The sequence below is a fragment of the Nelumbo lutea genome, chromosome 4 (genome assembly GCF_056320005.1).
Source record: "Nelumbo lutea isolate HS-2025 chromosome 4, American lotus-T2T, whole genome shotgun sequence".
In the NCBI taxonomy this organism is placed as follows: Eukaryota; Viridiplantae; Streptophyta; class Magnoliopsida; order Proteales; family Nelumbonaceae; genus Nelumbo; species Nelumbo lutea.
This window is the reverse complement of record NC_142687.1, coordinates 14,810,396-14,864,196: the sequence shown is the minus strand read 5'-3', so window position 1 is coordinate 14,864,196 and position 53,801 is coordinate 14,810,396. Positions and strand designations below refer to the sequence as shown.

The 53,801-nt window shown below is 43.4% G+C and overlaps 1 protein-coding gene and 1 long non-coding RNA gene across 3 annotated transcripts; both read left to right on the top strand.

Moving 5' to 3' along the window:
* Nucleotides 1-8,591: 8,591 nt before the first annotated feature.
* LOC148854102 (DDT domain-containing protein DDR4-like) lies at nucleotides 8,592-41,527 on the top strand. Of its 2 annotated transcripts, XM_088984359.1 has the most exons (12): nucleotides 8,592-9,469; nucleotides 9,570-9,680; nucleotides 17,654-17,740; nucleotides 17,845-17,882; nucleotides 17,973-18,054; nucleotides 18,272-18,378; nucleotides 18,575-18,731; nucleotides 36,638-36,730; nucleotides 36,936-37,059; nucleotides 39,855-39,897; nucleotides 40,019-40,204; nucleotides 40,279-41,527. In XM_088984359.1, the coding sequence occupies exons 1-12, from the start codon at nucleotides 9,110-9,112 to the stop codon at nucleotides 40,988-40,990; spliced, it is 2,100 nt and encodes a 699-aa protein (XP_088840485.1). In that variant the 5' UTR covers nucleotides 8,592-9,109; the 3' UTR covers nucleotides 40,991-41,527. The 2 variants fall into 2 exon arrangements, with proteins under 2 accessions (XP_088840485.1, XP_088840486.1); XM_088984360.1 differs by lacking the exon at nucleotides 36,638-36,730.
* Nucleotides 41,528-42,967: 1,440 nt separating this feature from the next.
* LOC148854101 (uncharacterized) lies at nucleotides 42,968-44,542 on the top strand. Its single transcript, XR_016112880.1, has 2 exons — nucleotides 42,968-43,336; nucleotides 44,266-44,542. It is a non-coding gene; the product is annotated as an uncharacterized LOC148854101 (long non-coding RNA).
* Nucleotides 44,543-53,801: the final 9,259 nt, after the last annotated feature.

The window sequence follows — 53,801 nt, the reverse complement described above, 5'->3', positions numbered from 1 at the left end:
TTGGGTGGCCAACCCGGTGTTGGTAAAAAAGGCAAGTGGCAAGTGGAGCATGTGCGTCGACTATACCGACCTGAACCAAGCTTGCCCGAAAGATTACTTCCCTCTCCCCAGAATTGATCGCCTAGTGGATGTGACCTCGGGAAACGAGTTGCTAAGCTTCCTGGACGCCTACTCGGGCTACAACCAAGTTAGGATGGACCCATCCGATGAGGAAAAAACCAGCTTCATAACCGAGTTTGGCCTGTATTGCTACAAGGTCATGCCCTTCGGACTAAAAAATGTCAGGGCGACTTTCAAAAGACTTGTAAATAGACTATTTCGGCCTCTGATTGGTGCGAAGATAGAGTGCTATGTAGATGACATGGTCGTCAAGACTCAGTTTTCACAATAATTAATACAAGACTTAGATTCTGTTTTCCAAATCCTGCGTCAGTTTAGCATGAAGTAGAACCCTAACAAATGTGTCTTCGGCATCACCTCGGGCAAGTTCCTAGGCTACACTGTCAATCGGCGCAGTATTGAGGCCAACCCGGACAAAATAAAAGCCATTCTAGATATGATACCACCTCGGAAAGTAAAAGAGGTTCAGAAGCTAAACGGCCGCATAGCCGCTCTAAGCCGCTTCTTGTCCAAGTCAGCAGACCGCTGCCTACCCTTCTTCAAGGCAATCAAAGGCAAAGGGTTCGAGTGGACCTAGGACTGCCAGCTCGTGTTCGATGAACTAAAAGGTTACCTCGCTAGTGTGCCAACCTTAGCCCGGCTCGAGGTGGGCGAGGTCTTAGAACTGTACCTCTCGGCAAGCGACGAGGTGGTCAGTTCGGTACTAATAAAAGAAACAGACCGGGTCCAGCGACCCATCTATTATGTTAGTAAAATCTTGCAGGGAGCAGAGGCAAGGTACCCGGAGATAGAAAAACTAGCATACGCCCTAGTAATAGCAGCTCGAAAACTCCGCCCATACTTCTAGGCTCACACCGTCATCGTCTTGACTGACAAACCTCTTAAACAAGTTTTACTCAAACCCGAGGTTTCCAGTCGACTGACGAAATGGGCCATCGAACTCAGCGAGTACGACCTCCAGTACAAACCGAGAACCGCTATAAAGGCCCAAGCTTTGGTAGATTTTATCGCCGAGTGCACTTTCAGCCACGAAGCCCCACAGGTCGAACCCGAGGTCCCTAGTTCGGGCGAACCCGGAGCTCCTGAGCCCATAGAGTCTGAACCCCGTGAAGTAGCAGCCAGTGTGGCATCTCTCCTGGTCGGGCGAAGCGCGAACTGGGATGAGGAGCCCTGGATCCTTCACGTGGATGGTTCCTCGAACCGGCAAGGCAGCAGAGCTGGAATAGTCTTGTGCGGCCCGGGCGACACAAAATTAGAATACGCACTACGCTTTGAGTTCGCGGCATCCAACAACGAGGCAGAGTACGAAGCACTGATCGCCGAGCTGGACCTAGCGCGAAAGGTAAAGGCAAGACACTTGGTCATCTGCAGCGATTCTCAGCTCGTGGTGAACCAAGTTACTGGCGAGTACGAAGCACGCGATCCCTCCATGATCGCATATTTGGCCAAAGTAAAAGAAGCCTTGCTCAACTTTCAGTCACACATCATCAGGCAAATCCCGAGGTCAGAAAACACTGAGGCTGATGCCCTGTCCCGGTTAGCCAGTACAAGTCACAACAATATGAGAACTGTGTACATAGAGGACTTACCTCGGCCTAGTATTCTCGGGGGGACAGAGGAGGTCGCTCCCGTCTTGGAGGCAGAGCCGAGCTGGATCGATCCACTCACGAGTTTCTTGATAGACGGAACCCTCCTTGCAGAACGCAATGCGGCCAAGAGGGTGCAGTGCCAGGCAGCCAAATACGTCATAATAGATGAACGGTTATACCGACGGTCGTACACGCTCCTCTATTTGCGTTGCCTGCGACCTACCGAGGCCGAATTCGTACTCCGCGACACTCATGAAGGCCTGTGTGGCGGATACTTGGGGGGCAGAGCACTTGCTCAAAAGGCACTTCGACAAGGATACTACTGGCCAACAATGAAGGCAGAAGCTGTCGAGCTCGTCAGAAAATGCGACAAGTGTCAGAAGCACGCCAATATCCACCATCAACCTGCCTCCGACCTCAAATACCTTGCCAGCCCGTGGCCCTTTGCACAATGGGGCATCGACCTCCTGGGGCCATTCCCACCAGCAACAGGCGGAAGAAAATTCTTAGTTGTAGTAATGGATTACTTTACGAAGTGGATAGAAGCCGAACCTCTGGCAACTGTTACGGCTCGAAACATACATAACTTCTTTTGGAAGAACATAGTATGTCGGTTCGGGTTACCTCGGGTACTAATCTCCGACAACGGCAAACAGTTCGAGGATATCAAGTTCCAAGAGTGGTGCCAGAACATGGGGATTCGACAAAGTTTCACGTCAGTCGCGTACCCGCAGGCAAATGATCAGACGGAAGTAATGAACAAAGCCATCCTGCGCGGACTGAAAGCACGTCTGGATCGAGCTAAGGGATTGTGGGCCGAAGAGCTACCAAGTGTCTTATGGGCTCACCGAACTACCAAAAAAACAGCCACGGGAGAAACCCCCTTCAACCTCACCTACGACACTGAAGCAGTGATCCCGGCGGAAATCGAAATACCAACATTGCGATTAGAAACATACGACGATCGGACGAACGAAGACGAGTTACGTACCAACCTTGACCTACTGGACGAGGTAAGGGACCTCGCGCACATCCGAACAGCGGCATACCAGCAGTAAGTAGCTCGCTACTACAATAGTAGAGTAAAGCAGCGAAGCTTCCGAGTCGGCAACTTGGTCCTTCGTAAGATTATGGTGCCCGAACCCGGCGTGGGCAAGCTTGGACCTAATTGGGAAGGGCCCTATAAAGTAAAAAGAGCGCTCGGGGGGGCATACGAACTCGAAACCTTGGAAGGCAAACGAGTACCTCGAGTGTGGAACATTGTGAACTTAAGGCGATACTACCTATAAACCACCAAGCGAAGTGGACAAAATCAGGTCCTATGTGCCACGATGCAAAACAAGAGGAACTTCGGCAAGCAAAGAAGAGCATATTATCAGTTCGGAAAAAAAAACCAGTTCGCGACAGAACAGACCGCGGGAATTTAATAACCCGGACAAAGTGGCAGATAGAATCAGTTCGGGGAAGAAGAACACGGGGAAAAAGACATTCCATTGCAAGAAATAGTACATTGGCAAAAAAAAAAATTTACATGCCCGGAGCCACTTCTTCGCCATCGGAAGGCACTTCAACAACACCCGAAGGCCCTGCCTCTCCTTTAGAGTCTGGCTCGCCATCGGTAGGATTGGCCATCTCCTGAGTTATACGCGAAGTGGATATGGCACTTACATCGAGGTCGGGGTACGTATTCCGGATCATCCACCGGCTCAACTTGAACCCCCTTCTGTAAGAGTCCACCATTAGATCGTCAAAACGCGAAGAGGCAATGTAGTCTTCAACTGCCTTCTTCTTGGCGTCTTCAATGCCTTGGGAAAAAATCTGTGTTCTCTCGCTGATGTCCTCTTGAAGATATTCGACTTGATGCTGCAAATACAACTTCAAGTCCGCCATATGCTTGACAACTACCCCCATGGCCTCGGCGTCACGCTGAGACCTCGCCTGCCTGGCCATCGCGATGCGAGCAGCCTCTTCAGCAGCGCAAGCAGCCGCCTCAGCAGCCCGGGTATTTGCCTCTGCAGCACGGAAAGCTTCTTCAGCAGCATGAGCGGCAGCCTCAGTAGCTCGCGCCTATCGCGAGCTCCTCTCCACTTGGGCCGCCATGGCATGAATTGAAGAATTCACCTACCAAAAGAAACAAGTGAGCAAATAACAGCAGAAGCAACAGAATAAAAAAGGAAGACGGAATCTAACTTACCACCATGGCATGTGTTACGGCGCGGCAAGCAACCTGATTCAAGGGAAGATCGGTCCACGCCGCGACCTCCTCAGGGAAAGTAGCATCCCTACTCTTCTGAAGAGCGTAGTTCGGCGTCAACACGCTCTTAAACTCCCCTTGAGCTCCCAAGCCTGAGGGCCCAGCCCGCGTATGAGCAGACCCGGAGTGAGCAGGAGCACTTGAGTATGCAGGAGCGCCCGTATGAGTGGTCTCAGTGTAAGGCGCCCCGGCAGTTTCGTGCACCAGTGGAGTCACTTCAGGCTCCCTAGGCAGATCCTCCGACGTATGGTCTGGAACTTGGGGCTCCTCATCCAGGGGCAGCTCGGTACGAGTTCGCTTTGCGACCCGCTTCCTCCTCTTCATACCTTGGAACAAACGCCCCCCAGGAGTTCTCTCCGCGTACATGACACCTGCAGAAACGAGTTCGACATCAGAAAAAACGAAAAAAAAAAAACAGAGCAAGCAAGAAAACCGCATAGCTAGAAACCTACCCGAACTCAGGCCGGTTGCAATAAGCTTGGCCTCCGTTAAGTAGTGGTGGCACTTTAAGCCTTGCCGTGCCCATTGCCGGAGGCCCTTCACCGTCTCTTTATCGAGAGTCACGCCTAAATCGGGAGCGGCCTCACCCCACCCGATCTGAAAAGGCCATCCTTGTGCACTTCGCACGCCGAAGTAGTCCCGCTTCCACGCCGGGACCTTATTAGGAAGATCGTGCAGAAGCTTAAAACCCTGGCGAGGAGAAAGGTAATACGCCCGTCTCCCCCCAGGAAGAGAACCCGCCTGTCTCTTGAGCATCAAGATAGAGGAGAATATCTCTAAGTCCAAGGGGAAGTTTTGCTCGCAAAAAAGGGAAACTGTCCCCACCAGGTTCCAAATAGAGTTCGGATGAAACTGGCCAATGGTGACACCGAAGTGGTTTATGACTTCGACGAGAAAGGGATGGAAAGGAAGTTGCAACCCCACAGCGAGCTGCTCTCGAAAAATCACGATCTCGTCAGGACCGTGTTCCCAAGGGAAGCTACCCGAAGGAATAAAACATGTGTACCCCCCAGAAAGATTGTAAGACACAAGTATGGATTGAAGCCCCTCAGGCGTCATGGTTGAAGGACCAAACCTGTCTAGCATCCGACCTTGGTGGGAGGTAGACGCCAAACTGCCCGAAGCGACTCGGCCTACTGGTTCATAGTCCTCAAGCTCCACCTCAGGATCACTGAGGCAGTCGGGGGACACGGCTCGGTTGGTGGAACCTACATCGGTCCTACTCGAAGAATCGTCTGAGCTATCAAAGATAGACATTGGGGAAAAGATGGATTCAAGAAAGTACTCACTGGAAAGTTTGAAGAACAAGCCAAAGAACCGTGAAGATTGTATAACCAGCCTTGACGCGAGCTGAAAGGTTGGACGCGAACTCAGTAGACAAACCGCAGAAGTGACAAACAGACTGGGGTCCCCCACTATTTATAGCTACAGTAACCAAGAATCGACCGTGCAGACCGAAGACAATCCGACGGCCCACGTTCTTACCGACCGCACAACCCTTAAGGTCGAGACGTGATTGGCGCACGTCTTTCCGAAATAAGCGAAACGTCAGCGCACGTCTTTTTGAAACCAACGTCACTTCGACATGCGTCTTTCCGAAACTGACGCGCCACACGTCTCCCTGACAGTCGCCCGTGCACATACAACAGTGGCGCGCCTTTTGAAATGACCCGCTGTCACGTCCCAGCGGTGCAAATTGGTTTGAAATTTAAAACGCGCGCTGTCACAACCACCAGCGTTCTTGAGTAAGCACGTTTCCAGCCTTCTCAGAAACCGAAAGAACCCTAGCAAAAGCAACTCGCGCAAAGAAGGTTTGAAGGATGGGACAAATCCACTTGCTACCTCGCGAAAACTCCCCGCACCATGGCAAGACCCCCGTTGCAAGGAGTGAGGGGCAATTGATGAAGGAGGATTTGGACCGACCTCTCTATTACGTGACATGTGGTAGAAATAACAGCTCGACAAAAGGGGCCAAGCCTAGGCGGGAACAAGGGGACACGAGCGGACTGAACTCCCTACCGGGGGCCCGAACTCACCCTTCATAACAGCTCGGGATACACTTTGTCGAACTGACCCACCTTGTAACAGCTCGGGATACACTTCGCCGAACTGACCACCTTGTAACAGGTCGGGATACACTTCGCCGAACTGACCCACCTTGTAACAGCTCGAGATACACTTCGCCGAATTGACCTGCCCTATAGATACCTTCGAGCTCAAGACCGCCTCGCTCAACAGTTCACATCACCTGGCACCAAAACCAAACAAGTCATACCACGCCTGACACTAAGGAAGTTCGTGCCCAAGGGCGCCGCGCCTGACTGACTTGGGATCTGACGTTTGGCGGCAGCACCCTAAACGACCACCTGCCACCGCCACTGACACCACCATCTCCAGTTAGATAGACAGTTAGGCAGTGACGGTTCTGTATCAGCAAAAAAAACTTTTCAACTTTTATATATAATAAACTAATATAAATATAACATATTGAAACTATTATATATAATTATAATTATGAATTCAAATCCTAATTGTTTTGTGATTTTAAATATAACTATATGAGATTTATATATTAAAATCATTACATATTATAATATAATTATACTTAGATTTTAAGTAGATCAGATGTATCAAATCCAAATTCAATCTTATTACTTATTAAATCCGATCCAATTACATAAATACATCCTCCTAATCCAAAATAATCGGATAACATATCAAATCCATCCTCAAAATTTCGGATATTATTAAGAAGCTTACTTATATAGCACTTAATTGATACCAAATAAGAACATAAAATATATAAAATCCGAAATTATGATATTAAATTCTAAGGCGTGACTGATGACTGGTGTCTTACAAAAGGACAATAATACCAAACATCACCTAGGTTTAGGTTTAATGTAGCAAGTCCAAAATGCAAATGGCCATTGGGCATTGGGCATGGCAAATACCAATATAATAAGAACTCCCGTGAGCATTTAGAAATTTCAGATATGGGCAGGCAGATAGTCAACTGGATGAAGCAATATACCACAGCGGGAAAATGGCAGACTGCACAATGGGGGGTCATCATCAATTTTGGGCCGACATGGTTGGCTCTTTCTTCAACGAGTCGCGTCTCTTGCTCTTTTGGCGTTTCCAAATAGCTACTAGCTGCTAGAGATCCAAATTTTGAACAAAGCCCGGCCCACTTTGGCTATAGTGCTGCTTAGGGTTAGGGATATATACGTGTCAGGTTCGGCAGGGTTTTGGTCCACCCGAACCAGACCCACTTTTGGTGCAAATGCTAGACTTCTGGCTTATTTTTATTTCAGGCTTAATTTTGGCCTTTGAGCAAACCGTATATGGACTCTTAACTTTGTGATTGCTTCGGGTCTTAATTTATATGGCAGATAATGAAGGAATAAAATAGGACCATTCTCAATTTATATGGGAGATAATGAAGGTAGAAATGTAAGAAGCGAAATTGTGCAAAATTTGCAATTACTTTTGTGATGCAAATTTGCACTGCCAATTAGCGCAAATGAAGCAAATGGGTTTTATATCAGCCAGAGATATAAACTGCCTATTTGGGAGGAACTCATCCTCGAAAAATTTCTGCCACCGCAAATGAATTTATGCCATGTCATTCTCGCTCAAAACCATTAAATTTAACGGACTCTGGTCCCTGGACGCCTGAGAGTGAGAGGATTTGTGTGTTAAGAGTTTGAATGTGAAAAATGGTAGAGAGAAGAGAGGTGGTTTGGTCTCCCACCGTGTTTTGGGAACCAATACGCCATTACTGTGATATTAAATATTAAAAGAAGAAAAAACCAAAAATCCCACAATGCAGATAAAAAACATTGTTAACGATTATAGTATTTTTAATAATTTCAGTATTTTAATACTGTTAATAACAGTACTAATTAATCATATTTTCAATAATTATAGTATTTTCATAAATACAGTATTTATTAACAGTTAACAGTATTTTGATTAATGTAATATTATATCAATTTACGATATAAACCAAACCTCTATTCAAGTGCCCACAAAACCGAACAGGTGATAACGTTTTACATCACAAACAAACACAGCCTTGGATTTTAGTTTTATGTGACTTGGGATTTGCTGCACTTGTATAGGCCCATGGGTCGGTCCGGCCTGGACTGGACTGGAGAAAGACGTACCGTGCGAGCGTTGCGTTTAGTGCCTCTAAGAGCATCTGGATTCTCACATCTCTCCCCCTCTCTCTTTCTCTGTAAGGCTGCAATGCAAAGGGATTATTAGGTAAAGCAACGGATCGCAGTTTAGGGGTTACATTCCTATTGAACTTTCTATATTCTTAATTAATCAAGCCGGTTCATTCAATTACTGGGTCCCATTCAACACCCCCCCAAAAAGAAATAGCGTAAAGACAGGGTTGACGTTGATACCACCGTTAGATTTGCAGACGTCTGAGAAAACGATAACTGAACTCTAGTTTCATTTCATCAACCGAGCCCGAGAGAATCCAATGTCTGTCATGCATGCCCTAGAAAATTCTTCTATTGGGTCCCACTAAATCAATGATCTTGATTTTGTTAATACTCTAACTATCGGACACATGTTTTTTGTTTAATTAACCTTTTTTTGAGATTAAACCTAAAAAATCTATATAAAAGAGGAAGAAAAAAACATGGAAAAATCAGAGTTAACACAATTTGAATAAATAACTGCAGTCCGTCCAGAGTGTAGACCAAATTCCGGGCATTTTCTCTCTTTACCTCCCTCCTATCTTTCTCTTTGTGCTCTTTCCTTCCCTCTTTTTTTCTGTCTCCTGTATTTCATTTTTCATTCCCTCTTTCTCTCCCTCGTTTCCCCCCTCAGAAAATAAACGGAAAAGGTATTTTAATATTTATCAAAACCTGGTTATTTTATTTTTATATATTTAAATTTGATGTGATGGTGGGATGGGGCACTGGTTCGCCATGTCAATGAAGTCTGAAAATCCAACCTTGTTGGGTCTCCTCGTTAATTTTCACCCTAAGGACACACTTCTTCTTCTTCTTCTTCTTCTTTAGTTCTATTCTTTTGTCTCTGTGGTCTCGAATGCAAACCCTCGATCTTTGGATTAATTCCTCCGTAAGCAATTCGAATCCCCTCCTCCCTTCGATCTCTCTTGATGACGTCCGAGGACGCTTCGACGGCGGGCCCCGACGGTGGATCTTCACCCGAAGAGCAGCCTCGGAACAACAACAGCAACAACGCCACCACTGCCACCTTCGCCAACAACAACCATACAGGCCGAAAAGAGCGTCCTTCACGCGCATGTACCGCTCGTTCCTCAGCTAGGCTGTACACCGCTGCCTCCGCCGCAGAGCGCAAGTCGGTTTCAACCAAGAAAGAGAAAGAGGAGCAGCTTCAGCAGCAGCAATACAGCAAAATCATTACACCGCTCGTTAACGAGTCTCCGCCTTCGCAATTGCCGTGCTGGAGTCTCCGGTCAATGTGGGAGTTGGCCTCTCTTCTCAACTTCTTACATGTGAGCAGTGAAAGTCGTTCTCTTTTCCTTGTGCATTTCATCGTTTCGCTATGCTTTTGCTGCTCTAGGGCTCATGAATGTTACCTTTTCTCTTTTATAGATTTTTAGGCCGCTTTTGAATATCTCAGCTGAGTTCTCGGCTGAGGAGCTTGAAACTGCTTTGATCACGCCGAATAGTACTCTGGATGATATACATATACCTTTGTTAAAGGTTGGTACTCTGATGCTTGCAAAGTTCTTCTTCTTCTTATTATTTTTTTTATAGAAGAACAAGTCTTGGTGTTTGAATGCTATCTCAGAGCCTCTCTCATAATGAGAGAGTGAAGTTCATGCATCAGGGTGGTGGTTCTTACTTTCTTTTATGTGTTATGATTATTCATTTTAGGTCTTTGGCAAGTTCTTGCTTCTTCAAATTCCAGTGCATTCTTAGTTCATGTCACTGGTCGATGAGAGTTCTTGAGAAATGTTAACATTATGGTTGTGATCACAACTTTGAGATTTTCTAGGATGCCTGGAGGACATTTATTAAAACTTTGGCATATTTGTCATCCTTAATGCCGACCCCATATGGTTGGGATAAGGCTTGGATGATGATGAGTTGTCATCCTTAAAGTTTTGGTTTTTATTTCATTCAGGCATTTGTTGATTTAAATTCATATCTGAGATGTAATTTTGTGGCATCAGTATAACCCATAAACTTCAAACATTCTAAATATTAATTTTTCTAGCTTTAGGTTTTTGATATATTTTCTGGATGGTATTTTATAAGCAAGAAGTGCAACTAAAGTGCAACAACGTAAACTGAGGTGTCAATGAAGAAAATGAGGTGATATTTTTGGAAAAGAAAACAAAAGAACAAAATATTATATAAGGACATGCAAATTTAGTTTTATTACACCTAGAACCTGAGGAGCAAGTCACAAGGTGGGGGCCATGGGGCATGTGGATGAACGAAGTGAGACACTTTGGAAAAGAAAACAAAAGAAAAATGTATATTTCAAGAATATGCAAATCTAAATTTTGAAAGAAATAAAATAGTTCCAAAGTTTTATAAGCTTAATTGGTTAGAATATCATCTTATTAACATGAAAATTGTAGCCTCATACTTTCAAGTCTTAAATAGGCTAAACTGTTTAAACGCTGCACATCACAGGAACACTTTACAATATAGTAAGTCATGTATTCAACATCAAAAACAAGGTCAACTCATCAAAAGTTAGTAACAAGTCAGGCGAAGTGTACTTAGGTGGTTAGGTTCAGCTGTTCATCTGAGGTACACCCCACAAAATGAGTCGCACCTGCAAGCCTAAGAATGCCTAAGGCATCCATCTTAAAATACTGTACTTGGATGCTTAGTTTTGAAAGTAAGGAGGTTGAAGATATTCAAAGGTGACTGGAGAATGGGAATGGATGCATCTTCTTGATCTCTTGAAAGATTAAAAGAATAACAACCCATGAATCTCTCATGATAGAGTTTGTGCATCAATGTTAAATAAACGTGTTGATAGAAAAAAAAGTTAAACAAACCAGAATAAATATCGGCAATTTCTTCACAGGTCACAAGGTTGACATTAATATTACCCAAGGACATGCAAATTTAGTTTTATTACACCTAGAACCTGAGGAGCAAGTCACAAGGTGGGGGCCATGGGGCATGTGGATGAACGAAGTGAGACACTTTGGAAAAGAAAACAAAAGAAAAATGTATATTTCAAGAATATGCAAATCTAAATTTTGAAAGAAATAAAATAGTTCCAAAGTTTTATAAGCTTAATTGGTTAGAATATCATCTTATTAACATGAAAATTGTAGCCTCATACTTTCAAGTCTTAAATAGGCTAAACTGTTTAAACGCTGCACATCACAGGAACACTTTACAATATAGTAAGTCATGTATTCAACATCAAAAACAAGGTCAACTCATCAAAAGTTAGTAACAAGTCAGGCGAAGTGTACTTAGGTGGTTAGGTTCAGCTGTTCATCTGAGGTACACCCCACAAAATGAGTCGCACCTGCAAGCCTAAGAATGCCTAAGGCATCCATCTTAAAATACTGTACTTGGATGCTTAGTTTTGAAAGTAAGGAGGTTGAAGATATTCAAAGGTGACTGGAGAATGGGAATGGATGCATCTTCTTGATCTCTTGAAAGATTAAAAGAATAACAACCCATGAATCTCTCATGATAGAGTTTGTGCATCAATGTTAAATAAACGTGTTGATAGAAAAAAAAGTTAAACAAACCAGAATAAATATCGGCAATTTCTTCACAGGTCACAAGGTTGACATTAATATTACCCATTCAAGAGGTTCTAAGCAGTCATGATGAAAATAATAATAAATGAAATAAATATAATCTGTTGAAAATAATTCTACCTAGAACATAAAGTCAAATAGACAAATAATTCTTTGTTATGTGATGTGTTGCCAGTTTACCTATCATGATTCAGTGGTTATCATATCAAAATTCACAGGGAAAGCTTTTAATGCAACATTTTAAGATATGCAACAGATTATGGTTTCATTCAATGTTATCGATCCAAATATTTGACAGTATGATATGGATATAATTCAGAGGGTTTCCATGAATGAAAGCTTTTATTGCTTAGACTTTTTTAGGCAATAATCTAAAAACTTATTAAATTGAATTTATCGGTTAAAAAGTTATCCAATTGAATTCACTCTATGCCTTTCTTTATTGATTTCAGGAATAGGGGAAATTTACATGGGGATGATGTTCCAAGATTAGATGATTTACTTCATCACTTAAAAAATTTCCAAGTGTATTATGACTTTGAACCTTAGGAAAGTGTGTGCTTGATGAATTGCTACAATGCTGTATAAGTTTTCTAGAATTTTTTTTGATGGATAAGTTTTCTAGGTTTTTTCATTGATACAGGGCATCTAAAACCAGATATGGATGGTGAATTGATATAACTGGGTTCTAAGTGTTTGTTTATTGACACTCAAAGAAATGTAATTATTGATGTTTTTAGTTTTTTGGGTTAATTTAATTGTTGAAGACTTAGGCTGTAATGATAATTACCTGGCTTCAAGTCACAATGTTGGTGTTATAATGATTGAATGCATATGAAATAGGAATTATGTGGAGAAAAAGTGAAGATATAGCCATATGGAAAGTATAAGGAAATGGGATAAGTGGTCAAGAAATAGGTATAGGCAAGCGAATTCAGGGAGAAAAAGAATTTGGACTGTTCTGCTTTCTTGGATTTGAGCTGAAAGTCCCTACTGTTCCGGAGATAAACAGTATCATGTGCCTCCATGTCCTTGAGGCAGTTGTTGGGGTTATTTTGGATGTTTTTGAGGCTCTCATTTTGAAATTAGATTTGATAGAGAGGCATATAATAAGGTAAAGCAGTCTCTAGGACTGTTCACAAAATATTGTAAACCGGTCAAACCGACCAAACCAAACCGGTTTGACCCGATATGGTTGGTTTCTAAAATGATTTGGTCGTTCTCGGTTTAGAACATGACAAAAACCGATTATGCGATTCGAATGCGGTTATCCTTTTTGTAATCCGACGTGAAACCGACCCGAACTGCGTGTGTGTGTGTGTGTGTGTGTGTGTGTGTGTGTTATGACCTTCATATTGTTACATGCTTTTGTCTTTTTTCTTTTCGTTTCACAATTGTTGTTGTCCTTGTTTGTCTTTTCAGCCATGTCTATCCATTTAATTTGATAAAAAGTAAAAAAGTTAACTGGCAAACTTTTTGAGATGAGGAGACAACCTAATTAATGAAGTATGACATTACAACAATTGGCAGATTGCAATTGTAGGAGCATAGGTAGATGGGCAGATTGACATTTTATGTTATAAAAGAATTATTTTGGTTCGGTTTAATTAAAACCGCTTAAACTGATGTAAAACAAATTGAAAAATGAGGTTAGTTTTCATTGTTTGTTGGTCGGTTACAATTGGTCTTAAACCCAACCTGATTTTTTTGGTTCGGTTGACAAAACTAAATGCAACCGAACCAAACTGACCCGTGGACAGCCCTAGTAGTTTCACTATCATTTTTCTTTTGATAGGTGACGATGAAACTTTGTTAAGGGAAGGGAATAATAGATTATAGAAGAGCCCTATGGCTAGAAAACACAAAGCTAGAGGTATAACGAATCATGTTTCTCCTTTTAACCATCTAGATCATGCACCATACCATAATATTTCTATGCATGGTGTTAAATGAACCATTTAGGTGATGTAGTATGTTGGGCCTCTTTAACGGTGTATTCGGAAGCCTCAACAGACATGCCTTCTCCAAATCAAGGGACTTTTGTGTTTGGGAGACAAATAATGGATCAAATTCTCATTGCCAATGAATGTGTAGAGTTTAGAAGAAGGAAAAAGCAAAAGGGACGACTGGTTTGCAAGTTGGACTTAGAGAAAGCTTATGACATGGTGGATTGGGAATTTATGTTGAAAATTGTTAAGCATAGGGGTTTCCGAGAGAGATGGTGTAAATGGGTGAAGGGTTGCATTTCTTCATGTCATTTTTCATTTTGGTAAATGGAGTAGCAAGAGATTTTTATTCTTGCCAAAAGGGGCCTTAGACAAGGAGATCCTCTATCCCCCTTCCTTTTTGCTCTGGTAATTGATGTGTTGAGTGAGTTGATCATAAGGGTAGATGCCAACAATATGGTTAGAGGCTGGAGAGTTGGAAAGGATGAAGTGGTGGTTACACACCTACAATTTGCACACCTTCCTTTTTGCTCTGGTAACTGATGTGTTGAGTGAGTTGATCATAAGGGTAGATGCCAACAATATGGTTAGAGGCTGGAGAGTTGGAAAGGATGAAGTGGTGGTTACACACCTACAATTTGCAGATGGTATTATTTTGTTTGTGTAGGGAAAACAGGAGAACTTACAGGAGAACTTATCAACCTAAAAAGGATAGTCCATAAATTTGAGAGGATCTCCAACCTTAAGATTAATTGGGGCAAGAGTTGTGTGGCAAGAGTAAATTTAGGAAGTGGAGAGGTGATTCAACTAGCTGGACTATTGGGGTGTGAAGTAGGGGATTGGCCATTACAATATTTGGGACTATCATTGGGAGCAAATCCTAATATAGATAGTTTCTAGTATCTAATGATTGGGAGATTTACAAAGAGACTTGCGAATTGGAAGAGAAACTACATTTCTTTGGGAGGTAAGATAACCCTAATAAAGTCAACTTTGGCAAACTTACCAGTGTACTTCCTATCTACCTTTAGGATACTGATGAAAGTGACAAACCAGCTAGAGAAGATTTTGAGGAATATGAGACACCAAAAAAGACTACCTAGTGAAGTGGGAGGTGGTTTCTAGAAGTATAGATGAAGGGGCCTAGGAATGGGAAATCTTAGGCTAAGAAACACAACATTATTGGGAAAATGGTTATGGAGATTGCCATTGGAACAAGGCGGACTTTGGCATAGAGTGATTATTAGCATTCATGGATTGATAGACGATGTTTGGGATGTAGGAGTCGACCTTAGGGCTTCTCGATGCTCTCCCTAGAAAGCTATTCATGGTATTTTACCTTCATTCCTTCCTTATGTCAAATTTGATGCTTGTGTAGGAAATAAAGTGTTGTTTTGGGAAGATGTTTGGGTTGGAGACATTCCCCTTAATGGAAGGTTCCCTTCTATTTATTCACTATCAGAAAATAAAAGAAAAGTATTCTCTTTAGTTTTTATTGATAACTCTTGGGACTTGGGTTTGAGGAGAGGTTTAAGGGAGTCGGAAATGACAATGGTGGATGAATTAATTAACCTTCTAGGTTCAACCTACCTGGATTAATCTTGTTTGGACAGTAGAATTTGGAAACCTTCCCCATCTGGCGTGTTCACCTGTTCCTCCTTCTTTGATGTCCTCATTCAATCATCAAACCCTACAAGGAGCTTTCCTTCAAAGGAGATATGGTGTCAGCTTGTACCCCCCAAAATTCGGGCTTTTTGTTGGGAGGTGGTTCTCCAAAATATCAATACTCTAGATATGTTGCAAAAAAAGGCCAAATGTATGCCTATCACCCCATGTTTGTAGCCTTTGCTTGGGCTCTAGTGAGACGATCACACACTTATTAATTTCTTGTCCTTTTGTGTGCTTTATTTGGGCCTGGTTCTCTTCTATCTTTGGTTGCAGGTGGACACCTCCCCTAGATGTGGCAAGCCTTTTCAGGCAACTGAAGAAACGTGGAAGATTAATGTGGAGAGCCACAAGAGCAGCTATTCTTATGGTTAGTTTGGGAAGAAAGGAATAATAAAATCTTTAAAGGAGTGGATAAATCCAAGGAGGCAATTGTAGAAAGGATAATCATTATGACTATTCAATGGTTGAAAACTTTGGATTTGTTTAAAGACTTCTCAGTTGAAGACATTTACAGGAATTAGGAAGTGGTGGCATCTACAATTTCCAAAAAACCTATTGTGTGTGGTCCCAACCAACACAACAAAGAGTGAAGTTGAACTTTGATGGGAGTTCTAGAGGTAACACGGCCCCTACTGGTATAGGAGTATTCAGAGATGAAAATGGCAGAATTGTGGCTATGTTTTCAGGACCAATAGGAGTGGGGGACTCATTGAGAGCGGAGGTGATGGCTTTGCTTCAAGGTGTAAGATATGCCAAATATTTGGTGTTACACCAAATTGAGATAGAGGGAGACTCTAAATTGTTGATTGAGTGGCTGCAATCTGGTAAGTTGGGAGCCTGGATTTATAGACAGCCCATAAGGGAAATCCTCAACACAACAAGAGGGATCGGTGCATGCTTCAAATGGACAAGGAGATCAGCACCTGTTTAGGGTTGACAGCTGTACTTAACTCTGGAAAATTATTCTTAAGTTGTATTAATGAAGTTACCATTTCCAATAAAAAAAAAACAGACATGCTTTCACTCATTTGCTCAGAATATGTTTCCTCATACCTCTGCTGCCCACTTGATTGTGCATCATATTTTGACTCAAGCGAACTGCTTAGGTTGCGAGTCTATAGCCCCTAGATGGTTTGGGAAAATCCTAGTAATAGATTGATTAGGCTTGGGCATTTTGGTGTGCCGGTGTTAGCTTTCTTCTATCCACTGTTTTCTTTTTTTTGCTTCTTATTTTCCCAAAAAAAAAAAGGATTTCTGAGGGAGTTACTGCAGAAATTTTACTTAGAGAGCATAGATTAATTTGTATTCCCATGTGATGGTTATTTATTTATTATGGCCACCAAAATGTTTTTCTTTCTTTAGCAGGGGCTTTTGATCAAGACAGTTGATGCTATTACCCTTAAAGCTAATGTCAGAGGCTTTTACGTTCTGTACTGCACACTACACTTTTTGTAGTGTTCGTCTATAGATTGCTAGGATTGTCACATATATGGTTGATATTAAACAGGAAGATTTTTTGTCAGTTCAGAGATGTAATATTTATGTCCTTGTATCTTTAGGACATCTTTATCTTGTGCAGTAAGTAGCTATTTTAGTTATCTTTAGTATTTTTATTTTTACATGCAGATTTTGTTCTTTGCTGGATTTGGAGAGAAAGAAACACTCTGAAGGATAAGGAATCAGTAATCAATCAGAAAAGGAAAGCTATCAACAATGTTGTACTGTTTACTCTCACTCATGCATTGCCATGTTGCATTTACACTCTGGCACATTGGGTTTACTTAATTTTCCTGTATATTGTTGATTGTCTAGTTCAGTTGTGTCTTATTGGTTGTCATGAGATTTCTCTCAAATGCAGTTTACCATGCGGTTCTGTGCTTGCATGCGATTATCAGTGTGATCTGCATTTCAAATTGTATGTAATTTGCATCATCAATTGCTGATGATAAGTAATGCATCAGGTTCCCACTGTGAATCAATGAAAACTTATTTTTTTTTTATTATGGTTTTGCAATGCTATATGATCATTTTTGTTGCAATGAATCTGTTTGTATGGGTTACCTTGGTGTATATAATGTAAAACTTCCCTTTTAATGGCTTTAATCAATATCAGTACATGCTTTTCAAATAATTCATGTACTGTGTGTACCTTGGGACTATTCTGGAGCTTTAGGGGAGAGTAGCAATGGGCTAGCTTTATCTTGTTGTAAAATGATTTCTTTGTAATTATCTGTATGCTATAACACTATTTCATCAATAAAGGTTAATCAGTTACTAATAAAAAAATATTTATGTGCTTGATATATTTTATTTATAGGCAATTCCTCCTGTTACCCGGATGGCTCTAGGACGTGCTACCTGGGTCACAGTGTTATGCAGAAAATTGAGGGATTGGTGGCATTGGGTATGCAATAAGACCCTTTTTTTTCTGTCAGTCATGCTGCTAAATGAGTGAGGCCACCTTCTTTGATATTCTTGAACTTACATTATCTTGGTACCTTATTACAGGTTGCAGAGGGTGAGATACCAATTGTAGCCTCACATGGGTGAGTATATTTTGATGACAAAACATGAAAACATGTTTAACTTTCCTTTTCCCTCTAAATTAACATGCTTATAATGTAAATTTTGTTAAGGATGGAGGTTGAAGTTTATAAGGCACTAGATCCTGGAACTCGTGTAGTTATTCTGAAAGCACTATGTGACATCCGTGTTGAGGTATAAATGTTCGACCCGTACATTCGGTTTTCTTAGTTTGTTTGAAGAGGTATCCAAATATGCCAATTCTATTGGATATACTGCATGACTATGTCATGACAATTGTTTATTATTTTTAAATCCTGTAGTCAGGTCTTCTAGTTCAATATAAGTTACTTCTAACTCTCTCTGGATGTATATGGGTGGAAGTAGTTGACCCTGGCTCTTCATTTTGCAGCAAGAAGATATCCGAAACTATATTGACAGCTCTATAAAACATGGTGTTCAGCTTTCAGGGTTTCGTAAAGAAAGAATTGGGGGTGATTCACACGGAATTTCATATTGGTAAGCTAAATAAGCTCTTCAGATTTGGATAGTTCAAATTGGGATTTGTTCATGTCTACTATTGAGGTAGCTGTTACCTTTCTGATAGTGCACAAAAATAAAAAAAGGAAAAAGAAAAAAAAGTGAAACCCTTGCATTCTCTGTTTTTAGTCATTGATCATAAGCTTTATATGATGTATGCTTCTTATTTGTGTAGGTATGAAGATGATCCCATTATTGGTCATCGGTTATATCGTGAAAATAGAAAAATTGAGGTTAAAAAGCTGAAAGGAAGGGGGATGCCATCCCTTCCAAATATATTTTGCCAATGGGAAACAGTAGCATCCAATTTAGATGAGTTCCAGGAGGTTGCTGTAAGTTATTATTTTGAATTTTCTTCTTATTTTGCATTGACCCATATATATATGAACCACATAAATGTGCATACTTGCCTTATTCTGCTGGATGTTTATCCCATGAAAATCTAATTACCTTGTACAAAAATCTAATTACATTGTTATGCTTTTAACCTTTAAGTAAATGGTGCATTAAATGCCCTATTGATTGTCCCCATATATATGTTTCTGTAGAAAATTAGAAAATTTCCTCTCAAGGTAAATAGAATGCTAAATGCTATTATTTTTTAATGTTTCTTCTTTTCCTTAAATATTGGGACTCTATCTTTAAGTAGTAATGCACAATATTAGAATGCTTTATCCTGAAACAAGATATTTGCATCGTGACAAAGGAAAATAATTTTGGGGCAAACATCAATGCTGTGATTTCTCAGATAAGCACACTGTTATTGAATGTCGTATTGTATTCCAGATAAGCACACTATGCACACATTTTACATAAGCTCATCTGCTATACCATATAAATGTGGCAAGCAAGTCAATCAAAGGTCGTCTGTACAATTGTCCAAAAAGAGATTAAAAAACACCTTGTAACCATTTTGACACAAAAGCTCTTAGAATACTTAAGGCCTTCACTTCGAATAATTTCATCTTCCCAGGCTGCTTTACCGTTGAAAATGCAAGAATTTCTTTCCATTCAATTTGACCGCACCACAGCAGCAGGTAAGGCCTTCCATATTGTCTTTGCTTTTATATTTGGCCTCTTTATTCACTGCCTCTTCACCATCTGTTTAACCTAGGGGAATGCCCAGTTTAATTTCAGCCTCAAAAGGAAGTTCATATTTTTCCTGCTAATTTGGCAGTGCATAAAATGGTTTCCCACTGATTCTCTGTCATGTGGATGGAATGCACATGCCATAGTTCTTCATGCTCTATTTTTGCAAAGTTTTCTTTATAAGACATTTGTTAACACATAGCGGCAGTCCACAACATAAATGCTATATTGGTTGGAACAATGGGATTCTACAGAAACTTACTAGGGTAGTTGTTAGGCCTTCCACCAGTGAACTACTTTGTGTAGGAGCTGACAGAGAACCCTCCACCCATTTCCACACTATGAGTCCCTTTCAGCAGGCAATGCAGTTACAGTTTAGAGTTGTCTGAGCTGGACAAACAACTCTTCCAATTTGCAATCCTGGAGATTTCTTTGAAAAAATGGTGACTACATAACATTTTCCTTTCCTTTTCTTGTTTACTTGACACAAATGAACAACTAATGTACAAAATGAATGGCATTTTCCTATAAACGTTATTATTTAACAAAGATAGGCTCTTGTACTTTTTTTTTTTTTTCTATAGGCCGATACATGGTTTCTGAGGCACCAAGATGAGTCTAGGCAACAGGGGGGCACCTTGTTACCTTGTTGCCTAGGTGACTACTTTTTTTAATAAAACCCTTAAATCCTAAGGTAATTCCCTAGGTTCCATAGCAACCAGCAATCATCTTTCACTAGTAATTATCAATAAACTTCATCAAATAATAAACTTTGCACGAGTTTTTCTTAGGTAAGGTGACCCTCAGGTTCTGATTCCTGGAAATATGTTAGGTTCTGATTCTCATATCCATGTCCCTGCAATACTGCATTAAATACCACTACAATTACCATTTAAGAGATTATTTATTTCTTCTCTAAGTTTTATTTTATAATTTTACCTTAAAAATAAATATAATATTAGTTTCTCATATTTATAACATATTTCTATCTCCCATTAGATTTTGTTACTCCTTCCTTGTATTTTAGTGGAAAACTTTGATTTAGTAGATAAAGTTTTTAAATCTATTTTTTTTTAAGTTGAAAGAGATGGTGGGGAGCATGACAGTTGATAAAAGAACATTTTGAATGCTAATTTAATTTTGGTATAACTGTTATTAGTAGTGCAATGTGACTAGTATTTAGCTATGTTTATCCGCTTGGATCACAGACAAAAAGCACAAGCTTTGTTGATGATTCCTTTGAGGTGTCATCCTATGTTAGCTGGATACGTAAGAACATGGCCGGACATGGTATCAGAAACAGAGTTTACACTAAAAGAGGAAGTGTTTAACATAATATTGACACCCTTATACAGGTATTTAGGAATCAGAGATGCCATCTACATATAAGCATCATTCAATATCTAACCTTTTCATCTGTTGTCGAGGTGACAAAAGTAACTGTTAATTGTTGGAGCCCTGTTGGTTCATGGTTGTCATAAATCTGTCTGTAATTGCTTGCATTTGTAGTTTAGGCCTTGTTTGTTTGCAATGCAATTTCATTTGGACTGATGCAAAAGCATGGGAGTGCAAATAAATTGTGTCCAAATTTTGGTTTGATTTGGTTATAGGTTTTACTTTGATTTGTTTATTTGCAGTGCAGATGAAGTAAAATAAAACCTTAACATAACCTTAATTGTTTCTTTAATTGAAGGGGGGAGACAAAAACAGGGGAGGGAAGTAGAAAGTCAAGTGTAAGAGATGTAATTAGTGAGGATTTTGTGGCGGGTTTTGTACAGAAATTGGGGTGCAAATTGAAAGATCCAAATGCTCTCAAAGTATTTTTGAAAACAAAGAAAGAAGAAGCAAAATCTAAAAGGAGAGGAGTGAGTGGGGCTGAAAGGATGTTAAAGGAAGTGGGAGGAGATAGAGGTTTGAAGGTCAAAGGAGAAAGAAGGAAGGGGACTAATTGAGTGCAAGAGGGTCTAAGGGGAAGGAAGATAGTTAGATGAGGATCTTAAGCTGGAATATCAGAGGTTTGGGAAGTGCTAGGAAGAGAGCAGTAATAAAAGAGGCCATCAAGAAAACAGACCCAGATGTGGTACTTTTGCAGGAGACCAAGAGAGCAGATTTTGACATTAGGTGGGCAAAGAGTGTCTGGAGAGGCAGGGGGATTAGCTGGGCGGCTCTGCCTTCTTGGGGTTTACAGGAGGTGTTGTCACAATGTGGAAGAATGAAGTACTCATAGGTCAGGAAGAGTTAATAGGCCAATTTTCAATTTCCTTGAAGTTTAAACAAGTGGAGGATGGGTGCTTACCAATGTATGTGGTCCAAATGATTATGGAGAGAGAAGGAAGTTGTGGGAAGAACTGGTCGATATAAGGGGACTATGGGAAGGGCTTTGGTGCCTTGGAGGTGACTTTAAAGTTATAAGATTCCTGGAAGAGACAAATGGTCTGAGGCGGAGATCGACCTTGAGTATGAGGAAATTCAATCAATTTGTGGATGTTTATGAGCTTAAAGAGATCCCACTATCACATAGCTGTTTTACTTGGTCCAATCTCCAAGTGAACCTGATTTGCTCTAAGCTGGATAGATTTCTATTCTCAAATGACTGGGAAGAACATTGGGGGAATCTAAACTCTATAGCATATCCAAGGGTGACTTCTGACTATTGGCCTATTGTAATCTGTAGGGAGGAAGTGAGAAGTGCTGGTCCTGCTCCCTTTAGGTTTGAAAACATGTGGCTAGGACACCCATGGTTCATAAAGAAAGTCAAAGAGTGGTGGCTAGAAAGCAATCTAATAGTGAAATGGAGTGGATTGAGGTTTCATAAGAAGCTCTAGTATCTAAAAGGCAAAATCAAGGACTGGAACCTATTAGAGTTTGGGAGATTAGAAGAAAGAAAGCAAATAGTGACTGCACAAATTGAGAACCTGGATGGCAAGGAAGAAAGGGGTTGTCTTACAGAAGAAGATAAGGAGCTAAGATGGAAATTGCGTAAACAGTTAGAGGATTATCTTCTTCAGTAGGAAATAAGTTGGGGACAAAAATCAAGGTGTAAATGGTTGAAGGAGGGGGATTGGTATACCGTTTTTTTTTATGCGGTGGCAAGTGGAAGAAGAAGAAGGAATTTTGTATCAAGTCTAGAGATTGAAGGGTTATGACAGTGTGGTCGACTAGAGATAAGAGGAAGAGGAGAGGAGAAGAGAAGAAGAAGAGAAGAGAAGAAGGTTTGCAATGTAACAGTACTGGCGGCGCCAGTGTTTATTTTACTATATATAGGGCGACAGAAATAACAAGGGAAAAGACCCTTGTGCCCCTGAGTACAATAACAAACATAATAGAAATAAAAGAAAAAAACACTTTAATTAGCCAAACAGGCCCTAACATCTGCAACTAAGTTATTTTAACATTATTCTAACACTCCCCCTCAAGTTGGAGCATAAATGTCAATCATGCCCAACTTGTCACACAAATCTTTGTGCCGCACATGATGAAGATCTTTGGTGAAGATATCTGCAAGTTGTTCTTCCGAGCTGACATATGGTGTGCACACTTCTCCACTTTCAAGTTTCTCTCTGATAAATTGCTTGTCCACTTCAATGTGTTTCGTCCTATCATGCAGAACTGGATTAGCAGCAATATTGATGGCGGCTTTATTGTCACAGTAGAGTGACGTAAGATTGCTTACTGCGAAACCCAGTTCACCTAACATATTCTTATCCACATGATTTCCACAACCCCATGAGCCATTGCTCTATACTCTGCTTCAGCACTGGATTTAGCCACCACACTTCGTTTTTTGCTCCTCCATGTGACAAGGTTTTGTTGAGGGCTTGTGAGTAGGATCTAGTCACGGGGCGATCCATGGGAAAACCTTCCTGTTTCCCCTTGTCTCTCCCCTTGCGTGAGGCACCTATCTTGCTCTTCTTGGGCGGAGGTGATTTGTTCAAGAGATCACCAACTCTCCTACTTTCTTGAGACTGAATATTCGATGCCTTTACTCCTCACTAGGGTCTCCTTAAATAGGAGAAGATTACAATAGTCCCATTCCTAGTTGGACGTGGAGACCTTCTCCTAATCTAACGAGAGTAAATCACTCCTTATTCTGATCTAACAAGTAAGTCCTAATCTAATGTGGTAACAAGATAAGATAGGTAGGTAACAAGATAAGACAAGTGCTGTCAACGTAGGTGGGCTGGGGGCCCATTGCTGCTGCTGAAGTAAGCCCACTGCTGCTGCCGAAGTAGATGGGCTGAGCTGTGCCAAGTAAATGGGCTGGGTTGGGTTTACTGTCGCAGCTGGCGACGCTGGTGAGTCTTCTTAGTAAACGCGTCCATAACATTACACCCCTTCTGGACCAAGAGCTTGTTTGCAAGCTCGAAGTCAGGAAAAGTCTCTCAGAGGTCGGCCAAGGGAACCCAAGTGGCTTCGGTTGGGGGTAGGTTGGCCCATTCGACCAAAACTTCGGGAGTGCCTCCAGTGATGCGGGAGCGGAGCAAAGCTATTGGTTCAGGGACAAGTTTGCATTTCTGTAGGGGCGGTAGGGTGGAAACTTGGTTCGGATGGTTGCCTGTAAACGGTTTCAGCAGGGAGACGTGGAAAACATCGTGAAGCCGACTGTTTGCTAGTAACTCGAGCTGGTATGCAACCGAGCCAATCCGCCGTAAGACCTTGAAGGGCCCAAAAAATTTAGGGCCTAGTTTAGATGTGGCCTTGTGGCGTACGGAGCGTTGCCTATAGGGCTGCAGCTTTAACCAAACGTATTGCCCTGGTTCAAGTGTTAGCTCCTGATGGCGCTGGTCATAAGTGTGCTTCATGCGGAGCTGAGCTTGTTGTAGGCGAAGGTGGACGTCGGCGAGAAGGGCGTCGCGTTCCTGCAAGGAGTGGTCAATTGCCTCCAAACGGGTAGAGCTTGGTTCGTAGGATAGTAAGCGAGGGGGTCCCGGCCATAGACGACGCGAAAAGGGGTCATGTTGAGAGAAGAATGGTAGGCAGTGTTGTAGCAATACTCGGCCCAAGGCAGCCAGTCCACCCACCGTCGTGGTTGGTCACCCACGAAACATCGAAGATACATTTCTATTATGCGGTACCACTTCCGTCTGACCGTCGGTCTGTGGATGATATGCAGAAGAGAAGGCCAAGGTGGTGCCATGAAGGCGAAACAACTCCCTTCAAAACGCACTAGTGAAAACCGGGTCCCTGTCGCAGACAATGGATTCAGGCAACCCGTGTAACCTGACAATGTGTGTGAAGAAGGCGAGGGCGACGGAGGCGACACTGTATGGGTGTGAGAGGGGAGTGAAGTGGGCGTATTTGGAAAAGCGGTCTACCACTACGAGCAGGACTGATTTGCCACCTACCTTGGGCAGTCCTTCGATGAAATCCATGGATATGTCGGACCAGATCTAAGTGGGGATTGAAAGGGGCTGAAGGAGGCCTGCCGGGTGCAAGTTCTCCCATTTATGCTGCTGGCATGTGGAGTAGTTTTGGACAAAATCCCGGATAGAAGCTTTCATACCAGTCCAATGGAAATCGGACCTGACACGATGCAGTATCTTCTGAACGCCCTCATGGGTGGAGTTGTGGATGTTCGAAATGATGGAGGAGATTAAGGGAAACCCAGGTGGGAGGTAGACCCGTCCCTTATATAGGACTAGGCCATTCTGAAGGGACCAGTTGGGATTGGCAGTTCTGGACTGTATTTTCTGTACAAGAGGGGTCCATTCGGGTGACTGTGGTAGGGCCTTCTTGATGTCGTCCAAGAGAGAGAGACGTGGTTGGGATAGCCCGTACAAGGACATTCCTTCCTCGTCACGTCTAGAAAGGGCATCGGCTGCGCGGTTTGTGGAGCCCGCCTTATATTCTACTCGGAAATCGAACCCAAGCAGCTTGCGAACCCAGTGCTGCTGAGGGGACGTGGTGAGCCGCTGTTCCAACAAGTACTTGAGACTGTAGTGATTGGTTTTGACAATGATTGACCGTCCCCACAAATACGGCCTCCAATGCTGCACAACCCTGGCTAGTCCGATTAGCTCACGCTCATAGGCTGGTAGCTTCATATGCCGATCGGCCAACTTGCGACTGAAGAAGGTGATCGGGTGTCTCTGCTGTTGTAAGACAGCTCCAATACCACTACCGAATGCATCACATTCGACGGTAAACTCGAGGCCAAAGTTCGGTAATTGTAGAACTGGAGTGGAGGTCAGGGCGTCTCTTAATGTCACGAAGGCTGCCTCCGCTGTATTGTCCCACCGGAAGGAATTCTTTTTGAGCAGATTAGTTAATGGGGTGGCTAGCAGTCCATAATTTCGTACAAATTTGCGGTAGTAGCCGGTCAGCTTGAGGAACCCGCGCAAAGCCTTGACATTTTGGGGTCGTGGCCACTCCTTGATAGCCTGAATCTTGGAGTTGTCTACTGTGACCCCTTGTCCGTGGATGACGTGGCCCAGGTACAACACTTGTTGCTCTCTGAAGGAGCACTTAGGTTGTTTGAGAAAGAGTCTGTGCAGTTATAGGAGCTTGAATACGGTCCGCAGATGATGTACATGCTCTACCCATGATTTACTGTATACGAGGATATCATCAAAGAAAACTAAGACAAACTTGCGCAGATGGGGCTGGAATACCTCGTTCATCAGTGACTGAAACGTGGATGGGGCGTTTGTGAGACCAAATGGCATGATTAGGAAATCAAAGTGGCCATGGTGGGTGCAAAAAGCAGTTTTTTCCACATCTTCAGGAGCCATTCAGACCTGGAAGTATTCGAACCGGATGTCTAGTTTGGAGAAGTATTGGGCCCCATGTAGTTCGTCCAACAGTTCGTCGACCACGGGAATGGGGAATTTATCTTTGATCGTTCGGCTGTTGAATTCCCTGTAGTTAGCGCAAAACCGCCATGATCCATCCTGTTTTGCTACCAAAAGGACTGGTGATGAGAAGGGGGAATGGCTGGTTCGTATAATCCCTTGTTTCAGCATCTCGGAGCATTGTTGTTTGATCTCGTCCTTCTGTAGATATGGGTAGCGATATGGCCGGACGACGATTGGTTCGGAGCTTGCTATCATAGGGATTCGGTGATCGCAAGCTCGGGGAGGGGGAAGGCCCTTTGGTTCTTGGAATACATCTGAAAACTCAGCAAGGAGTTTCTCCATGGCTGTTGTCTGCATGGTTTCTGCTTGGAGTGTATGAGCTTGTGGTATTTTTGCCTTTTCTTTACAACCTTGCCACGAGACTTGCTTTCCATTCAAATGGAAAGTCATGTTTAGTGCGTTGAAGTCCCATAGAATTGGGCCTAGGGTGATCAACCATTTGATCCCGAGGACAAGATCGAACCCATCCAAGGACAGTACAAATAAGTCGGCAAAGAAGAGTTCAGAGTCCACCCATATCTGGACATTCTTGCAGATTCTGGGGCTGTGGATTCTTTCGCCATTCGTGACGGCTACCCGGAGCTGTGGACGGGGTTTGATTAGTAGATTGAATTGCAGGGCGACGTGCTCACTCACGAAGTTGTGCATGCTCCCTGAATCTACGAGTATCCGTACTGGTTGGCTTGCGATTCGGGCCTGCAGCTGCATGGTCTGAGAGTTCTTAATGCCGGTAATGGCATGGAGGGAGATCTCTAGCTCGAATGTAGCGGTTTCTTCGTCGTCCTCTCCTTGCTCATCTACTAGGAGGTAGAAGAGCCTCTTGCACCGATGCCCGACAGAATAGAGGTCGTCGCAATTAAAGCACTGGCCCTTCGCCTGTCGTTCGGCCATCTCTGCTCTAGACAATCTCTTAATGGGAGGAGCCACTACGCTGCTCCCTACGCTTGTCACTGGTCTGGGGGTATTACTTGAGTGGGTCTTCTATTCTCTGTTGGCCGAAGGAAGGGGATTTGCTATGGTTGATCTCGGGGGAGCCCATAAGGTTGGTGGTCGCCCCGGGCTGATGGTCCCGCGGCTGAGTTGCAGCTTCCACTCGAACGCACAGGCTAGGTTCATGGCTGTTACTAGATTTGGAGGGTTCTGCATCTCTACGTCCACCCTCAGAGGTTTTGATGATCCGGCTGTGAACATGTCTACCAGTTGGTCCGGACACACGGATGATGCTCTGGCGAGGAGGGTTTGGAACTGGCATTGGTACTCTGCCACTGTTCCTGTTTGTTTGAGATTGATCAGCTTGCCCAAGGGGTTACTTGTCAGCGAAGGTCTGAACCTAAGAAGGCAATATGACTTGAACTGCGCCTAGCCGAGCCCGGGTTCTTCTTGCTCCAATCGGTAGAACCAAAGCTGGGCTTCTTCTGTTAAGTGGAAGGCAGCCAGGCTAACCTTGTCGCGGTCATCAGTCCGTTGGTTGCAAAAAAACTGTTCGCACCTGTGCAACCAACCCAGGGGGTCTCCGTTGCCGTTGTAGGACGGGAACTCCAATCTGCTATATTTTAGAATAATGGTGGCTCCCTGACCAGTGGTCTGCTGTTCATTGGATGATTCCGACGGGTCTGGTCGGTGATTGCTGGTGGCTGCTGTTCCGTCGACGTTCCTTTCTTTGTTAGAAAGGAACAACTCTATCAGGCGCCAAAGCTCTCTGATTTCATCCTTGATCTCTCGGACCTCGGAATTGGTTTCTGTGTCGCGGTGTTCAAGCTTGTGGACTCTGATTTCATCCTTGATCTCTCGGACCTCTGATTTCACCCATGACGCCTTGCTCTGATACCAAATTGTTGAGGGCTCGTGAGTAGGATCTAGTCACGGGGCTATCCACGGGAAAACCTTCCTGTTTCCCCTTGTCTCTCCCCTTGCGTGAGGCACCTATCTTGCTCTTCTTGGGCGGAGGTGATTTGTTCAAGAGATCACCAACTCTCCTGCTTTCTTGAGACTGAATATTCAATGCCTTTATTCCTTACTAGGGTCTCCTTAAGTAGGAGAAGATTACAATAGTCCCACTCCTAGTTGGACGTGGAGATCTTCTCCTAATCTAACGAGAGTAAATCACTCCTTATTCTGATCTAACAAGTAAGTCCTAATCTAATGTGGTAACAAGATAAGATAGGTAGGTAACAAGATAAGATAAGTGCTGTCAACGTAGGTGGGCTGGGGGTCCACTGCTACTGCTGAAGTAAGCCCACTGTTGCTGCAGAAGTAGATGGGCTGAGTTGTGCCAAGTAAATGGGATGGGCTGGGCTTACTGTTGCCGCTGGCGACGCTGGTGAGTCTTCTTAGTAAACGCGTCCATAACAGGTTTCCTCCTACAAAGGCACAATAACCACTGGTAGACTTTCGGTCATTGACTGCTCCTGCCCAATTTGCATCAGTATATACTTCCACTTTTAAGTGACTGTGTTTTTGGAACAACAAACCAGCTCCAGGAAACTTCTTGAGATATCTCAAGATCCTCTCTGCAGCCTCAAAGTGAGTTGTCCTCGGGCTGTGCATGAATTGACTAAGGGCACCCACTGCATAGGCAATATCAGGCCTGGTCATAGACAAATACAGAAGTCTCCCCACGAGTCTCTGGAACATCTTTACATCTTTCAAAAACTCTCCCAGACTGTCTCCCAAATGGTGATTAGGTTCAATAGGTGAATCAGATGGTTTTACCCCCAACTTGCCTGTATTTTCTAGTAGATCTAGTACATACTTCCGTTGGGAAATAAAGATGCCCTTGTGAGTGCGGGCAACTTCAATTCCAAGAAAGTATCGTAAGGGGCCTAGATCCTTCACCTCAAATTTAGTGGCTAAGAATTTTTTTAGTCTCTGGATTTCAGCCTCCTAATCTCCTGTGATCACTATGTCATCCACATACACAATCGATTTTACCTTCACCTCTTTTCACAAACAGGGTATGATCTGACTGGCATTGTTTGAATCCCATCTGTTGGACTGCTAAATGGAACTTGCTAAACCAAGCCCGAGGTGATTGTTTCAACCCTTATAGGGACTTTTTTAACCTGCACACCTTTTGTTCATTGCCTTTGGCACAGAACCCTGGGGGTTGGGTCATGCACACTTCCTCTTCCAAGTCACCATTCAAGAAGGCATTCTTGATGTCCAATTGGTGAAGATCCCAGTCAAGATTGCTGCCAAGGAAAGGATAATCCGGATAGAGTTTATCTTCACTACTGGAGCAAAAGTCTTTGCATAGTTCACTCCATATACCTGTGTGAAGCCTCTTGCTATCAGTCTAGCCTTGTACCTTTCAACAATTCCATCAGCTTTGTGTTTCACTGTGAACACCCACTTGCACCCCACTAGTTCCTTCCCTTCAGGAAGATCTACCAACTCCCAAGTACCATTTTTGTGTAAGGCATCAATTTCTTTTTGCATTGCATCTGTCCATTCAGGTTTTGACAAAGCTTCTGCCACGGTCTTAGGAACGGGGACACTATCCACAGAAGAGAGAAAGGCACGGTACGAGGGTGAAACATGCTCATAGGACACAAAATTAGAGATAGAATGATTAGTGGTACAAGATCTAACACCCTTTCTCTTAGCAATAGGAATATTAAGATCATTGGTGACAGGTGAATCAACATTTAAAGGAGCAATGGGAGCAAGTGTACCTGGCTGATGAGACGGATCTGCCTCGGGTGAATCCGATGATGTTGGTTGCATAGTGTCCGGCTCCATGGCTCTTGAACTCTATTGGCTCTTATGTCGACGATGAAAAACCCGGAACGGAGGAGGATCGGGTAAAGGAGGTAGTTGAATATGAGTCGTCACCTGTTTCTCCTCAACCCTACTCTCCCCCTGAGGAGAAACTGAGAAGAATGGTTGACTCTCAAAGAATGAGACATCAATGGAAACATAGTACTTGCGGGCAATGGGATCATAGCAACGATACCCCTTTTGAGATGAAGGGTAACCAAGAAAAACACAAGGAGTAGCCCGAGGGTCAAGTTTACCACTAGTAGGTGACATGTTGTGGACAAAACAAAGACACCCAAAAACACACATTGGAATGGTGGATAGCGGGGCTGTAGGGAACAAGAGCTGATGTGGGGCCTTATACTCTAGTAGCCGAGAGGGCATGCGATTGATGATATATGTTGCACACAATACTGCATCCATCTAGAACTGTTTTGGCACATTCATATGAATCAGCAAGCCACGAGCAACTTCGAGAAGGTGACGGTTTTTTCGTTCAGCCACACCATTTTGTTGGGGTGTCCTGGCACAAGAGCTTCGCTGAAGTGACCCATTCGAAGCAAAGAACTTCGTGAGATCACTATGGAAATATTCCTTTGCATTGTCCGATTGGAAGATATGAATTTCCGTTTGGAACCGAGTGAACACCATGCGTTAAAAATCTTTCACAATTTGTGGCACTTCATCTCGAGATCGCATAGTGTAAACCCAAGTGTATCGAGAATAATCATCAATCAAAGTAACAAAATACTTATAGCCAGCCGCAGTAGGTAGAGTAACAGGGCCCCAAACATCAGAATAAACAATATGAAATGGAAATTCAGATCTTTTATTTCGTAAAGGTAAAGAACTTGTACAATGCTTTACTCAACTGACAAGTTTGACACTGTAACTGACTCACTGACAAGGACTCAAACAACTTTGGGAACATAACTTTTAACAACTCAAAAGAAAGATGACCTAAGCAACTATGCCATAAATAGGCCCGACTCTCACTCGACGAACTTGTGGACTCGGTCACCACTAGACCAGCATTATTCTCCAACGCGTAGAGACCATCCACCATGCATCCTCTACCAATCGTCTTCCCCGAGGTCAAATCCTGAAACACACATGAAGACGGAAAAAAGGTGACTGAGTAGTTCAAAGAGTGAGTAAGACTACTAATGGACATCAAATCAATAGGTAATTTCGGAACATGCAGGACATTAGGAAGAGTAAGGCCAAGTGGGAGAGATATGGTGCCTTGGCCAACTATGGTAGAAAAAGAACCATCAGCCAGTCTTATCTTATCTCTCCCAAAGAGAAGGTTATATGTCTGGAACAAATTTGACTTACCGGTCATATGATTTGAGGCTCCAGAGTCAATAATCCAAGGTGAATCAGTAGTATGAGATGACACGTGGAAGGCTGTGGCATTACCTGATGTAGACGCAAATGAGGTAGGAGTAGGCCCAAAATCCACCTGGCGGAGAGTCCTACCATACAATTCCAAATGTTCACGGAAGGAGTTGATATTATCTTCCTTAGGGTCAGAACCGAGATGTCTCTCTTGAGTTATGGAAGGACTAGTCTCTATCGATGCCATATTAGCTGAGTTATACCTTTTTTGATTCTGCTGGCCTGGTTTCTTGCCCTGATCTAGTGCTGGCTTCTTACCCAAATCCTGTGCCCATCTAGGTTTTCCATCTTTAGTGTGTCGTGTCTTCTGGCAGTGAGTGCACCAAAACTTGCTTTTATCTTCTGATTTTTTCTGAGTGTCACCCCTTTTACAGCCACCTTCGACATTTGTATCTGAATTTCCCCTGGCTGCTAGGGCAACTGACTCCCCTTCTGCACCATTCATCACACTTCTTCTGCTTTTTTCTGATTGTACCAAGGCATACACCTCCTGGACTGATGGCAAGTCTTTACTACCCAAGATCTGTGCCCTGATGGACTCATATGACGGATTCAGCCCTAGGAGGAAGGCAAACACGCGTTGCTGTGATACAAGTGACTTATAGGCCTTTGCATCTTCATCACACTTCCAATTCACATTCTGATAGTGATCAAGTTCTTTCCATATTGATGTCAAATCAGAATAGTACATCGAGAGAATCCTCTCCCTCTGCTTGCAAGTAGAAGATTCAGCTTGTAGTTGATATATCTTGGCATAGTGTCTCTGTTCTGAATAAGTGGACTTCGCTTGTTCCCATATCTCACATGCAGTTTCAGTCCACATAAAAGTCTTCCTTGTGGCAGCATTGAAACCAAGAGCCAAGACATCACCATACTGTTCTCTTGGTTCCACCTATCATGCTCAGCACTTCCATACTTCGGTTTCTTTACTCTCCCATTGATGTATCCTATTCACCCCCTAGCAGTGATCTAGAGTTTTATCCCCCTAGACCACTCAAGGTAATTCAGACCATCAAAGGGAATGACAGCCATGGGAAAGCTCATATCCACTCCCCCACTCACTCCATTATGGCTCCTTGAGATATCTGATAGCAGAATTCTCAGTCGACATGGTCAAGCAGTTAATCAGTCCCAAACACCGAACTTAGGACCCCTCCTTACTCCACAAAACAATGCTCCACTCAGTTCACACCCACACTCGGGTTTACCAACCAGATTGAGCACAAATAGTACCAAATTCCGGACAAAAACTAAGGTAATATTGGGCAGATTTCAGACCTTTAACAGTCCCCTCCTACCAGAATTCTAGAATGTCTAACAACCACTAATCAGCAGGAGAGATCCTTCTTACTTATAGTCAACTCAAACCATTGAGAAGACAGGTCATTTTTGTCCTACAGTTGTCTTAACACATGAACAGGATCACACGATCCAAGAAAACTAGGGTTACACAGGTTCGACAACATTCAGCCGCCCCAGATTCATAGGGTTTTCACTCGGCACATGACCAAGGAGAGTGAAGAAGAGAAAAAATTGGGAGAACTGTACCAGTTGTAGCTATTCTATAGTCTAGAATAAGATTTCTGTTCTGCTAGTCTGTTCGATCTGTTCTTTAGGTTCATCGACCTTCTCTTGACAGTAGGGTTGATCGATCTGCTCTCTTTTAATCTGCATTCCTGCTCTAATACCATCTTGACAGTGTGGCCGGCTAGAGATAAGTGGAAGAGGAGAGAAGAGAAGAGAAGAGAAGAGAAGAAGGTTTGCAATGTAACAGTACTGGCTGCGCTAGTGTTTATTTTACTATATATAGGGCGGCAGAGATAACAAGGGAAAAGACCCTTGTGCCCCTGAGTACAATAACAGACATAATAGAAATAAAAAAACAAAAAAAAAACACTTTAATTGCCCTAACATCTGCAACTAAGTTATTTTAACATTATTCTAACAAAGGGGTTACAATATCCACCTAAAGAGAAATAGCAGGGGCTTTTGCAATTCACTTTAGGTCTATCTTCAGAAAACCCCTAAATAGTAGGGTGTGGATTGAGGGTTTGGAATGGCAAGCTTTGTAGATAGAGGATAGGGATTGGTTGGAAAAGAAATTTGAAGTGGAAGAGATAAGGGAGGCAATGTTCTCTATGGATAGATCAAAGGCATCAGGCCCAGATGGTTTTACGATGGCTTTTTATCAAGATTGCTGGGAGATATTAAAGGAAGATTTGTGGACTGTGTTTGATGAATTCCACTCTAGAGGGGTGATCAACCTAGGGTTGAACTCCACTTTTATTGTACTGGTTCCTAAGAAGAGGAATGTATGTCACCCAAAGGATTTCAGGTCGATCAACCTACTCAATAACCTTTATAAGATTATCACCAAGGTGCTGTCCATCAGAATAAGGAAAGTGCTCCCAACAATTATAGCAGATAATCAAGGAGCCTCTGTGAAGGGGAGACAGATAACAGATCAGATTCTGATAGCAAATGAGAGCTTGGAGGAGTTTAAGAGATACAAGAAAAAAGGGGTGATTTGTAAGTTGGATTTTGAAAAGGCTTATGATTTGGTGGATTGGTCTTTCTTGGTGGAGGTGATGACCAATTTTGGTTTTGGGGATAATTGGTGCAGATGGATCTTGGGTTGTATCAGGAACTGCCATTACTCCATACTTGTAAATGGGATAGTGGTCGATTTCTTCCCAACCTTGAGAGGGATTAGGCAAGGAGACCCCCTCTTACTTTGGTAGCTGAAGTTCTGTGGAGACTAATTTATAGAGCAGATTCTAGGGGCTTAATCAGAGGTTGGAGAGTTGGGAGGGAGCTTGTGCCACTCACACATTTGCAATTTGCAGATGACACCATACTCTTTTGTGAAGTAGGGGACCCTAACATGATTAGAAATTTGAAGCTCACTATACGACTTTTTGAGCAAACTTCAAACCTTAAGGTGAATTTTGAGAAGAGTTGTATAGTTGGGGTAAATATGGGTGAGGGGGAGATCTCTGAGGTTGTAGACATCTTAGAATGTGCGATAGCAAATTGGCCCTTTAATTACCTCGGTTTGCCATCGGGTGATAACCCTCAGAAAGGTGAGTTTTGGGTTCCGGTTGTGGAGAGGTTTGAAAAGAAATTAGCAACTTGGAAGAAAAATTATTTGTCTCTTGGAGGGAGAACCACTCTAATCAGGTCTGCTTTCGCTAACCTTCGTGTTTACTTTTTGTCAATTTTCAAGATTCCGACAAAAGTGGCTAGTAGATTAGAAAAACTAATGAGAGAATTTCTCTGGGAGCCGAGGGAGGAGAAGAAGGACCATAGGGTGGGGTGGGAGATGGTTTGTAGGAGTAAGAGAGAGGGAGGTTTGGGTATCGGGAATACAAGGAATAGGAACTTGGCTCTTCTGGGGAAATGGCTTTTGAGGTTCTCATTGGAGAAGGACAAACTTTGGGTGAAGATAGCGGGGAGTATTCATGGGGTTGCAACAAATGGATGGGACTCTGGATTCTGGCAAGGAGTACAAGAGCATCTCCTTGGAAAGCTATTCAAGCTATTCTACCTTTGTTTTCTCCATGGATCAGGTATGACTTGCACTCAGGCAATCTCATTAATTTTTGGGAACATGTTTGGATTGGGGACTCTTCCTTAAAAGATCAATTCCCAAGCCTTTTTGCCCTTTCCACTTTTAAAGTCGAACCGGTGTCTTCATTCATTGTTCCTTCTAATTCTATTTCTGGGGTTGGTTGGAACTTGGGCCTGCGAAGAGATATCAAGGATACAGAGCTTGATGGTATCTCATCACTGTTATCCATTCTTGAAGGGGTGTTCCTAGAGCCAACAAAGGCAGATAGTAGAATTTGGACTCTCACCCCCTCTGGTTCTTTCACTTGTGCCTCTTTCTTTAGTGCTCTCACACATTCTTCTTCTTTTGGCTTGTCTTTCCCTGTTAAAGAGGTGTGGTGTCATCCTATACCTCCTAAGGTTGAGAGTTTCTATTGGGAAGCCTTTCTGGAAAGAGTTAACACAGCAGATTTACTTCAAAGAAAAAGACCCAATAATTGTTTTTGTCCTCACTGGTGTGCCCTCTGTAAAGCTGATGATGAGTTTGGATATCACTTACTAATCTCCTGTTGGTTCACTAACATCATTTGGGAGTGTACTTTGTTTGGGTGCAGGTGGACCCCCCTTTAACATTTCACTCCCCTTCGAAAAAAGCTTCTCCTGAGAATAAAAGGCCAAGTTTATGTGGAGGTGTACGAGGGCTGCAGTCTGTTGGACCATTTGGGAGGAGAGAAATTCACGAATATTTACAGATAAGGGGAGAAGTTTGGAAGCAATGCTGGAAGTCATCCACATTAGGGTTATACACTGGCTGAAAACCTTGGCTCTGTTCGCAGAATTCTCAGTTGATGAGTTGCAAAGATAGTGGAAGGAGATAGCAGAACTTGTTCCAATGAGGAAGGCCTCAAATGTTTGTTGGATCCCCCCACCCCATGACTTTGTTAAACTGAACTTTGATGGCAGGAGCTTGGGAAATCCAGGGCCATCCGGAATAGGAGTAGTAATAAGAGGTGAACAAGGGAAGCTGTTAGCTATGTATTCTGGACCAGTTGGGGAGGGAGATTCTTTGAGAGCTGAGATTCTTGCAGCTCTTGAAGGGGTACAAAGAATCAAGGATATGCATATTGACAAGTTGATCATAGAAGGAGATTCTGAAGTGATGGTAAACTGGCTGAAAGAGGATAGTCTTAGACTTTGGAATTACAGTAATGAAAAGAGGAAATTCAAATGGCTGACAAAGGACATGGAACTCCAATACAAATAGGTAAAAAGAAGTGCGAACTCTTTGGCAGATGGTCTAGCTAGACAAGGGGTGGACAGACATTCTATTTTTTTGTTCTTTTGATGTTTAACGGTTGTTCTTGGGAGCTAAGATTGTTTAGCCCCCTTGCCCTGTAATTTTCTCATATTTTTTTGATATTAATTCAATCCACAGTTATTGATAAAAAAATGTGTTTTTTTTTTTTTTTATATAGTAGTAGATGTTCTCTAAATTTGTTGCCAAATATATAAAGGCAGATTCAGTGCCTTCCCCACCTTTCTTTCTCTCTCATGGCCCTTATTTAACATTGGCCTTTTATTCTCAGGAGAAGCTTTTTTCAAGTAAAAATAGAACAGAGGTTGCAGTTGGAAAAAAGTTAAAGAACGACATGCTTCCTGAGATTGAGAAGATACACAAGGTGTTTTACCTATTCTTTAGATTTATTTATTAATTTTTTAGTTGAGTCTGTGGATCTTCCACATTTCGTGCTCTGAAGAGCCATAAACACCACCTTTTGGCACAGATCATAATGGAAGTTGCTTTCTCCTTTTGTTTGTTTACATGGTTAAGGGCTTAATACATATCCAGTAACAATTAATTGTATTCTGTAATTACTGTTACAGAGGAAAGAGAGACTGCTGAAAAAACAACATCGACAAGCCCTACTTCTTGATAACTATTTGAATGTGGATGGCCTTGCTGCAGGACGCTCTCTTCGTGACAGAAAACCCGTCACCTATACATTTGGTAAGAGGAATGAATTAACCCATCAAAGAAAAATTTATGTGTAAGTACAAAATGTATGTTGTTTACTTCTCATCTAACCCCCTGAAGCAGCACCGTTCGCAGATGATATAACCTATATCACATTATGGGTTTATGAACTTGATTACCATAACATGCCAATATTGCAGATAATCTAAGCTGAACCTTGCCTATACTGGTGCTATGTCAGGTGTTATAAAGAATTAAATCTATAGCTAATTCAATTTTTGTGAAAAAATAATTAAAATGGAGGATGTACATTATCTTGGCCTTTTTTTGATCAATAGCTGAATTTCACACGTGTTGGATAGATAATTGAAAAACCTATCCATTGACACCAAAATCAATTAAAGCAGATAAGTTTTAACTATTTTAACTTGGACTGCAACACTGGGAAGTTCTTGTGTTGCACCTCTCTTTTGAATTATTTTTATGTTGTATAAACTAACTGTATATTTTCCTACTGAAAAAAACCCGGACTGTAATGAAAACTAATTTGATCCTTTAAGATGAGTAACCACATCCGAGGACACCAACAAACTAGAAAACAAATTTTAAAAAACTCATGTTACCAATAAATGATCTTTTATTGGTAAACTAATCGGTATATTATTAAGGTGTTTTTATTGTTCAGTCCACCCCAACAAATCTTTTCTCCACTGTGCAGTTGGGGTAGGTGCCAGCTTGGAATTGATGCCAATACACGGGCGGGTATTGGTGTTATAGGTATGGGTATTTGAAATTTTGAATTGTTGTAGGTCTGCAGTGGAATTTAGAATTCTGAGGTGGAGCGCAGTATAGTTTTTACTATTATTAATACTAAAAAGAATGGAATTGATAAAAAATGCTATAAAAGAATGGATACAGTCTAGAATTGTGCCAAGCCCCTTCAGTATTATGCTTGCCCCCACCACATAACCCCCTTACACCATCTTGCTTAACAAATTATATTCTGAAAATGTCTGGGTTACCCATGTCCTATCCATCTACAGAATTTTTGGAAATGGAGAGCCATATCTTTGTTTCCTGTATCTGTGCCTATGTCTGTATCATATCTGGGCATCATAGATTCTAATAACTCCTTGTCTGGCTGGCCAACAAAATCATCTAGTGTATTGGCTAACCTACTGGTCAAGTTAGGGCTGCAACTGATGGGATTGAATCAGATATACCTAGATCGAACTTTGATTCATTGATATTTGGATTTGCATTGAATCTTATCCATAGGATTTATATAGGGCACAGTTCAGTCTTGGATATTGAATATTATTAATAAATTAAACTAAAAATGATAAAAATATTTTATGCTATTAATATAATTGACTAAAAGTGACTTTAATATGAAGTTAATTGAAGGAACCTAGGAGTAGCTCCAATAGGTGGCAAAATGAGAGAAAGTAGACTAAAATGGTTTTGTCACATGCATAAAAGACCATTGATAGCACCCGTAAGAAGAACGATCTGTTGCAAGTTGATGGGGCTACAACTACAAGGGCTAGGGGAAGACTGAAAAGGACATGGAACGTAGTAAGAAATGATTTGGGGGGTGTTCTGTTTGTGGTTGTGTTTGTTTTTTGTCGAGAAGATGAGCCGAATGGCCCATAGGCTGTTTATCTTTTTTTATCTTTTTATGTTCTTTGCTGTAATGAGCCTTACTCTGGGCTTATTCTTTCTTATGTTAGGGGGTGTTCTGTTTGTGGTTGGGTTTGTTTTTTGTCGAGAAGATGGGCCCAATGGCCCATAGGCCGTTTATCTTTTTTTATATTTTATGTTCTTTGCTGTAATGGGCCTTATTCTAGGCTTATTCTTTCTTATGTTTTGTCTTTTTAATTTTCTGCCCAACTAGGGACTTCTCTGTAAATTACCAAAGTTTGACTTAATAAAATAGAATTAAGGGTGTAAGAGAAGAGATTATGTTCGAAAATCTCTCTCTGAACCCAAGTTGCCGCCACTTTCTTCTTCTTCTTCTTCTCTCCTCTTGAACTCTGATTTCTGCTACTTCCTTTTGAACTTTTGCATCTTTCTAAACAGTCATTTCTTCTCAAAAGGCTGTTTTTCTTATTTTTCATCTTGATGACGAACACAAATAGCATTCAGTTGCTATTTATATGCCCATAGTTCCAGAACCAGCAAAATGGCCTTTTTCCGAACACAACATTTTATAGATTTTTCAACCAGGAAACATTGTTCACTGATATAAGCATGGCATTGGCAATTATATGGTGTATCTCACAGACCATTATGGCTCCAGTCATAATGTCTCTATTTGATGATGACCGTACACTCCAATGTAGACCATTTGGCAACAAGCAAGGTTGTCCGTCCACCCCCTGAACCGGTCAAAACCCCGATACACCCTCTGTAGAGGCGTATCGGGAAGCTCCCGATACGATACACATCGGCCAATATGGGCCGATACGTATCGATACTTTGAACCTTGGCAACAAGCATTGTCGTATTTATCTACTGTTCTCAACCTAATATCGTCTTTGCACTCATCTCTCGGTTCTTCATTTTCTTTGAATGCATTATTATTAAGCATAAGGAAAAAAATAAAAAGTAACCATTTATAAGCTCCTCGTTCATTGAGATCCTTGGAGGGAAAGAAAAGTTAACATTAGAAACATAGCTTGCATTGCGTCTTTTGTAATGCTTATCATGCTTAATGAATACTTTTCGGTTTTTCTTCTGCTTTGTCTCAACATGGTCTGGTTTAGCTGCAGTGTTGTTGTGGTCACATATTTGGATAACTAATTAGTATGTTATCTATTTGGCAGATGATTTTGATCGTTCAATCAACGAAGCCATTAAAATAACGAAGTACTCCCTCTTCATTTTCATATTTTATTTCCTTCTGAGAGTAGAAGCTATTTTTCTTTTGTCTACCATTTGTTGCCATGTCTTATCTATATTGTATTTCACAATTGCTATAATATTTTAGGAGAAGACAGTCCTCTCCTGAACATGTTGCCAGAAGAGAAGTTGCAAAACACGAGGCATTGACAAATGGTAGATGGAATGGTCCTTCACAGGCCCCACAATATATGCCCCATGATGCATTATCGCCAAAGGCAACTGATCACGAAGAAACTGATGGGGAACATAAATTTGGAAATCTGGACCGCAGGTATATTGCAATTCCTCCTTTGTTTCTGAAATTTATTTGTTACCTTCAGTGATAATCTAGTAAATGATATGCAGCAATCGGAGAAGGCAGAGGCCAGAGAAGTACTCAGAATTTGTTGAAGCTGTTTCAGATGAGGTGGACTTTGACAGTGATGATGATATAGTTGGAGAAGCAGTATATGATGAGGAGTATATAAGGAGCCGGAAACAACGGAAGGTCTCCAGCAGCTCTGAGGGAGATGAGGAATACCATTGGGATGAAGAAAATGCTGAAGATGAGGAGGATGATGAATATGATGATTCTTTTAGTAGCGAGGATACTGATGAGCTACAAAGACCTAAGAATTTTTCTAGTCGAAGGAGGGGAACTAAATTAAGATCTGTTGATGAGATCCAGTCAGGACTGAGGCGAAGCAAGAGGGCTACACGAAACCGAATAAATTATCGACACTATGAGCTGTCAGATTCTGAAACCGAGACAAAACCTGAGAAGTCCAATACATCGGATGGTCACTCTGATGCAAGCAATAATGTGTCATCAATGGCGAGCGATGATTCTCGGCACAATGATGAGGAGGAAATGAAAGTTGAACAAGCAGTTCAAGACTACAATGAGACAGTAGAAAAGAAACAGCCTCAGCCACCTGAAAAAGCAAATGGCCTAGGCCAAGAAGAGGTTGAGGGTGTACAAAGGAGATTCTTAGACTTAAACGAGCTTGCCCCGGGCAGTGGTTTTGATGATGGCCCTGGCATGCTAATGAAAGATGAAGACTCCGATAACTTCTGAAGCATCCTTTGAAGAATCTGCGTTCATGCAGACTTGTAGTTGTAGATCATTTGCGGAGGTGTTGTCCTCTTCCTCAAGGAAGCTGGTTGTACGATAGATTCATCTGTGTTGGCTATTCTGTCCTCTCCTTCCCATGGCATAATACGACCAGCCACTTGGATGTAATTTTTTCAAAGCCGTCTGTCAGGAAGCACAGAATACTATATGATATTGAGTATTGTGTAGAAACTATAACAGGGTAGTCATTAAATTTACATCCACAGCGATGTATTATCACTAGATGGGAATTTATAGATTATAGGACGTCCTTGATCTGTGTGCTCTTATTCAGTCAATGTACTATACACATGAAACCAATATGCCATCCATAAAGAATTGTTGGCTTTTAGATGTCCAAGCCCACCTGCTTTCTTTCTGCAAGTTCGAGTTTGATCGGTTGGCACTTGGCAGAATGATGTATAGAGAACTGACTCTTGTTGTAACGGAACTATTCCCTCACGAGGTAAGAATGTTTCTTTATTGGTTTCAGCTTTGAAATGATGTATAGAGAACTGACTCTTGTGTCTACTTAGTATGGCTTTTGCGAGTAAATAGCTTCTACCACACCGCCAGTTACTGTGTTGGCCATGCGTTACATGGTAGGAAATTAGAAATCCTTACACAAGCAATCAAGCAACAATTGTTAGACGATTGCCAAAGATTTATGGCATTTCGACTCGCATGGTGAAGTACAGATAAGCTTGATATTAGGGATTCTTTCTTACAGAAGATGCTCTTTGTTCTATACGCCACTAGTCTTGTATATCATAGGAGAGTAGTTGTGCATGCATTTGCAATGATGGACTCGTCTCTTCCCCGAGAGCTTGGATAAAGTTCAGTTGGCATTTATCTGCGTTCTCTTCTGGACTTGGGCATCAGGCTTTCTACAACATCCGCGGGAGTGATGTAGGTCTGATCCAACGGGCAACAGTTGGTGGGTGGTCGCCAACAGAGGACGTGAGTCTTGAGTCTAGGTCTAAGTAATTATTCATTCGAATTTATATTTAACTATTCAATGCGCTTGTCTATCCTACTTCCTACCTCATCAAATTTAGTTAATGGTAATTGGTAAAGCATGACTAATCTCTCCCCTCTGCAAGAAGCCCCGAAAGTGTAAACTTTCCGCTGTTGACGTTCTTTTCTTTACTCGTGGGATTCTTATTTCCTTCTGTCACCATCAAAATGACTTTTCAGTCTTCTTTTGGCCAGTAAGATCGAGGGATCATCAATTTCCTGCAGACTTTTGTCTCGATCAGTAACTCCCAGTCTCCCATAGTTGTTTTCCGCTGTTGACGTTCTTTTCTTTACTCGTGGGATTCTTATTTCCTTCTGTCACCATCAAAATGACTTCTCAGTCTTCTTTTGGCCAGTAAGATCGAGGGATCATCAATTTCCTGCAGACTTTTGTCTCGATCAGTAACTCCCAGTCTCCCATAGTTGTTGCTTTCTATTTTTCATAGCAATGAGCTCAGTAGATTTTGGCCATGGCTGATCGCTGATGGCAGCGATCATGGTGAAATTCTCTCTGATGGACCAATAGAGGTGGTACCCACTCTTCCACACTTTCCCGATACTTGCATGGTGATGAGGAATGTGTCAATATCCTTGCTTCTTGTCAGGGTCCATCGCCATCATTTGGAGAATTGCTAGGTGGAGGCCACATGTTTCTAGGCATGGTTTTAGAGATTTTTAAGAGTGGAGTTTCCTTCAGTTATTCACTCTGATCACATTTCTCCGCTTTAACACATGATAGAATTCCCGGTAACGCCCGTGGAGTGTCAGCCTGTAGTATCTCCTCTCGGGCTCTGGATGGTAGGAGATGGAACTGTGTAGCAAGTCCGGATCTGCTCCTCACACTGACCTCAGCATGTCTCAGCCGCACATTGGGAGCATCTTCCGTCCACTTCAAAATTCATAATGTGATTGTACAGTTCAGGTGGAGTCGACTATAAAAAGGCCATTATACTGAGGTGATGCGAGGAATGCTTTATGATGAGCAAATCCCAATTCATGAGCGGTGGATCAATCATGGTCAAAATCCGTTCTGACTGCCATCAAATTCATCAGTGACCCTCTCATGGTCACTCATGCTCGAGCACCAGGTTGATGCTGTTTTTTGCACATCTTGGCCTTGAGCAGTTGAGCCACTATGCACTCTCGGACGTTTTGATACTGGAATACGTCTCAATAGCAACAGACTTTGGCACTTCGCTTCATTCGTGGCAGTCACCGGTGAACTCGTGGATTGAAAATTTGAAATATACATATGCAAGGATGAAAAGAAGCTCATCAGCCTGTAGCCTATAGGTACGTTTCACTGGAAAAACTTTGGCTGTTGGGGGGCAACAGCCTTTCCTGTTGAGAGAGTTTTTGTGTTGGGCATGTTACCATGAGAGTGGGTAAATTAGTAATTGCCTTCTGATTTATTTTGAGTAGAAAGAAAAGCATGTCTTGAATTGGTGAACTTCCGTGAACGTGTCCAACCCAGAAACTCTCTCAACAGGAAAGGCTGTTGGCCCCCAATAGCCAAAGTTAACCCCATTTCACTATAGTTGTAAAATGAATTCACATCTACACTCTACAGAGCGTGCCCCAGCACATCCCAACCATATATTGAGAACACCTCTCAATAACAGCTTCGGCAAAAGTTCCCAATACATACTGAGATGTGCATGTGGGGCGCCCGTGGGGGATAGGGTGCAGATGTAAACTCTTGTGAAACGGGCTGAGCCGCTTGTGGGCTGGCACAGCCCAGGTGTGTTTGGTATGGTTCATCAGCTACAGTGACAGGCTATGCCAGACACGAAACGACGCCTGGGGTTGGGCTGGGCCGGCCCCATGCTGGTCCACATGCCGCGGCAGTACTATACTTCTACATACAGTACTGTTACTTCTCCCCTCCAAGCACGGCAGTACTATCGTCTGGCCCTCGTTCTGGGCCATACTCCACCCCCACATTACTCCACTATACTTCTCCATGTAGTGGTGAGGCTCATTGGGGCAGTAGTAGCTTAAAATGCCCACATTGATGTGAACCCTGTCAATCTCATTGCCATCCTTGACGTCATCTTCCCATCATCGTCGTCATATTCATGGGTATCATCGTGTATTTCCCTTCTATTCAGTGTTTTCTTTCTCTTCCGTGAGAAATGGAGGTTTGATGTGTTGAAAGCGTGTATGCGAGATATTCGTGATGTTCGACCGGATGACTTTCTCTGCACGGTTTTTGCTTTCAGGCACAAATCCAAGTATCCAACAAAGGGCGTAGGGCGATGATGGCAGCGGATAGAAACTGGGGAGTCGAGACGAAGGAACGAGTAAATCATCAATGGCGCAGAGACGCACAACCGCTGGCAACTAGTAGCCTAGGCTATCGTCACTGTATCATGTGACTGAGAGTCTTATTATAAGAAGATAAAATCCCTTGGAAAAGAGTTTGGAGGGACCCCAAAAAGTGCTTTATCACCCCAGAAGGTACATTCAGAAGAAGTAAAAAAATTTGGATTTTTGGCTTTTCAGGTGTTAGATAAGCCGTTTTATAACGAAAATGCCTTTTTAGAATGTCACACAAAAACATTTAAATGCGACTATCTAGCAGACTTAAACATACCCTCAGTTTTCATAAATTGATTAAATGTATCCATTTTTTTAAATAGATTTCATTTTCTTTCAAATTTGTAAAATATACCCAAATTTTTTCAAACTCATGTGGGTGGATAGGCATATCAGGCTCCCCGCTCTTGTGGAAGCAATTGTTATGAAATGAGAATTTGAAAAAAAAAAACATTTTGGTCAAAAGCAAATGTAAGGGTATTTTAGACATTTTAATGCTCTAATTAGAAGATTCTAAATTCTAACAGAGGGGTCTACTTGCAACTTTGTTAAAAGGTACAGTGAAGGTGGTTGCCATTCTCAATATTTGGGTTCAAAATTTGATATTGGAAATATATTATATCTGAAAATTTTTTAACCAATCAATTGGTATCATAAATGTGGTAGCCAAGAGGGGTGTCCACAGTTCGATTAATCGAACCAAAGGCATATTTTACAAACCAAGCCAATGGTATCTTTTTTTCATTTTTCCAAATCGAAACTGAACCAGTACCATCGGTTCACCAGTTTCGGTTTTTGATCGGTCTGGTTCTTTGGTTTTTTATATTTATAATATATATTATATTATAAATAATAAACGATATATAATATATTGTAAATATTTTAAAAATATATAATATATTTATAAATAGATTATTATAAATATATCATAAGTATATATTTATATACATAATGACTATATATTTATATATAATATATAAAAATATGTGACATATATTAAAATATATATAAAATATACATATAAATTTATATACCGGTCGGTTCGATTAACCATCGATTTTTTTGTAGGTTAATTTAAAACTGAACCGGTCCTTCGGTTTTTCAAAAATTCCAAACTGAAATCGAACTGATCGGTTCGATTAACTACATTTTTTTGTTTGATTTTCTCGATTTAGTTCGGTTTTTTGGTTTTTGATGGACACCCCTAATAGCCAATCAGGGGTTATTTATCAAAATTCATGGGTGGATTTTAATTGGTCAAAACTCTTCCAATACCATGTTTTTCCCGCATAATAAATTTTCCCAACTTTAGGGGAGGTTATAGTAATTTACCCTTAAAACTTATCTTGCAAGTTGATGAAGGAAGATTTGACCCGACCCCTCGGCCATGTGACACGTGGAAGCAACCGATAGTGACCTGGCAGAAATGCCAGCTCGGCACGACAACAGGCCCGCAACCCGAGCTCCGAACTAAAGAGCTGAGCTCCCTCGAAGGAACCTGCAACCCGAGCTCTGAACTAAAGAGAGTCGAGCTCCCTCGAAGGAACCTACAAACCGAGCTTCAAACTTAAGAGTCTCGAGCTCTCCCTTCGAGGTCCTGAGCCTTACAAAGAGCACCAAAGGCCGAAAACCCAAACTACCCACCTAGGGGTAGTTCGGGCCATACTCCTATCCGAACTCGAGACTTCACATTAAATGACTGAGCAACCGTACCTGACGCCTAGGATACCGTACACGGAAGCGGTGCACTTGACTGATCAGAGGACTAACACATGACAACTGCCATCCAACGGCCACCTGCCACCGCCATCCCAGACGGACAGAGGCGGCCCTAGCAACTGGTAGTGGAGGTTATGACATCCGAACTGACAATTAGTAGTGGAGGTTATGACACCCGAACTGGCAACTAGCAGTGGAGGTTATGACACTCGATCTAGCAGAGGCAATGATGCCCGAACTGGTAGAGGCACGGAAGTGAGCACACAGGGTGATTATAAAAGGCCCCCATCTCACAAGGAAAGGGGTATGTGATTCTTGCGTTTTCTGGTCTTAGAATTCCTCATTTCCCTTGCCTTCTGAAGAAACTAACTTGAGCTTCAGAGTGTTCCAACCGGGTTCCTCTCGGAAGCCTCCATTTTCTTCCTTGTTTCAAGCACCTCCGATCTCGTCAGAAGCGAGGTAACCGGCAGCTAGGACAGATCGGATCGCGCATCATCAATTGGCGTCGTCTATGGGAAGACTTCAAAATTCCTCCCCTAACCTTTAACTCTCTCTCTCTAAAAGAAACCTTAGCTCCCATGGCTTCTCCCAGCAACAACAGGCACAACCTGAATGCTGTAGGGGAACACCCCCAGCCCGCCACTGTGTGCATAGGACAGTTCACCGTCCCCCTATCGATGGACGGGATCCCTAGCCTCAACGCACCAAACATGGTGGCGCTTGTGAATGTTCCCCTTCCTCTCCCTATCGAGACAACCTTTGTCAAACCAACTGTTGTCCCTCTGGCAATTAGCCAAAACCAGTTTGATGATTTGATGCAGTGCATGCAGGCAATGCAAGCCCAAATGCAGCAGTTCCAGCAGCATCAGCTCCAACAGCACCAAGTACTGCACCACATCTCTCAGTATCACTATCAACAGCAGTTCCCCCAACTGCCTCTGAACCAACCACAGCCTCCACCTCAGCACCTCGACACTCCAAGTCTGAGCTCCCACCCACAGAGAACCGATTCGGCATCCCAACAGCGGACTACCAACAGTCAAGGCTCATCGAGCTCGACAATACCGAGGCCAACAACGCCAGTACCAGGCCCTCTAAACAACAATGAAGACGTCGGCGAAGTCGCCGAACTACCACCCGCGTCCTGCCTGAGCTCCGAGGTAAAGAAGAGACAAGCTTGGACAAGGTAAAAGCTGCCCCTATTCTCTTAGTCCCTTCTCCCCTCTCATAAGAACTCCTTGTAGTCTCCATGCCTAGAGATTTCAAACTCCCATCTCTAGACAAGTATGATGGGTCCTTCGACCCCAACGATCACGTCGATGCCTTCCAGTCCCAAATGCACCTGGCAAGGGCTAGTGAATCCTGCATGTGCGTGGCCTTCACTACCACCTTTAGGGGGTGGCCCGCACCTAGTATAGGAACCTGGCCCCTGGTCAATAAGAAGCTGGACCCAGTTCGTGCAGGTCTTCACCGCACACTTTGTTACCAGCAAGCGATGCCCTAGAACCGAGGAGAGCATCTTCGGAGTAGTCCAGAGAGAAGGAGAGTCCATCAGGGACTACATCAAGCGGTTCAATGACGCATGTTTGCAGATACCGTGCCTGGACCCCGCGGTGCAGCTTACAGACCCCAAGAGAGGAGTGACACACAAGGAGTTCAAGTGGCACATGGTAGTTACCAGCCCGCGACTGTGGCCGAATTCCTCAAGCTCGCGGACAAATTCAAGAGAACAGAGGAGGAGATCAACCAAAGGACGGAAAGCGGGATTGAGAAAAGGAAGAGGGAAGGCGAGCCCTCCAACCCGGATGACAAAAGAAGGAAAGACCCAACTCGGGAGACGAAGCCAAGCCGGCTGTTCCAAGCTCCCTTAGCAGCTCGGATGGACTACACACCCTTAAACACGAAGTGGGCCGAGATCTTAATGACGATCAAAGACGCCCCGTATGTGAAGTGGCCACCTCGTCTGAAGGGAAACCAAAACGAGAGGAATAAAAACTTGTACTGCAGTTTCCATAGGGATCATAGTCATAGCACTGAACATTGTAATAATCTCGCGACGAGATAGAGGAACTTATCTGTCGCGGATATCTATGAAATTTTGTACATCACAATAATAATAATAATAATAGTAATAGGCCAGGTCGGCAGGGAGAGCACAACAAAGTCGCTTCCAAGTCCAGCAGCCGGCCAGTAGAACCACAGAAGCAGCCCCCGGAGGAAAGACCAGTTCGGGGAACAATCCACGTGATCGTTGGAGGATCGATCGTGGTAGTGTGTACCTCGACAGTAGCTCGCGCGTCAACCCAGGAAGTCGCTAGAGAAGAACGAAATCCCCCGAAGCGGCCTAGAACGCAAGACCCCATATTCTTCACCGAAGATGATGCGTACGGGGTCCACTACCCCCATGACGACGCACTTGTCATAAAGATGAAGATCAACGACTTTGAAGTTCGATGGGTACTCATTGACTCTGGCAGTTCGACAGACATCCTCTTTAAAGCGGCCTTCGACAAGCTCTAGTTCCGAGAGAGTGACTTAAAGCCCGCGAACACCCCGCTGGTCGGCTTCAGCGGAGAAGAGGTCAGACCCCTGGGAAAGGTCACAGTACCTGTGGAAGTCAGCATGTGGCCTAGCACGGTAAGACTCAGTCACGATTTTCTGGTGGTCGCGACCCCCTCCCCCTACAATGCCATAGTAGGTCAGCCGATCACCCATGCTTTAAAAGTTGTGGTGTCCACTTACTATTTGGCCATGAAGTTCCCCACGGACTTCGACATCGGGGTAGTGCGGGGCGACCAGCTCGAGTCCCGCAAGTGCTACGTTGCCGCCCTCAAGGAAAAGGCCAAGATAACCAGCGACCTACGTAATAAAAGGAGGAACGAGCTGCACCAATAGAGGAAACTGTTCCCATTTCTGTCTTGGTAGAGGACCCTGCCAGACAACTTTAGGTCGGAGCATCCCTTGAAGAACCCTTGCAATCCGAACTGGTATGCTTCTTACTTGGTAACTTAGATGTTTTCGCTTGGTCAGCGGCAGAAATTCCTAGCAAAGACCATATGCTGATAACTCACAAGCTCAGTACTGACCCTGTAGTCAGACCCGTTAGACAAAAGAAACGCAACTTAGACCCAGAATGCTGGAGGGCAGTCGATGAGGAGGTCGAGAAGCTCCTCGCAGCATACTTCATAAGGGAAGTTCATTACCCGAGCTAGGTAGCCAACCCAGTTCTAGTAAAAAAGGCAAACGGCAAGTGGCGCATGTGCGTCGACTACACCGACCTGAATCGAGCTTGCCCGAAAGATTGCTTCCCCCTCCCCAGGATTGATTGCCTAGTGGACGCGACCTCGGGAAATGAGTTGCTAAGCTTCCTGGATGCCTACTCAGGCTACAACCAAATCAGGATGGACCCGTCCGATGAGGAAAAAATCACCTTCATAACCGAGTTCGGCCTGTACTACTACAAGGTCATGCCCTTCGGACTGAAAAATGCTGGGGTTTCCTTCCAAAGACTCGTGAATAAGCTGTTTCAGCCCTTAATTGGCATGAAGATAGAATATTATGTAGACAACATGGTCGTCAAGACACAGTTTTCGCATGAGTTAATACAAGACTTACACTCTGCCTTCCAAATTCTACGTCAATTTAGCATGAAACTAAACCCAAACAAGTGTGTCTTCGGTGTCACCTTGGGTAAGTTTCTAGGGTACATCGTCAACGGCCGTGGTATTGAGGCCAACTTGTACAAAATAAAGGCCATCCTAGATATGAGACCACCCCGAAAAGTAAAAGAGGTTCAGAGGCTAAATGATAGGATAACCGCTCTAAGTCGCTACATGTCTATGTCAGCAAACCGTTGCCTGCCCTTCTTCAAAGCACTAAAAGGCAAAGGGTTCGAGTGGAACCCAAACTGCCAGCTCACATTTGATGAGCTCAAGAAATACCTCTCCAGTATCCCGGTGTTGACTCGGCCCGAAGAGTGCGAGGTTTTAGAACTGTACCTTTCGGCAAACGATGAAGTGGTCAGTTCGGTACTAATAAAGGAAGCAGATCGGGTCCAATGACCCATCTACTATGTTAGTAAGATATTGTAGGGAGCAGAAATGAGATATCCAGAGATAGAAAAGCAGGCCTATGCGCTGGTCATTGCGGCCTATAAACTCCGCCCGTATTTCCAAGCTCATACCATCATCGTCATCACCGACAAACCCCTGAGGCAAGTATTACTCAGCCCTGAGGTCTCTGGACGATTGACAAAGTGGGCCATCGAACTCAGTGAGTACAACCTCCAGTACAAGCCCCAGACCTCCATCAAAGCCCAACCCTTGGTGGATTTCGTTGCAGAATGCACATTCTACTCTGAGGACCTTGGCCCGGTTGAGCACAGGACTCCCAGTTCGAGTGAGCTCGGTGCTCCCAGGCCGGCTGAGTCCGAGCCTCGTGAGGTCGCACCTAGTTCGGTATCTCCCCTGGTTAGGCCAAGCGCAAACTGGGATGAAGAGCCCTGGATACTTCACGTAGATGACTCCTCAAACCAGCAAGGCAGCGGAGCCAGTGTAGTTCTCCCCGGTTCAAGTGGCACGAAACTAGAGTACGCACTGCGCTTTGAGTTTGCGGCATCCAACAATGAGGCAGAATACGAGGCGTTGATAGCAGGGCTAGCTCTGGCGCAAGAGGTGAAGGCAAAACACATAGTTATCTACGGCGATTCCCAGCTCGTGGTCAAACAAGTTACAGGGGAATACGAAGCCCGCGAGCCGGCTATGATCGTCTACTTGGCAAAGGTAAGAGAGGCATTGCTTAGCTTCCAGTCACACTTCATCAAGCAAATCCCGAGGTTAGAGAGGCATTGCTTGGCAAAGGTAAGAGAGGCATTGCTTGGCAAAGGTAAGAGATGCCCTGTCCTGGCTAGCCAACACCAGTGACAACACCATGAGAACTGTGTACATAGAGGAGTTACCTCGGCCTAGAATTCTCTAGGGGGCAGAGGAGGTCGCCCCTCTCACCCAAGCAGAAACGAGCTGGATTGATCCACTTGCGAGCTTCCTGCTACATGGAACCCTCCCCTCGGAACGCAACGTCGCCAGGAGGGTAGAGCGTTAGGCAGCCAAGTACGTCATGATAGATAGACGGCTGTACCGAAGATTATACACGCTCCCCTACCTGCGCTGCTTGCGACCTCCCAAAGCTGATCTCGTTCTCCGTGACATTCATGAATGCCTATGTTGCGGACACTTGGGGGGCAGGGCCGTCGCTCAGAAGGCACTACGATAGGGGTACTATTCGCACAATGGGGTATCGACCTACTCGAGCCATTCCCGTCAGCAACAGGAGGAAGGAAGTTCCTAATAGTGGCAGTAGACTACTTCACCAAGTGGGTTGACCCTGAGACTCTCGTAACCATCACAGCTCGAAACGTCCAGAACTTCTTCTAGAAGAACATAGTGTGTCGCTTCAGGCTACCTCGGGTGCTGATCTCTGATAACGGAAAGTAGTTCGAAGACATCAAATTCCAAAAGTGGTGCCAAGGCATGGGGATCCGGAAAAACATCCCATCGGTTGCACACCCACAAGCAAACGGTCAGGTAGAAGTCACAAACAGAGCTATCCTCCATGGACTAAAAGCCAGGCTAGACCGAGCTAAAGGGTTATGGGTAGATGAGTTGCCTAGCGTCCTATGGGCATACCGAACTAAAGAGAAGACTGCCACTAGAGAAACTCCCTTCAACCTCACCTACGGCACGGAGGCAGTCATCCTAGCCAAAATCGAAATCCCCTCACTTCGGTTGGAAGCATACAGCGATAATACTAATAACGGCGATCTACGTACCAACCATGACCTACTCGACGAGGTGAGGGACCTCGCATACATCAGAACCGCAACATACCAGCAAAGGGTAGCTCGGTACTACAACACCAGAGTTAAGAAACAAAACTTTCACGTTGGCGACTTGGTCCTCCGCAAAATGATGGTACCTAAGCCCGGCGTTGGCAAACTCGGGCCGAACTGGGAAGAACCCTACCGAGTAAAGAGAGTACTCGAGGGAGCATACAAGCTCAAGACCCTGGAGGGTAAACAGATACCCCGGGCATGGAACATCATCAACTTAAGACGATTTTACTTATAAGTTAACAAACTAAGCAGGCCATGAGCCACTGCCGAGCTAGCAAAAACCTCGGCACCCTAAGGCCCTGAATGTCGAGCTAACAAGGACCTCGACACCAAAAGGGGCAGAATACTGAGCCAAAGATGACCTCGACCCATCATCGACGAAAGCAATCTGGGGCGGAGAACAGATTGGGCACATAGCCTTACTATGTTAGATCACCTCGGGGCACATCTAGGCAAACGAAGAATACTTGCACAACATATTTGAACAGAAAAAAATACTTCGTTGCTAAATGTTTGCTCTATAGTGTTTAAAAAAAAAATACAAACAAATTTAGAAGCCTAGAGGTCAATCTTCCTCGCCTTTAGAAGGGACTTCGACAACACCCGAAGGACCCGCTTCGTCTTCGAAATCCGCATCATCATCAGTTACGACAACCATCTCCTCAGTGATGCGCGAGCTGGTTATGGTGCTGGTATCGAGGTCAAGGTACGTGTTCCTTATCGTCCATCGGCTCAACTTGAAACCCCATCTGTACGAGCCCACCATCATGTTGTCAAAGCGTGGCGTGGCGATATAATCCTCAATGGCTTTTGCCTTTGCCTCCTCAACAGCCTGAGAAAAGATCTGCGTCTTCTCCCTAATGTCTTCCTGAAGGTACTGGACCTAGTGCTCCAGGTCCAACTTCAGATCGGCCATATGCTTCACCACCATTCCTAAGGCCTCTTTGTCTCTCTGAGACCTCGATAGCTTAGCCTCGGCAGCTTCTACCCGTCTCAAGCGTCTCTCCGCTTGGATTGTCAAGGCATGGATAGAGGAGTTCACCTGCCAAGAATGAGGACAAATCAGCTCGGAAAAAAAAAAAACCCACTCCGACTTACCACCATGGCATTAGTTGCAGCCCGAGCACCTATGAGATTGGTAGGGAGATCGGCCCACTATGCGACCTCCTTAGGACAAGTGGCGGCCTTGCTTTTTCAGAGAGCGTAGCTCGGCCTCAACACGCTCCCAATCCCACTGTGGCTCCCCGAGCCCGAAGGCATAGCTCGGGCATAGGAAGCCCCTGCCACCTCCTGAACTGAAGGGGGCACCTCGGGCTCCTCAGGAGGCTCCGTCCTCGGTACCTCGGGCTTTGCCACATGGGAAGGATTGGCGCAGACTCGCTTAGCACCTCACTTCTTCCGCTTCATGCCAGCAAACAATTTCGCACCTCGAGTCTTGTCTGCCTCCATAACACCTACAAAAAGGAGCTCGGCATTAGAAGACGGGAATAAAAGCAGAAACAAAAGTATCTTTATCTGAGCAAGAAACCTACTCGAACTCAGACCGGTCTGAATGAGTTTATCTTCCGTCATATAGGCTTCGCATTTTAGCCCTTGCTGGGCCCAGTCCCAGGCCCTTCACTATATCTTCATCAACAACAACACCGGGGTCAGGAGCGGCCAAACCTCAATCAGTAAGAAACGGCCACCCCGTAGCACTTTGAACCACAAAGTAGTCCCGCTTCTATGTCGGGACCTTGTTTGGGTGATCGTGTAAGAGCTTGAAGCTCGAGCGAGGTGACAAGTAGTACACCCTCCTATGCTTGGGCAGGGGGCCCGCTTGTTTCTTAA

What these genes read in the sequence shown, in the direction of transcription:
- LOC148854102 (XM_088984359.1), top strand. Translation starts at nt 9,110, where the DNA reads ATGACGTCCGAGGACGCTTCGACGGCGGGCCCCGACGGTGGATCTTCA. An exon ending in CTCTTCTCAACTTCTTACAT is followed by an intron (nt 9,470 to 9,569) that starts GTGAGCAGTGAA and finishes TCTCTTTTATAG; the next exon opens with ATTTTTAGGCCGCTTTTGAA. An exon ending in TGAGGGATTGGTGGCATTGG is followed by an intron (nt 17,741 to 17,844) that starts GTATGCAATAAG and finishes ACCTTATTACAG; the next exon opens with GTTGCAGAGGGTGAGATACC.